General features: G+C 37.5%; 2 protein-coding genes across 3 annotated transcripts; one reads left to right on the forward strand and one right to left on the reverse strand.

The window, feature by feature from the left end:
• The first annotated feature begins 4,315 nt into the window (after positions 1-4,315).
• Positions 4,316-15,281, forward strand: LOC140162128 (uncharacterized). 2 transcript variants are annotated; one of them, XM_072185402.1, is made up of 8 exons: positions 4,316-4,971; positions 8,238-8,307; positions 10,889-10,984; positions 11,412-11,526; positions 12,074-12,238; positions 13,017-13,310; positions 13,716-13,930; positions 15,099-15,281. In XM_072185402.1, exons 3-8 carry the CDS (start codon positions 10,889-10,891, stop codon positions 15,264-15,266), a joined length of 1,053 nt encoding a protein of 350 aa, XP_072041503.1. In that variant the 5' UTR covers positions 4,316-4,971; positions 8,238-8,307; the 3' UTR covers positions 15,267-15,281. The 2 variants fall into 2 exon arrangements, with proteins under 2 accessions (XP_072041503.1, XP_072041504.1); XM_072185403.1 differs by lacking the exons at positions 4,316-4,971; positions 8,238-8,307 and adding an exon at positions 9,644-10,490.
• A 4,087-nt stretch (positions 15,282-19,368) lies between these two features.
• Positions 19,369-54,167, reverse strand: LOC140162520 (uncharacterized). The gene is made up of 2 exons (XM_072185767.1): positions 53,979-54,167; positions 19,369-21,455 (listed from the first exon to the last, which is right to left on the reverse strand). The coding sequence occupies exons 1-2, from the start codon at positions 53,984-53,986 to the stop codon at positions 19,523-19,525; spliced, it is 1,941 nt and encodes a 646-aa protein (XP_072041868.1). The 5' UTR covers positions 53,987-54,167; the 3' UTR covers positions 19,369-19,522.
• Between the last annotated feature and the right edge of the window lie 17,922 nt (positions 54,168-72,089).

Below are 72,089 nucleotides of genomic sequence, written 5' to 3' on the forward strand. Positions count from 1 at the left end.
TTAAGGTACACAAGTTTTGTTACATGTACATTGTTATTTATTGGAAATACATACATCGATAAGAAGAGTATTATTTTGTCATTTATCCGAAAATGTTACTTATTTTGATGAGTGGTTTTGAGATAGTATTTTACTCATTTTGATGAGTGGTTGTGTATGCAAGGTGTAGAGATGAAGTTCTATGGCATTATTTTCGTGGTTCACTGAAAAATGTTTTTACTGATATAGGTTCTATATTATGAATAGACTTTGTATTTGTATACCTTGATACAATAAAATTATGTTTTAGGCTTTCAAATAAATCATGTTGTAGAAGTTAAGTTGTATCCATGAGAATCATATGTTTAAAAAAAAAAAAAAAAAGTTTATGTATAAGAATAACTCAAGTTTATGTTTAAGAATAACTCAAGCTTATAGTCAAGCATAACTCAAGCATAATTTATAGGGAAAACAAAACAAAAATATAGATGTTTTATTGTTCAATATTAATTATTTCATGTCTTTGACATTAAATGTATGCAGTAAATATAAAAATAAATTATTTCATGTCTTTAACATCAAATGTTTTGTGTAATAAAAATTATTCATGTCTTATTGACATTAAATGTTGGGTGCAATAAAAAAAAATATTAATGAATTTAATTATTGCAATTAATGAATTTAATTATTACAATTTTCAAATGCAATTCAATATTAATAATGAACAATAAATTTTAAAACTAGTAATGTATGTATGTGTTATAAAGTGCAATATAATTTATATGTAAATGTAACTGTGATATTGACTAATCAAAAATATATGTAAAACAAAGGTTTGAAAGGAGTTTAAAATGAACATTAATGTTTTAATGAAGTTGCATTAATATTTCGATATGCTAAAATGTCAATATTTTTTTATATTTATTGAATTATCAAAATTTTCAATTTATTATTCAATCAATTTTCAATATTGAATTTGTCAATTTCTGATATTTCACATTTGTTTATAAAAACAAGATCACATCCAAATTGTGATTATTTTATGGACCGGTATAATTAGTAAACATAATTAATGTGATTTTAAATTAAAGATTTCAAAAAGTTTTTGACTTTTATTCTCGTATTTTATTGTCAATGTATTCAATTTATTAACATTGACAATATTGAAATCAAATTTATTTAATATTGCAATATTTTGAAATTATTATGTAATTGGAAGAAGTATTGATATGGTACAACTCATTGTAAAGAAATCATTGTAATAAAGAAACAAGTTATGAAAACTATTTTAGATTGTTAAAATTGAAAAAAGCTTTGTATAAGATTTAAACCTTATTATAAAAATGAATGTATTATTGTAACTAACTTTATTTTAATTGTATTTTAAATGTATTAAGTAGAAAAGCAAAATTTTTCACTTAATGAAATTAAATCATTCAACAAAAATATAATTTTTAAAATATTTTACAGCATAATGCTTGTTACATACAACCCAATGTTATGCGAATGATGAGGGCATCATCTTGAAGGAAGGGGAGTTATGTAACAGTGCAGAATGTCGATACCTTTTGTAGGATATTCTTGTTTGCTTTTTGCTATTTAAGAAATAGAAACACATCGTAATATTCCAGATAAACGGTCGAGTCATTCAGATCGATTTTATTAGGACAAAAGAATATTTGTTTTTGAATATTTAAGACGACTATAAAACCCAGGTGTGGGATAAATCTTTCTCTCACTCTCTCACTCAAACTCATGGGGCCAACACACATTCAGTTATCATTTGTATTTTGATGTTGTGAAGGAAGAATAAATAAATTCATCACCAAACCAATTCCAGTTGTTACCAGAACTTTTATTTAAACCAGTGGCCTACCACAGCATCTTTATATATACACACCAAATCTACCTCGTTACACTCTGGCTAGTAAGGTTCTATGGACCATTTAGAAAAAAAAATACCCACCATGTCCCAGGATAAGGCCGTTTTTTCAAAATGGTCTGCCAAAAATCGCTTGCCCCCCCCTTGGCCGTGCCAAAAATCTTTGCCCCCCTTTCGACGTGCCAAAAACCTTTGCCCCCCCCTTTCGACGTGCCAAAAAATCTTTTTCCCCCTATAATTCACCCCGGGGTACACATAATTATTGCACCACCGGGGGTGAATTATAGGGGGCAAAGATTTTTGGCAGCCAAAAGGGGGGCAAGCATTTTTTTGGCAGGTCGAAAGGGGGGTCAAGCGATTTTGGCAGGTCGAAAGGGGGGGCAAGCAATTTTTGCACAGATATTTTGGGCACCGTTTCTATATTACGCCCTAAAAAGGCGTAGGAAAACGTTACGAACACGTTCAAATATGCAAAATTTCCTCATGCGCATTTGTTTCACCCATTGATGTACCAAAGTCTCTGAAAAAGTACCCCAAAACCGTGGCACATCCCCGTACGTCACCTTCAACCAGAGAGAATCCTCTCCGGCCTTGATCAATTATCTTGTTTTAAAGTTATGAATCACGTGAGCGGTTGTTTTAGGAGGTTTTTGCTATATTTACATTTTATCATTTTCACTAATAAATACAACCATTTATGAAATTTCTGGACAAAGAAAAAATTCGTTCATAAGGGCTGCTGCATAATTATGAGCCCTGGGGAAGGTAATATTGCATGGGGTGGGATTTTGGCACACATTTACGGGGCACAGTGTCAACGCCCTGTATTATAAATATTTTTTCCATACAGCTCAATACTCCGTTGAAATCAATATTCTATTATTGACACAGATAAAGAAAGTTTACATATGCATTGTGCTAGTGGACGTGCACCTGGATGGGCTAGACGCGTTCCTTTATACCTATATAGTATAAATTAATGTCATTCTCAAAATTAAATATATCTCAATTTTTACATTGGATTTCAAATTTTTTACATTAAAAATGCAGTAAAAGATATCCACAGCTAGCTGCAAGGCCCCGCTAATTAGTGTAGGGGAGAGCGGGGAGTGTTCGCCCTAGGGGCAGGTTCGCCCACCCCTTGTTTCTCAGCACTACGGCTATCGGGGAATTTGGTGATGGCTAAATTAGGTGACATATGTCATTATAAACTTCTCATATTAGCTACGCGACATATAGGGACGTGTTCATCGAACTGCAGCCAAAACAAAAATATTACACCAAAACGTAATTTTTTCTTGCATTAATAATGTTGTATTATCATTGATACATAAATACAGATGGTTTTAATGGAAATCTGCATTGGGAACATATGGGATTTGTCAAAGATTTAATGCAGTTATAAACTCCTTATTCGATTTGTATTTTGCATACCCTGAAGAAAATACAAAAATGTGTACAAGGGGCACGTTCGCCCTTTTGAGGATGGGGTATGTTCGCCCTATATCTTCCCCGGGCGGACTTACCCCAAACTGGAGGGCGGACCTGCCCCATCAGCGTATTATGCAAAATATTTATAATTGTACCGTTAAACAAGGTAAAACTACTGAAAAGCATGTTTTTTAAAGTTATGTGGTATCAGTATTACTCATACCACCGTTTATGTCCTAATCCATAATCTCTCCGAAGTTGTAAACATGATACGTTTAAGCTCACTTTGGACCCCTACATTTTACCCTGACCCGACCCCTGCAACAAATTTAGTGACTCCCCAAAAGAGAATGAATGCCCTGTATACTCTTGCTAAATGTTTGAATTGAATATGTTATTGTTATGCAATGTTTAAACCTTTTTTTGTGATTAGGGTGAACTTACCCCACCATATGGGCGAACCTACCCCAATATGGGGCAAGTTCGCCACTTTTCAAAACTTTTTTGTTTGCTCTATCCTGTTGCTATTGTAAGGCCTATAGTTCTGGGATTGTCGCCGTATATAGCTAAGACATAGGGCTTTCACATGGGCTAATCAGGTCATCCCTAACCTTAAAATTGACATCGCTAGGCTGGTCAGAAAAATATAGGGCGAACACTCCCCGCTCTCCCCTACTGATTTTCGAGTGAGTGTACTGGAAACAAAAAACTCTGGTTTTATCTGAAAACAAATTTTTTTCTTGTAATAGAAACATCATATGGGGTACCAGAGCATACACAAATCGTAATAATGTCTAGAATATAGAAACGCTGTGGTATCTCATATGATAGTCATGGTATGCTTAGCCTGACCCAGCAAACACAAAACGTTTCCAAAACGTTTTGAATTGGTTTTTTATTGGTTTCGTTTTTGTAAAGCGTTTCAAAAACGTTTTTAAAACGTGATCTTATCGCAGTTGGTTTCTTGATCGCAGGTAGTTTGACCAAAACGTTATAATAACGATTTATCAACGTATGCAAAATACTCACAAACGAGCATACTAGAACGAAATCATAACGTTCATATAACGTTTTACTACAACCGATTATTTTCCTTTTTTGGCATAATATCGTACGTAGTGTCATTGCCGTCTTCACTGTCGTCATATTGACTTATTATCATCATCATCATCATCATCATCATCATCATCATCATCATCATCGTCAAAGTACATTGAAAGTTATTTTTTACCCCATCATTGCAATATTGAGGTGAAGTCATCATCAACATGTCACGTGACGAAACATGTAACGGTCACCAAGTCGGAATCTTCAACCCGCGATTTGGTAGCCCAATTGGGTGACTTTTGAAGATTTTTCCCTTGACTGTTGATCATTACTTATCCCATATAAAGCAATAGTTAAGAGCACAAAATTGGCGACTTTTCAACCTTGGCTACAGCAACGTCTGTTTTTCCGTCCCATAGAAACCAACGATTAAATTCAAAATTGGGCGACTTTAAATATTTGACCCGCGATTTAGGCTGCCAAATTTTAGCAACCCTATAGGATCATTTCATTTCGCGGTTCGTATCGAGGGGTTGACGTTGATATTTCTCTGGCTGAAGCTGCTTAAACATTTTATGTGATTGTAACTCGGATCGTATTGGATATATATATTTTCAGGAAACTTCTAAAAGGTAAGTTAAATATGAACTTAAATTTGATATTTAGTAAAATATAAAATTACGCTAACGGTAAACGCTTATAGTTTATCATTTGATTCACTGCAAGAAGTTGGTTATACAAAATACTGCGAAACTTAACCGTCGGTTGAAACGAGTCGAATTGTATGTGGTATACATACGTTTCTTTGTAAACTTTGAACTTGTTAGACTGAACAAGAATCTGCAAAATGAAAATTTTTGAAATAGCATAATTGTGTTCCTGCGGATGGTTAAACATGCTGATAACTGACATTGTAAATGTCATATAAGTATTATGATCAAATTAATCAATTGTCTTTTGCGCGCTGAACACGGTGTACGTGATGTGTATATCTAAATGTAAATACACATGCATGATAATTTAGGCCTTTTTAAGGATGTCCAACGCAGGATGTAGGCCTACACTGCACATTAGGGCGAAAGAGTGTTTTTTTTTACTTTTAGAAAATGCTGTGAGACGTGAGACAATCATATGAGTAGAAACTAGTAATATTTACCTGTAAGTGTAACTCAAATCGAAAAAAAATTGCTCTGATGTATTATATACGTCTTATTTTGTAATCATTTCAACTCATATTATAGTTATGTTTACTTGCATGCATATAACGACAGTACTATATAGGCCTACTAGTAGGTGCAGGGATGTGAGAGTATTTATTATTTTATTATTATTTTAAATTATTAAAATTAATGTAGACCTATATAATAGGCCTATAGGCCTATACATTAATTTTCCCACAGACCATTTCTCTTAGCCAAGGCCTATGTACAATGCACAAGTTCGGGTGCAAGTTCACCCATTCTTGGTAAGGTCAGGTTCAGAAGTTAATTGAAATGACTGATTTATTGCGCTATAAGATCTCAAACATGCTCTGCCTGCACAAAATTCTTAACCCCCGGTCCATGTCTAACTTCGTAGATCGATCTTTGAATGTGTTGGGTACAAAATATACTCCACAACTTGGGAGTCAAATTGTGATATAATTGAATCGGGGGAGGGGATCATGAACTGTGCCATTTGAGATGAGAATATTTTATCGCACAGGTTATCAGTTGTCACTGTAAATCAAACTTTTTATATTTTATAAGGTACTTCAATAATCAGGCCATTGCCATGGCCAGTCTTGTAGCCTGACCTAGAATGGTATGCCTCTCATCATTTGCAAGCCAAGCAAAACTTGAACTTGCTATTAAACATTTTAAAATTAACTACATTACCTGTGCGGTGTTTTTCAATTTTATCTTTGATTAACAAACAAACAAACAAAAAACCCGTTTGGAATTTCCTTTGTGACGGAACTAGTTAGTAAAACACCCCATGCGTTTTTAAGGCCAAACAATTACCGTGATTACTGCAAAAACAACTTCTTTGCTAAGTATATTTTTAACATTGCAGGCCTTTAAATTGCTTTGCTTTGATCAGTTACAAAATAATGATAGCAAGTTGAACCATGTTTCGTTTATCTCCTGACGTATGCTTGCTGTCTTTGGCAGCTTAAAAATGTCGTATCCAGCTTTTACTATAGGCGGAGGGTGCACGGCTTAGAGTTTTCGACACTTTTTTTTTAATGTCTTCTAAAATTCCCAAGCCGTCCCGCTGACCCACTCACAGATACTTACTCACAGATCTAGGATAGATGTGCTTTACTTTACCTGTGTTCGCATGCACGTACGCAAAGCGCGAGAAATGTTAAATTCTAATGTGAAGTAAATTAGGGTAGATCACGTATAAGGGAGTGTTCATAAATACTTTGGTGGGGGGGGCTGGAATGTTTTTTTTCATGTCGAAATTTTTTTTAACCCCCCTCTTCGTGAACCCAAAACTTTTTTGACCCCCCCTCTTAATGGACCTAAAACTTTTGACCCCCCCCATATTAGGTTCAAAACTATTTTGACCCCCCCTCTCATTTTAATGTACCATTCTACATCAAAGGACAGAGGAAATATATTAATGATACTAAAATTTGTATTGATGTGCAATGAAATTGTACGTCCATGTCATTGATATAAAATATGTGAAATTGTGCAAATGTTTTATCATTTTGTAAAGTAGCTCATAAGTATGTTTTATGCAACTCAGTATTAAAAAAACATCCATTTATGATTGGAATCAGTGGCAATGGAAGCATTGAAATTTAGAGGTCGGGGGACGAGTTGGGCTATATTTTGTTCTGGTTTTACTGGAACTTGGGTGGGGGCAAAATAAAATTTTGGGGGCACAGTTGACAAAAAAATTGCAGTTGCAAATACATATACCGGTTTTGTTTTTTAGAGACTGTATTTGAGTATTTCATGTATTTGAGCTTCCAAAAAGGCTATATTGGGACGTTGTGTGCGCGTATTTTACACTATTTTCGCCCATGATGGGGATGAAAATGCTTTTATTGTGACAATGTTTTGTATTTTACACTATTCTGGCACATATTCGGGTGAATTTGGGTGGACAATTAAACTGAACAACTAAATAAAATATGCAATTGCATCGTACGTGTAGCTATATTTCTTTTCTTTTCTCATGTCCCCCTTTTCCCCCGCCTTTTGCTTTTCCGCCGTTTTCTGTTTCTCTTTTCGCCCCCTGTATCACTGTAAATCCATGTGTTTAGGGTTTCCGTAACACTTTTTAAACACTGCAAAGTGTGTAACTTTTTCATTTACACAGTAAAGGTACAGGACACCTAAACACCAAAGTAAACACAAAGTAAACACATAGGCCTACACAAAGTAAACACATGGGGGAATTTAGATTCTAAAAATTTCAATTTCATGTTTACTTTCATATTGTTTAGAAAGTAAACACCAAATGTTTACAAAGTAAACGCATGTGCATTTACTTTCTAAACAATATAAAGTAAACATGTTGAAATATTTAGAATCTAAATACTCTCATGTGTTTACTGTTTGTGTTTACTTTGTGTTTACTTTGGTGTTTAGGTGTCCTATACCTTTACTGTGCAAATGAACAAGTTAAACACCTTGTGTGTAAAAAGTGTTACAGAAACCCTAAACACATGGATTTACAGTGATACAGGGGGCGAAAAGAGAAACAGAAAACAGGGCGGAAAAGCAAAAGGGGGGGAAAAGGGGGACATGAGAAAAGAAAAGAAATATAGCTACACGTACGATGCAATTGCATGTATTTTATTTAGTTGTTCAGTTTAATTGTATTAAAATTTTTATGATTATTGTATATCGGCTAACAGAGTGATTTATACATGCGATGGATCTTGTTTTATATCCAGGTCCCTCACCAAGAAGACACAATCAAAGAAGAAATTAAGTCTGCAACATAGTTCACCGTTTTAGTTCACCGTAAGTTTTTCCTAAAGTTTATCCGACTTTATTATTTCAGGTTAATTTGTTTCCTCTATTATACAGAATGGCATCACGAGGTCAGAAAAGCTACAATAGGCTATGGATGAGAGCTTCTCGTGCCATCAGAAGAATGAATGGCGCAGATGAATCTTCCGACGACACTGACGAGGAAATTCCTATTCTCCCTGTGCAAGAAGATGACGATTTAGCAGCAGATCCTGGTAGTCATGATGAAGATGATGAAATGTTTTACGACTTTGGTCAGGCAAACGAAGATGAATATCGAAATGATGGTGAAGACGATGATGATGAGGATCATAATGACATTGCAGATCACGATGAAGATCGAAATGACATTGAAGTTGATGAAGATCAAAATGACATAGGAGTTGATGATCAAAATGATATTGATGATGATGATGATGATGATTGGGGAGATATTGATTCTGACATTCGCGTAACCTCTGACGAATCAGGAATTGATTCAGATTCTGACGATGATGCAGAGGACCCTCCGGCTTCATTTAGAGATCAACTTGCAATTTGGGTTAATAACTACCAGATTAAGCATAACGCTGCTGATGGACTTTTGAAACTTCTGCAAAGAAACGGTCACCCTGAATTACCTGCTTCTGCGCGAACATTACTTCGTACATTACGACATGTTCAGACAAGGCAAATTTCAGGCATGGACTATGTATACTTTAACCTGGTTGATCAAGTGATCAAAGCGTACAGGTTTTGTAAACCAAATATTGGCGATGACGTTGATTCCCTCGACCTTGCCTTCAATGTAGACGGCATTCCGCTTTTCAAGGCTTCCAGTAGTTGCCTTTGGCCTATTCTCTGCTCTATTACAAATGTATCACCAGTTCATGTTTTCACAGTGGCATTAACATATGGTTCTTCAAAGCCTAATAATTTGGATTTTTGTTGGACACCATCAGAGACCTGGAGAGGCTCCTTGCCCTCGGACGAACTGTTGACGATAACATCATTCCGGTACACGTTAAATGCATAGTATGCGATGCACCTGCTAGAGCATTTGTCAAATGCACTAAGCTGTATTCAGGATACCACGGGTGCGATCAATGTTGCCAGCGAGGTGATTATCTACAGCGAAGAATGACATACCAGCAAGTACTGGGACTAGAAAAAAGGACTGACGAATCTTTCCGCAACCAAACATATGAAGAGCATCACCATGGTGAAACACCTTTTCTTCAGCTACCCATCAACATGATCAAGTCTTTCCCGGTAGACTACATGCATGCATCTTGCTTAGGGGTAATGAGAAAACTGATACTAATCTGGATGCGGGAAAGGGTAGATTATTGGGATCGCGAATGTCTGCCCTTCAAATAAAGAGTGTAAGCGACAACTTGGTTGGGTTAAGCGGATCAATTACAGAAGATTTTCAGCGCAAACCGAGAAGTTTGCTGGAGGTTGACCGATGGAAGGCGACCGAGTTCCGGCAATTTCTCCTGTATACGGGGAAAGTTGCTCTAGATGGGATACTGAGACGTGATCTGTACGACCATTTCATGGCTCTTAGTATAGCTACATGCATCCTTATAAGCCCAAATCTGGCACGGGAGTTCAATGAATATGCCAGCCAATTACTGGTTTATTTTGTCGAACAGGGGCGTGTTTTGTATGGTGAAGAATTCCTTGTGTATAATGTGCACACCATGTTGCACATGGCAGAAGTGGCCGAAGAATTCGGAGATCTGGATAGTTGTTCCGCGTTTCCATTTGAGAATTATTTACAGCATCTAAAGAAACTTGTACGATCTGGAAAGCGGCCACTTGTCCAAATTGCTAAGAGACTAAGTGAACAAAATGTAGGTACCATGAATTTGCCATCAGAAGTTTTCCATATTTCATGCAATAAACCCAACAACTGTTACCTCCTTAGCGACACATCTTGTTGTGAGGTGCGGGAAAAAACCAACCAAAGGGATCTAAATGGCAACATACTGTTCCTGTGCAGAGTATACCCACAAAGTGAACATGCATTTTCCACACCCTGCGACTCGCGAATTATCAACGTGCATAAAGTCCGCAAGCGAAACACGTTCATGAGGCTATTACCAAGCAGGAGCCTGACAAGAAAAGCCATGAAGTTTGATATTGATAGGGATAGTGCTGTTTTCATGGCGTTGCTACATCGTATTTAGGTACGTCAGTGAGTATAATGAAAAACAAATACTAATTAAAAAAAACACAAAACACAAAACACAAAAAAAACAAATAAAAATACACGAAAAGAGAGCTATAGAATTTACAAAGACAACATTAATGTTTCAATATGCAAAAAAAAAAAAAAAAAAAAAGCTTTCGCTGTATATCGATATCGCCCATGATCATTTCAATCGGCTGAGCACAAAACTATAACTATTCGTATTTTTGAATTGAGTGCAAGACGCTAAATTCACCGCATACATGGCATAGTATTTGCCCACGAAAGATAATGGATACTAATGATTCAAAATGCAGCGTGGTTATAATTATTTTATGCTTATTATTATAAGATGATTTTTATGATATTCTAATTATTTCGTTATCTTTTGTACAGATGCCAGATAAGTATGCAGTGGTTATTTTCGAGACGGACGAAGACGATGAAGAAACTGTGGAAATTATTTCAGCATCATGGCTTGAAGAAATAAAAGTAAGCAAATAAAATTATGTTATAGGCCCATAACATTTCATAAATCGTTACCGTATCTTGAATTAGTGTCTATATTTCAACACTTTTAAAAATTTGTTTCACGTTCACACCGTTTTGGAAAAGTGAGGAGGGAGGGTGTAATTTTTTCTTAATTGACATAGGCTAAAATTGACATTGCTATAACAGTCAGCATATGCCAGGAAAACGATAAGGTCCTTTTTATATAAGATTATGAGGGGTTAGAACATTTGTAATAAGTTGATTTGCGTTTACAAGTGAAAACTGATCCAAAACTGAGGAGGTATTTGTGGTGGCGGACTCAAAACAAATTGATTATTTTTATTTGGCCTAATGTTATGGTATTTTCCGACAAATATGGTGTATTTTGCTTGAATTCAATATTCTATTGTATTTCCTTTCTAAATAGGGTAAGACATACTGCTTTTGGCCTCCACACAACCAATTCAACAAAGCAAGAAAACACCAGAGGCCAGACAAAGAGCTGTGGAAAAGATACAAAATAAGACGGGTTTGGTTGGTGGGTAAGTTTATCGTTGACATTTTTACTTGCACTGCAAATACATAATCAATTTAAAAAAAGGAGCAGAGCAACACGATGAGTAAATGGAAGTCAATATTAATTAATAAGCTGTACTCAACATGAGTAAAAATGTAATCAATATTGAGTTCCATTTGACTAAATTTGTTACTCTTTTCCCTAATTTTACTCAATAGTTAGTAATTTTCAATATTTTTATCTATAGAGTGTATTCATTCAATACTCTGCGCGGCTCTTTAAACGATATGCCTAGATACGTTATGCCATATCGCCAACTCGACCCCCGGACCCAACCATGAATTGTGTGTGTGTGGGGGGGGGCTTGATTGGGCACTGAGCCAGATTAAGGGAGGGGGCACAGACTGGTTCAATGGGATTTTAAACTTTTCGGGTGTGTGCTTGCGCATGTGTTGCATGGAGTCTTTGTGGGTCAAAAGGTCTGAACGTGTGTTTGGTAATGAACTGGACCGGAGATCATACGAATAAACTGCACTAAATGCATTCACTCCCGACTATTTTCATTTATACAGATGACTTTGAGAAAGCAAAGAGATTGCGGGATAATGCTGTGGATACTTCCCATCCGGAAGATGAAGGCGGCATCGGGGATGAACCGCTGAGGAAGAGGCAACGGCAGGCACCTACCCGACTTATTGACGACACATATGGTGATGACGCCGATATAGAATCTGAAGGTAATTATTTCAAGGGGTACTGTTGGTCGAGGCGGCCAAAAAGAAAAATCGATTTTCATTATCTATATCAATATATTATTGAAAACTAATATCTTGATGTTATGCAAAAGTTTATTCTACAAATCATAGGCTACACTTTGAAAACTTGCTTGACTTATTGTTGATAATGCGTTATGTACATTTTACAAAGGGATGCTGTTTCATCCCTCTTTATGGCATAACTCAAGAACCACAGGACCTACAAAAATATATATGTGATATTTGAACACGTTCGCTATGAAATGATCTGTGCAATTTTTGCCAAAGCTCACTACCATTCGCAAGATGCTGTGAACCACCAAATCGCAACAGTTTAAAATTGTCACTAACATTCAATGAATTGTTTATTCTGTTTTCCCGCCAAATTCATTTTATGAAAAAGACCCAGAGTCTGGTGCGAGAGTGCTGGGCGGTACGTGTTTGAGCCCACAGCGTCTATTATTTCTGTTCTCACGTGCAAAAAAGCGGCTTGCATGAAAATTACCTCGCCAATAACCAACTGATAACGTATAAACTTTGAGAAGTTGATCCAGGCTGCGATGATTATTATTTATGTTAGTTTATGAATGTACACAGGAGCAGAGAACATTCAAAGTTAAGTTATGCTTATTGTATTTGCAGTGTAGTGTTCTTGCTTTCCACAATAATGTGTGTCTGTCCATGCAAAGAAAGTGTCTATAGGTTCATGAATTATCGATATAGATATATCGTTATAGAATTTGTTTTTGCATTGTTTCAGACAGTGAAAGTCTGCTGTCGTCGCCGAAGAAGGTACCACGCCGCACCAGTCCTAGAAAAAAATCGGGAATGAAAGCTGCATTGGGAAATAAGCCCGGCCTACCTGTCTCGCCTAAATTCACACCTGCGGCCGCGGGACATAGTCTACTGAAGACACCACGCTCAGTTAGACCTACAGATGCATCAAAACGCCCACCACAGCCTGTTGCCTCATCAGTGAAGTCAACAAGCCCTTCAACATCCAGATCCAGCCACTCTTCCCCAATGGTCAATCCAGAAAGAAGAAACGCCGAGAGTAAGTTTGCACGTAGTATATTATAAAATCAAGTGGAACACACGATAGCACTTAACGCTCTTTTCACGAGCTAACATGGCTAACTGATATATTTTTTTAATTAGGTCTACATTATATTTGTGATTTTCGTAGTCCACGAAAATCATTAACTGAACGTGCTGAATGTAAAGTGAGTCAATGTACGCGTTGTAAACACCCGGGTGTAAACATAGAAAAAGAAAGACATTAAATATCACAAAAGAATTAACACAAATTTCGTTTATAATTGGTCTTTAGTTTACTGGAGCCCATGAAAAAGCAGGGGGAAATGTTTGGCCCTTCAATAATTTCAATAAACCTATTGTAGCTACATCATGTATAGGCTGTTACGTGAAAGTTCTGTTATTGTTTTTGTTTGTTTTGCAGACAGCGTCCCTCTTAGGATTCTTCTTAAACTTAACCAAATTGAAGAAAATCAGTTGGAAATTAAGCAAATGCTTAAGAAGATTCACACCACCGGCACCAGTACATCATGTACATCTGGGGATGTAGATGAAATGGAGAACCCTGCGGATTCGATAGAAGAATTGATGCAGATGGATGCTAAACTACGGAATGATGACCAGTTTAAAAAAACAACGGTAAGCAGAAAATTGTTAAAACTTCCCTGTTATTAACATGTTGAACCATATAAATTAATTTTATTTCCTTATATGTCGCTACTCCAAAAGAGGTCCGGGATTTGTTTTATCTTGTCTAGCTGACGGTCTGGCTACCTTACACTCCGGGCTCACACTACGATACTTTTAAGAAGAATGTTTTTATTATACTTTACGTATTTGGTCCAGTCAATGATGTCAGTGCGAATTTGCACAAGCATACAAGCGTCCAAAAATCTGATGTGGCTTTATCCAATACATATTCATATAATTTATTATCTATTTCGGAGTATTTAGATCATGTTTTAAGGGATCTGGAATGAGCTTTTTGAGCGTTTCGACAGTATTTTTTGTGTGACATGAGAGCATCAGACATATCGATATATATATATCGACATTTGATATTTTTCACATTTTTGATATATAACAGTCCTCGAAGTAAATTTTATAAATCTAATGATATATCCTTAAAGTGTATGTAGCTGGGAGGAAAAGCCGACGATCAATTGAAAAATTTGACCTTTCATATTGAAGATATGGATTTTTCCCCAAAAGACCTAATTTTTGTTGGTGTTTTGGGAAAAATCCATATCTTCAATACGAAAGGTCAAAATTTTCAATTGATTGTCGGCTTTTCATCCCACCTACATAGGGCCTACACTTTAAGAATATATCATTAGATTTATAAAATTACTTCAGTACTGATTTATACTGTTAAATATCAAAAATATCAATTTTTAATGATTTGACATAAAATGTGTATTAAATTGCGAATTTCAAAAAATCAAAATTATTTGATATCAGAATGACATTCTTCGTATTCAGAATTCAATTCGATATGTCTGATGTGCTCTAATGTCCCACAATAAATACTGTCCAAACGTTCATACCCCATCCCTTAAGTCATCAACATCATGCATACCATGAATTGCCATGTATGTGTACCGTGATGCAACTTGTTGAAAATGCTTATGCGTTCTACCCGGGGTTCTACCCACGTTCAACTCATGAGTTTGTCCTACACCGTGTCATGCTGCGGTATACGTTTTGGAGACAATCAGTCCGGGTTGCACTATATTTTTTACTCTAGTCTTGTTACTCTCCATGAGTTACAGATTCTATGTTAATGATCTGGCTTATTTTCTGATAGATGAAGTACCTGACTATGGTAGGAGGTGGAGACACTGGCGAAACGGTGCGACGGATGATGAGGAAGGTTGGAACCAATAATGTATGGTCCCAGTATAATATGGTTGGAAGAGGGGGGAAGAGGAGTTTTAAGGCCACAACAGTCTTCAAAGTAATAATGAGTAAGTAAAAGTATCATACTGCAGTTACTGTCCGTTTTCATATACACAATACACAGTGCTCTTACCATTGACGCGTAACCTCTACAAATAGTGTATGTTAGAAGTATGGGTAATTGCCTAGTTAACGTCGCTGTGTGAAAAATAACCGGCCAATATTAAAATACTCTTCAAAATATAGTTATGTAACATGTCCTAAATTTTTAGCTAATTTAGATGTTTGGAAATATTCGCACTTTGGTGTTTTAGTGTATGTTATAGGTAATAGTACATTGCAGGGCTTGGTTCAATATGACATTTTTCATTCGCCTACATTCTGAAAATTATAACACCTCCACCTTTTTAGGGTACGAACTTGTGACATGCGACCAAATGACAATTTTGCCGTTTAAATGACAAATACTTCGCGCAAATACGTCACTATGTGAAACAGTTACGCAAATACGTCATAAGTACGTTTCTTGCACTGCTGCATGAATAATTATTCAACATGTTAAAATTATGTTTAACTAATATTGATTTTGCTTTATATCTTTTCGATCTTTCCTTATCCAGAAGCCACCATGAAAAACTCAAAGAGAACGAGAAGATGATAGAACATGCGATGGCCGGCTTCTTGAAGGCGACCCCTTTTAAAAAGGGAGGACAAATTTACGGCAAGGTAGGCCTATAGGCTAAACTAAAATTTTGGAGATTGTATTTTATGCATAAAGTTAGATACGAATGCACGTTTTACAGTATATCAACATTTTATAGACAACACTCACGCACGTACATCCCACACCCCAACACACCCCTTCACTAACTCTTAAACAATTGGGAAAAGGGTATACCTCAATATCTTTGGAACATGGTGGTAGTGAAGGTTTTAATTTTGTAATTATAGCGAACTTTCGAAATAAAGAACTTCCGTTTCGGAATAGGGAACTTTTTCTTAAATCAGTATGGTTCATTCATTAATAGTGTTTTAGGAATGCTTTGAGCATGTTGAACGTGATCCATAGCCTCATCCTCTTTTCTCTAAAAAAGGTTGAGATATTTATACCACTGGAAACCTCTGGCTATGTAGAAAAGAAATTCTTGTAGACTAATTCGTTTGGCAATCGTCAAATTTGAATTACGTAGAACGAAATTACAACACAATGGCCCATGGACATGATGGATTAGTGTAATATACACCTAATCATGCAAATGCAAAAGCGGAATCAACTGAAATTGTGGGAATTAGCTACTGAAAATGTCATAAAAAGAAGATGGTAAGATCATAAAATACTCCTTTAAATGTTCCATCGCATTTCATTACTCGTTACAGAAAACTGAGCAAGAAGAGTCGTCGTCAGAGCATGAGCGCACCGAGCAAGATCCTGATGATGATGATGATGAGGATGAGGATGATGCGGCAGACCGCGCTGCACCTGAAGACCTGAAGAACTGAAGACCTAGTATAGGTCTAATAATAAACCACACCGGCTAAATATGTGTGTCGGAATGATGTCAAATATTGGAAAAGAGAATGAATTTCCATGATATATTATGTGGCATATGTAGGCCTATACTCATGGAAAGCACATTTTCTATCTAAAAATTATTTTGAGACCATCTCCCGACACACCCCAATTAATTTTTGAGCCAGTACAGTAATGCAAAACCCTACTAGTCTTGACATTTCGTGAAAAAATCCATACTTTGAATAATGTCAAGTCTGTATAAGTATATAGCACGAAAAGAGGAACAACACAGTACCAATAAAACGAAGGATGAGTCAATAACATAATTCAACTGTTTTTAAGTATTTTTTGTATTGTGTCTGAGTAATGTGTGTGTGTATATAGGTAAACTTTAGATAACTACAGTGTGGTTCATAACATTACCCAACCCTCGCACAACGGGTCAGTAACGTTTTCTGAACGTTTTTAAAACGTCATTCAAGACAAAGTCAATTTAATACATTGTTGTTTTAACGTTATAATAACGTGTTGGTAACGTTTTTTTAACGTTCACATAAGACCAAACCAATTTCATGTATTGTTGTTTTAACGTTATAATAACGTGTTGGTAACGGTTTTAAACGTTTTAAAACGTTACATAAGAACAAACCGATTTGTTATTTGTTATTTTAACGTTATAATGACGTTTTAAAAACGTTACAATGAAACGTTACGAAAACGTTTTCAAAACTCCACACATTTGCGTTTTTAAAACGTAATATTGAAACGTTTTCTGTACCAAAGTGAAACGTTTTTTTAACGTTCCAAAAACGTTATTTGGCTAGCTGGGGAGTCGCTCGGCCTATCTCGAACAAAATCGCGATGCGTAGCTGTTAAAAAACGAGAGGATTCGCTGTACTATCACGGCAATTTAACATGGAGATATAGGGATGATGACGATGTGCGGAGGAACCTTTTATTTTAAATAAAAACGCTGATAAGGCTTAGGAAAAAACATTTAAAAGGGCATTTCGTGATCCACAGCCTCATCCCTCCACTTTTCTCAAAAAAAGTTGAGATTTTTATATCACTGGAATACTCTTGCTACATAATGTTTATGTATGAAATATTTCTTGCAGATTAATTCGTTTAGCAAAGATATCGCGAAATTTGAATTTCGTTCTGGTGCACCAGAACGAAATTACAATGTATTGTCTATGGAGCAGTGTAATACACATAATCATGCATAACTCGCAAACGCAAAATCGGAATCAACTTAAATTTTGGGAATATGCTTTTTTGGTCGATATGTACTGAAAAATGTCGTAAAAGAGGATCCTAGGATCACGAAATACTCCTTTAAGACAAACTAGCTGATACATGCATGGCGATAACCCAGGAAGGGGGGGGCCGGGCACTTAACACAAATGACCAATAACGTACAGCATTTTTATTCTACATGTTATCAACGTTTTGCATGATTTCATTAAAACAAAGTATAAAACGAATTATTTAAAAACAGTTTAAAAAGCACCTTATCAGAAGTTTTATTGCATTTCTCCAACCAATTGTGACAGCATTTTCCAAAGAAACCATTTAAAGCAAGCATACAAGCTATAGGCCATAACCAATACAACTGCTATGAAAAGTGAAAACACAAATATTCTCTCTTTCAATGAAATGAACAAGACTCAGATCACAGTTTAAAGCTACCTTGGCCAAGGAAAATCACTCGTTTTCTTTTATTACAAAATATTATTTTCTGCATGCTTAACCTCAAAATGGTCATAATGGTACATGTACTACCAGTCTGACTGTCTTGCTATCATGTGTGACAGGTCACAGCATAAATAAATGCATTGTATTGTATTATAATACTGCTCGCACAATTCTGCAAGAAGGTCCATTGCTAGCCACCATTTGTGCTGTTATGTTGTACATAATTTTCTGTCGGGGGTTATAAAAAATGAGTCAGTCAGGGGGTTATGTAACATTACATTTCAGTTATGGGGGCTAAGTAATTTTCCAAATACAAGTTTCTTTTTAACAAGCTCCCCCCCCCCCCATAAATAATGAATGGTCCCCAACCATCTTTATCATTTTATAGGAAAATGTTGTCTGTTTTTATACTGCCTGTCAGAAACTCAAAAAAACCCTTAAAAACACAATACAATATGAAACCTTTCGTGTAGTCTTGTGACTTGTATCTGAGAAACTCTTTTCACAATATTTACATTGGTATGGTTTCTTTGGTGTGAATCCTTTCGTGTACAGTCTTGTGACTTGTATCTGAGAAACTCTTTTCACAATATTTACATTGGTATGGTTTCTTTGGTGTGAATCCTTTCGTGTATAGTCTTGTCTCCTGCCTGTGAGAAAATCTTTTCACAATATTTAAATTGGTATGGTTTTTCAATGGTGTGAATCCTTTCATGTTTAATCTTGCTACTTACATCTGAGAAAGTTTTTTCACAATATTTGCATTGATAAGGTTTTTATTTGGTGTGAATCCTTTCATGTCTGGTCTTGTCAATTGAGCGTTAGAAAATCTTTTCACAATATTAACATGTGTAAGGTTTCTCCATGGTGTGAATCCTTTCATGTACAGTCTTGTGACCTGCCTGTGAAAAGGTCTTTTCACAATATTTACATTTGTAATGTTTCTCAATGGTGTAATGGTGTAAATCCTCTCATGTATAGGCTTGTCTCCTGCCTGTGAGAAACTCTTTTCACAATACTTACATTGGTAAGGTTTTTCTTTGATGTGAATCCTTTCATGTCTAATCTTGCTACTTGCATCTGAGAAAATCTTTTCACAATATTTACATTGATATAGTTTTTCAATATTTACATAAATATGGTTTTTCTTTGGTGTGAATCCTTTCATGTACAGTCTTGTTACTTCTATCTGAGAAAGTCTTTTCACAATATTTACATTGGTATGGTTTCTCTTTGGTGTGAATCCTTTCATGTACAGTCTTGTTACTTCCATCTGAGAAAGTCTTTTCACAATATTTACATTGGTATGGTTTCTCTTTGGTGTGAATCCTTTCATGTTTAGTCTTGTCTCCTTTCTGTGAGAAAATCTTTTGACAATATTTGCATTGGTAAGATTTCTCTTGGGTGTGAATCCTTTCATGGGTAGTCGTGCGACCTGTATTTGAGAAAGTCTTTTCACAATATTTACATTGATATGGTTTTTCATTGGTGTGAGTCCTTTCATGGCTAGTCTTGTGATCTGCACGTGAGAAAGTCTTTTCACAATATTTACATTGGTAAGGATTCTCATTGGTGTGAATCCTTTCATGTTTAGTCTTGTTACTTGCATTTGAGAAAGTCTTTTCACAATATTTACATTCGTATGGTTTCTCTTTGGTGTGAATCCTTTCATGTACAGTCTTGTAACTTGTATTTGAGAAACTCTTTTCACAATATTTGCATTTGTAAGGTTTCTCATTGGTGTGAATCCTTTCATGTCTAATCTTGCTACTTACATCTGAGAAAGTCTTTTCACAATATTTACATTGATATGGTTTTTCTTTGGTGTGAGTCCTTTCATGGCTAGTCTTGCGACCTGTATTTGAGAAAGTTTTTTCACAATATTCACATTGGTATGCTTTCTCTTTGGTGTGAATCCTTTCATGTACAGTCTTGTGACTTGCATTTGAGAAAGTCTTTTCACAATATTTACATTGGTATGGTTTCTCTTTGGTGTGAATCCTTTCATGTACAGTCTTGTTACTTGCATTTGAGAAAGTCTTTTCACAATATTTACATTGGTATGGTTTCTCTTTGGTGTGAATCCTTTCATGTACAGTCTTGTGACTTGTATTTGAGAAACTCTTTTCACAATATTTGCATTTGTAAGGTTTCTCATTGGTGTGAATCCTTTCATGTCTAATCTTGCTACTTACATCTGAGAAAGTCTTTTCACAATATTTACATTGATATGGTTTTTCTTTGGTGTGAGTCCTTTCATGGCTAGTCTTGTGATCTGCACGTGAGAAAGTCTTTTCACAATATTTACATTGGTAAGAATTCTCATTGGTGTGAATCCTTTCATGGCTAATCTTGCTACTTACATCTGCAAAAGTCTTTTCACAATATTTACATTGATATGGTTTTTCTTTGGTGTGAATCCTTTCATGTACAGTCTTGTGATTTGCATGTGAGAAAGTCTTTTCACAATATCTACATTGGTAAGGTTTCTCATTGGTGTGAATCCTTTCATGTCTATTCTTGCTGCTTGCATCTGAGAAAGTCTTTTCACAATAATTACATTGGTATGGCTTTTCTTTGGTGTGAATCCTTTCATGTCTGGTCTTGTGACTTAAGCGTGAGAAAATCTTTTCACAATATTTACATTTGTAATGTTTCTCTATGGTGTGAATCCTTTCATGTACAGTCTTGTGACCTGCCTGTGAGAATATCCTTTCACAACATTTACATTGATATGGTTTCTCTTTGGTGTGAATCCTTTCATGCGTATTCTGTGCACTTGGACAAGATAACCTATTTTCGCAATATTTACATGCGTACGGTTTCACTTTGGCATGAACCCTTTCAGGTACAGTCTGTTTACAGCTACACCAGTACCTGTGCAATTTCACTCTATGTCTTGCCACATGTTTCACATAATATATGAAATCACTGTAAAATCGTCTGCAGTAGATACACCTATATGGTTGAAAACTATTTGCATAATTTGACTTCGGTTGAACTTGGTATGCCTTGCCTTGTAAATGCTGCAGTTGGTTTCTTGTCTTCATGGCTCTGAAATGATATTAATTGGTAAAAACAGACTTCCATTCAACTAGATGATATATTTTATGAGTACATAAACAATACAGGTTGGCAAAAAAAGGTTTTCTTCGAAATCGCTTCTTCGGATTTTTTCAAATGTCTCTGTATGTGGTACTGCTGATGAATTGTACCCACAAATTGGTAAGTTTAAGGGGAGGTTATTTAGCAGGTTAAAAGAGGGGAAAGCGATTTTTGGCATATATACATGTATTTGGGCCCCATTTTGATAATACCGCTGTAAACATTCAAATATGGAACATATTCAAATATGGCACATCAACCGGGGAGCAAAGATTTTTAGCCTGTCCATAGCTGTAAATGTTTAGAAATGGTTTCTGCTAAAGTTAATGAAAGTTGGTGATAATATTGGTGATAATATACTTTGTCAAGTGTCTTTTTATTATTTGACTTATTTCATTATTGCCTATTATTGCAGGGTTTGCAGGATTTTGCCACTGCAGAAAGAGTCATAGATTTAACCACATTTCTTCCACTTTACAAAAAGAGTTTTTGCCAGTGTTTGCTGGCTAAAATGCCAAAAGCTAATGAAGTCATACAAGTATGTAAATGTGTCACTTTTTTCATCTCAAAACAAATTATATTTGAAATGCAAATAATTTCTTGAATCAAGTTGAGTGTAATAATGCCAGATTTTGTAATTATAAGTAACTATCTGAACAGCAGACATTAAACTTATGTATATAGTATGGCGATTAATACCATACCGAATTGCTATTTTATCTTTCCCCATTCCCCCGACAAACACCAAAAAAAGAGACTTAAGACTTCAGGCTCCCCCCTTTTTTTTTTATGAAAATTATGGGTCAACCCCATAGAAAAGCATATGAACTCAAATTTCCCAGGAAGGGCCCCTTTCTGCTTCAGCCCCCACAAGTGTTTGTGAACGATCCCTAAATCAGAAACATAATACTTTGCGCTATTTAGGATGTTTTGTTACGTTAGTAGCACATCAAAATGGACAACACCCATGAGTCGTATCACTTTTGAACAGAACTATCTCATTTTGAAAATCATCTCAAATTGGATAGAATTGAGATGCAATTTGAGAATGAATTTGAGTACCAACATGAGATCCATAGCATTATCACCCAATTGGTGCTTATACATTGGTGCTACCAAATGCTTGTCATCTCATGGTCAAAGAAGCTGGGGATCACCAAAGTTGTATTTTAATAGAGCAAGGACTGATTGCTCCAATTTAAGTAGCATAGGGAATCTAGTGCTTTAGAGATCATGTTTCTCTGCCAAGAAGACATGGTCAATACCAGTATGTGATATGTTACGTACTTCACATTTATGTATCCCACATTATCGGGGGTTGTTTTAGTTTTCTCTGTGATGAATTATTTCCACATTACGAAACTCTTTTTATTTCTATTTTTTTAAATACAATGTAGCAAACAACCTGAAACCAACTTTCCTGCTGGATATTCCTTTCTTAGTGATTAAGTTTGCTATTTTATGAGTAGGCCTACTGTCGTTTTGTGCAAATCATTTTTGGCATTAGGCGTACTTGTTTTTTATTTAGTGCCATATTTTTCACTCAATGTTGGTGCTCAAGAGTTAAATAAAACCACTTTTCTGTAGGAACGTGCGTATCAAATTTATTACATCACATTCTTGACTACCAATAGGCCTACTTCTGAAACATTGACAATTACATTCTCTATTTTTTTCCTATACATTTGATTCAGACCCGGGGGGCACTTCAATTTGAAATGGATATAGGTGTAGGGCTGGCACTTTCGCACTAAGGGGCATTCAGTGAGAGCAAAATGTAAAAAATAAGGGGTCATTGGGTGAGAGCATGTTTTTTGGCATTCGGTGAGAGCAAAATGTAAAATATATGGGGTCATTGGGTGAGAACATGACCTTGTTTTAAATGGAATCTTTGGGTGAGAGCCAAAACAGCGCCACAGAAACCATGAAAATCGAATTTCTAGTTCTAACTTGGCTTCAAATTTCTTTGTTTTTTCAAAATAAGTAACAAAAGCGGTGATAATGAAATTTGCTGTTCAAATTTGACTTGTAAGGGTCTTTGGGTGACAGATCAAATGGAAAAATAGGGGTCTTCGGGTGACAGAGCATGTGTTCGTAAAAAATATGGGGTCTTTGGGTGACAGCGATGCTGAAAAAGGGGGGCTTAACAGCCCTACATACGCGTCACCTCCAAAGTTGGAGCCCCGATTCAGATTTGTCCAAATCCCTACCTCTCAAACGTAACTAGAGAAAAGCTGAAAATCCAAAAAACGTTTGAAGCTGAAACTTTTAATAGTTTACTAATAAGTACATTCAATGAGAATCTGTGATGATTCAACATATAGTTTTATCTCAGAGGGTTGACCTTTTTGGGGGACACAGAACAACAAGCATGAATTAATTGGTTGTTTACAAAAGACCATGAACAGCAATTAAACCTAATACTTGACCATGAGAAGTCCAGACACTGGGTACTGCTCAATCTAGTTCAAACTATAAGAGTTAGCACACAATAAAACTAATTGGGTGGATATTATCTCAATTTGACATTTCAATTGGATCTCATGTGGATCTCAAATTGCTTCTCAATTCTGTTCAATTTGAGATGATTACAAAAAAACACCAAGATACCTAAAACTATTCTTTTTTTGGTTTCTTGCAACAAGAAAAAAACATTGAGATCATCAGTTTCATCAAAATCATCAATTTCTCCCCCAAAATCATCATTTTCTCCCCCAGTGGGGAAAAATTGGACCTAGTATGATGTCACAATGTTAGTATGTTACTCTTTTGCCCATAACTCTGTAACCATATACAGTCTATAATATCGAATTGATTAATTCGAATTAAACAATTCATTGATGTTAGCACTGGATAGTAGCCATTACTGCCAGTAGACAGGAAGTCTAGAAAGTTGACCTCAACGCTGTAGGTGGTCTTCCTGTACTTTTGAATGGGACAGCAGTAACCTTGGGCGTGTTTTAGACCAAAATTTTGGATTTTTCAGATTTTTTTCTAAGTTTGTGAGAGCATAACAAGACTATCCGTCGATGGATTTTTATTTCCGTTGGTAGATATTTTTAAAATTAAGTTTTTCATAACATATTAAAAAGGCAGAGACCCCTAATGTATAATAAATTAGCAAGGTAAGTTTTGAGTAACCTTGATGAAAATTATCAAAAAAGTGCCTATTCAATTGTGTGGGTACGGTCCATCACCTGTCACTTGGTAGTCTTGTAACATGTCTAATGGCGCTGCCCATGGCCACTCGATGAATTGTTTAATTCGAATTAATCAATTCGATATTATAGACTGATATATTATCATAGATATGTAAAAGTATGCTTTTTCTGAATCCTTTATATTACTAGAGAATCAGGATGGTGTCAGTTTTGAACAGGTCCGAGTAATTTTGATCTTGACCCTTTGTGCAAAGTTAAACGACCTTTTTCTACAGAAAGATTGAGCAGGTAGAGAGAAGTTGTGCAAGATGTGTCATCGGTGACTATGATTGCTCCAGCAGTGTGACAGCCATGGATCAAGGCCCGGGATCAAGGCCTACCTTGGCTACCAGACATCTCCATAACAGGCTTGACCTTTGACCTCATTGACAACAGGTGGTCCCAGCACATGACACATGGCGCTAGCATCAAACACCAGAGGCCATGGTTCCGCTTTCAATATCCGTGTTGCAGTTCGACAGCAGTAGACTACCGAGGGAAAGCAGTGGAGTGCACCTTTGTTTCCAATGGACATTTTATTGTGAAATTTCATTGTACAAGGAATACATTTAAAAAAGTCCACATAGCCCCCGCATGAAAAGTATTTAATTATCTTTGTAATCACTCAAAAAGCATTTTGTGTGAATTTTACATCTGAACTAGGCACACCGACATCGCCTGGCTAATAATTATTTGGTGCAGCAGAGACACTAAAATGAATACACGGGATCGATACACGTGAATTGCTATGCACGATTTTGATATCAGATGAAAATCTTCGGGTACTGGGTTAGAAAATGATGAATATCTCCCGTAAATGATTTCGTCTCAAGAAACCAGATGTGGTCTCATACCCTTGAAAATATGTGTTGAACAGATATGATAGTCGTTAGCGTGCGCTTTGAAAATTGGCCGTGCGCTTTGAACTCAAAATCGGACCAAAACTCTAATTTTATATTGCGTTGTTCCTGTATGGACTACAGCGCGCAGCAGGCTATAGCTGCACTCACTACTCAAGTGGAGGCAGTATAACCATTGACCGCAATGTCTTATACAAGCTTACTCACACAGCGGAGGACACTTTAAGCTGTCGGTCCCGTGTACATGCATATTTTCTCACATTAATGTAGTGTGCACGTTAAAGAACGTCACAGGCTATTCGAAAAGAGCAGGGGATCATCCCGGTCATGTTGACTGTTCTTCAAAATACACTCATCTACTCTAGGTTCCAGAGTAAAAAAATAAGTACAGCTTGCTGTACGCAGTGCGACAATACTCATACATATGAGGGAGGCACTTATAAGGAAGAAGAAGAAGAAGAAGCGAGAAATCAATTACCCCGGCTATTGTCAGTAGCCTTAGTCAGGTCACTTCGCTAATTATGCATAAGGTCCGAATAAAATGGCCATGGGTGGCTGTGGATTTAACCTACCATGGCGATTTCTACCATGAAGATATCGGGGCGATGTCACTGCGCTAGGTGCTATTAAATTTTATGAGCCTTTTTATTTTACATGTAAAGTCTATGGGGGTGACAATTAGAAATGGACTGCAATTTTGAAAAACCCTCATTTTGGGTCATTTTAGAGCGGCAAAGCGGCAAGCGGCAGGAAAGTATGAAACCAGCATTACTTAGTACTACTCATCTGCCAAATATGACAGCTTTAACATGATTTGCATTGCATTGCAGTGCATGTAAACCAGTGGTGTACCGTGGCCGCTCCTACCCCGGGGGCTGAAGAAAATTCAATATATTGCCGCCCTTGCTCAACAGCCAGAAAAGGGTGACCCAATTTTTTGGGGTGTTTTGAACAACCCGAGGAGCATAACAAACACCAAATTGGTGTCGTATGACCTTTGACATACATATGTATTCTTTTGTCGAGAGTGACATGGTCTTTCAATGCGTGCCGAGTGTCCTTGGCAGACTTGACTATGCTTCAGTGGTCATGAAAGGATTCAATAGATAACCTCTGCCCACTAATCGTACGCTATTGTCTGAAATTGCTCCTCGGAAGATGTATCATAAGAACTCAGTCCTCAAATGATAGTCAACGACCAAAAGATAAATGACTGACTACCATTGAGGACTGAGTTCCACAGTCTAGTACATTGGTACAGTCAATGCATGGGTGTACAGTACACTAACGCTGTAACTACTACATGTATAAAGTGTAAGCTTACCTCAATACCTGGTGCTGTTAATCTGTTCAATTTTGAATTGGATGCGCCGGGTGGATGCGGTAATGCACTCACACAAGTACAACTAGAATGTGCGCTGGGACTGACTGACTGTGAACCATAAAATCACGATGTAATTTACTAAAATACCACAAGTCTAGTCTGTAGAGAAAAATCAAACAAACCAGCCTACACCACATTTCGCCATAATATATTCTAGAAACGCTTGCTGTTAGAATAAGAAAAATTTTAATTGTAATTATTGCACAGGTCACGGCGACCCTGTGACCTTTCCGGAAAAAGCCGAGTGGCAGGTTTTTCAAATAAATATTTTCTGTGTAAAAACTGTACCATCAGATAGGTAATGGAATATATGAATATTAACTGTACATCTATCACAACAATTTTTGATAACAACTTGCGTCACAATTGATCTAGTATAGAAGGTAGATAATTTATTTCAATCTTATATACGCCATTTTTTTTTTGAATTAAGTGAAAATTAATTCTGTAAAAACTGTATTTTTTTAATGTAATTTTCACATTAGACCCGACAAAAGATTACCGTTTTGTTGTTATGATAATCTAATCTTTTGATTTTGTAGGATGTGGATTTAGGATGCAAACTGGAACAATCCAATGCCTTGTCAAAAGCATTTGCTTCAAAATGGAGTTCGGATGCACTTCGTAATACAACTTCCGCCACTGCGGGAAACCACATGCACAGCAGAGCACATGGCCGATATCAAAATCGATTTTATGTATTGTGTATGTAGGCCTATTCATAGGACCCTCGTATTAATTGTCTCTATGCGCTTGAGAATTCAACAATATAAATAATGGTAGCTTTATTATAATACACATTAATGTTTTAAGCAGATAAAATTCCAAAATATGATGCAGTAATGAAGTTGCGATTTATTAATATTATATGTATAAATTTTCACGATGACACTATCAAGTTCTTCGTGGTCGAGCGGTCTAAGGCGCTGGACGTATGGTATACGTGATACTAGCCAAAGCGGTGAGCCGTGAGTTCGAACCCCGCCTCTGCCAAACTTTAAAAGAATTAAAATTAAAATTTTACTTTTAAAAAATTTCATATTGGGGAAATGTGACTGGGAGAATTTATGTATGGCGTGGAGTGGTGTGAAACCAGCCCAAACATTTTTAATTGGGTTACGAGCTGTCTGTCAGGCTGGAATTACGGGCGCATGCCACCAAATATTTAGTACGAGTGAATACGGGCACGTGATGAACTCCTGTTCCTGACGGGGGCGTAGCACCCGGGGGGGTCACTCCCATTGTGGCCTGTACACCATCCGCGATAATCAACTTTTGAAAAGCACCCTAAACGAGGATTTAACCCTTGGCTAAAACGACACCCTAAACAGGGATTTCATTTCTAACATCAAATTTCATACCCTAAATTTCATTTCCGCGTATTTAGAAATTGCAATTTTGCTACCCTTTTTTCCAATTTGTCATGTTTTTGACACCCTAAACGCGATACGCGCGTATTGTGCATACCCACGAAAAACGACCCTTTTTACGCGTTTTCATTATCGCGGATGGTGTACAGGCCACAAAGGGAGTGACCCCCCCCGGGGCGTAGCAAGAGCATCAGGGACCCATGGACAAGGAGCAGTACGGGCCCTTTTAACCAGGGCGGGATTTAACCTTATGAGGCCCTGGGCCAGGTTTATTGGTTTACGTATAATATAGGGGGGGGGGGGGGCTAACATATTTTGTTCCGATGTTACTAGGACATTTGCGCCTAAAGCACAAGAAAAATTCAATTTCTGACTATTCTAGCTTATTCTTATCCTAGATCAACATGAATTTCGCTATTTGAATGCGCGCGAAGTGCGGAAAATGTTACAATTTTGCCCCATTTGGGCCAAAAACATTCTTTACATGATGCAGTCATGTCTACAGTAGAATTCACCACGACCTTTGCAGGACTTAAACCCCATTAAAAGCTATCAAACCAAGATAACACTCATTGAAAACAGCTCAACTGATTAAATCAGATCTTCTCTGGTTGTACACGTGTTTCTGCTTTACCTGTGCGGTATCGCAATGAGCTGGTATTATTCAGTTGGGTAACCGATTATAAAGGAAACGCAAGGTAACAATGGTATGTGGGCCTTTGTTCACGAAATGAGACAATGGTCTGCTTATTGTTAACCAGTATTCTTGAAAATGAGCAACATAATGATTGTTGACTTAACACGGTTTGGAAATAATTTCTTCATATTGTTTGGTGTTATCTGTCGTTTACATATCCTTCCTAAAACACACTAGTGCGACTAATTCCAAACACCTCAATTAGCAAAAAATTTAGGACATATATGTTATAAAACTATATTTTCTAGAATTTCAGGGAATACTTTAATGTAGCTTGTACCGTGTTTTTGTGGCATCCTTCAGAAGTGAGCGGTCCGTTACCAATATTTTCGGTGGCAAATCTCCATTCAATTAACACGGGGAGTTGGCTAGCTATGCCTTGCCCTCACTCATATTTTACCAAAGTGCGACTATTTCTGAACATCTAATTTTAGGTCATGTTAGAGAAATATATTTGCTAGAAGTTTGGAGAAATATTGGCCGGTTATTTTTCACACAGTGATGTTAACTAGGCAAATGCCTATACTTCTAACATACACTATTTGTAAAGGTCGTGCGTCAATGGTGAGAGCACTGTGTATTGTGTATAGGAAAACGGACAGTAACTGCAGTGTGAATAATTGGGGTTGCAAAGATGCATAGGGTAGGCCTACTTTTGGGGCCCAAAAAAAATCATTATCAGCCCTTATTTAATTTTCGCTTTTGTGCTTGGGACCCTGAACCCTCGGGGCCCCTGGACTTCGTCCACCCTGTTCCCCCGCTTGCTACGCCCCTGGTTCCCGCTCCTGTTAAGGCGACTGGATCATTTCTGCGTAAATATAGAGGGCACGGGGATTCAATCAATCATTATAAAAAACTCGGAGGGGGGGCACTCCAACTTTGGAGGTGACGCGTATGTAGGGCTGTTAAGACCCCCTTTTTCAGCATCGCTGTCACCCAAAGACCCCATATTTTTTTACGAACACATGCTCTGTCCATGCTCTGTCACCTATTTTTCCATTTGATCTGTCATCCAAAGACCCTTACAAGTCATATTTGAACAGCAACTTTCATTTATCATGGATTTTGTTACTTATTTTGAAAAACAAAACAAGGAAATTTGAAGCCATTTAGAACTAGATACTCAATTTTCAAGGTTTCTGTGGCGCTTTTTCGGCTCTCACCTAAAGTTTCCATTTAAAAAAGGTCATGTTCTCACCCAATGACCCCATATTTTTCACATTTTGCTCTCACCAAATGCCAAAAATCATGCTCTCACCCAATGACCCCATATTTTTACATTTTGCTCTCACCGAATGCCCCTTAGTGCGAAAGTGCCAGCCCTACACCTATATCCATTTCATATTGAAGTGCCCCCCCGGAAAAAACTATTTGATAAAATCAAATGGCACATAGTAGAGTAAAAATTTTACTGTAATGATTGACAGACACCATTAACAAAAAATAATTTTTGTAATCGATCTAAAAACAAACGTTTAATATCAATTTTAAATTGTATTGCCTAAATCTGTATGGCGTAGCTAGGGGTGGGCAGGGCGGACTCGCCCACCCTGGAAAGAAGGGAAAATGAAGAAAGAAAGGGAAGGAAAGAAGAGAAAAGGAAGAGAGAATGGTGGGGAAAAGAAAGGGTCAAGATGGATACGGGAGGAAAAGCAACAGCGAGGAAACGAGAATAAATATATTAAAAAAAAGGGAAGTGAAAAACAAAAGGGAAGCCTAAGAGGGATGTGGGAGGAATAGTGAAAGGGGAATGAAAGAGGGAAAAAGAGGTAGAAGCAATTCATGCACAAGTGTAAGAAATTTATGAAAGGGGAAGAAATTGAAGAATAGGAAAGGAAACTTAAGGGCGGGAACGGGAAGTGATTTGAGGGGGAAGTAATTTAAGTGAGTGTGTAATGGAAGGGGGAAGGAACGAGAGAAAGGGGAAGGAAGATTTTTGACAATTGTCGTCAAAGTTTGCACCCTGAAATGCCTTGACCCCCCCCATCAAAAAGTCCTACTACACCACTAGAGGACAGTGATCAGACGGTAGAGGGCCAGAGGGCAGTATATATCATTATTGTGAAATTTATTCCCGGGAATTTATTTATGAAGCGTGATGACAGGGCTAGTTAACGGTGCAGTGCTGTCCTCAAATTCAAGATATTTCATGCATTATAAGATGATTTTAACAAAGAGAAGAATCGCTATTCGACATAATTAGCTCATAACGATATCATCTTGTTGTTAAGCTGTGATTATATTAACTTTTTGCTTTTGATCATGTTGGTAATTTATTAAACATGCTTCTTGTTTTTTTCTAAGATCTTTGACTTAAAGCAATAATGTGTGATTTACTTAAGGGGTACTACACTCTGGGGTAATTTGTGACTATTTGTGCATTTTCTCCAAAATAATAACACACTGGTAACAAAAGTTATGTATATTATTGGGGCAAGGAATCCAATTACTACACTGAAATTTCAGTGACTCAAGACAAGCGGTTCAGTATATATGATAGGAAATGAGGTACAACTTAGCGGTACCTTATTTCTTATCATAAATAACGAACCGCTTGTCTTGGGTCACTGAAATTCGAGTGTAGTAATTGGATTCTTGCCCTATAATATACATAACTTTTGTTACCACTGTGTTATTAGTTTTTGAGAAAATGCAAAATAGACGCAAATTTTATATCGAGGGTGTAGTACCCTTAAGCTTTCATTTTTTGCAAGATTTTAATACACAATGGTGTATCATTTTTTGCTTTAATATTGATATCTGAGGTGTATAGAATTAAAAACAACGGATACCCAATGGGCACCCTTGAGCATTTTGAGATATCCGGGGGTCAAAGTTTACACAGGGGTCAAAACTAAAAATTTTTACTACTTGGTTAAAACCTTTTCCAGTCAGGAGTACTTATTGGCAAAATGGTCAAAGGTCGAACTTTGAGCTCCATTGGGGTCAAACACATAAAAGTTACCCAATTTTGACATAAAATTGGATCGATTGAGCCCATATTCTCGCTATGAGTTTTAAAATGTTGGACGAGACGTAGTGGAGTCCAATATTTTAAAACTCATATAGCGAGACCAATAAATATTGGGCGTAAAGCATCCAATTTTATCATTATTATGTTTTGGATCCAATATTGTCACACACTTGGACTCATCAAAACATAATAATGCTCAAAATGGTCTCAAAATAATAATTCAGAAACGAAATAGTTTACACTACCTGAGATGTTTCGTTACCATGGTAGTACAACAAAGAGGGTTAATTACTGCCCATTGAGTCCAATTGATGTTGAGGTATTTTCCCCCTTTACCTAGGTAACGAAATGTCGCATCGCACATAGTAAAAACTATTCTTTTTCTGAATTATTATAACAAGAAAAACATTTTCAGATCATTTTTATCAAAATCGGATAAATTTTCTGTATTTGACCAATGTTGAGCCCAAATTTCAACCTTTGACCTTTTTGCTAATAACTCCAGACTGATTGGTGGTAGGTAGGTCAAACTATATAATTATTTTCTGAAGCCTTGTGACCTGAGGAATATTTTGGACCAACGGAGCAAATTTGAGTTTTGACCCTGTATAACTTTTGACCTCATATTTCTTTTATTGCTCAATGGTACCCACTGGGCACCTGTCATAATTGACCTCTCAACATGTTAGGCGTCAACGTTAGGGGTGGTGCAATAATTATGTGTACCCCGGGGATGAATTATAGGGGGGCAAAGATTTTTGGCAGGCCAAAAGGGGGGGCAAGCATTTTTGACAGGTCAATTCAAAAGGGGGGTCAAGCGATTTTTGGCAGGTCAAAAGGGGGGGCAAGCAATTTTTGGCACAGATATTTTGGGCACCGTTTCTATATTACGCCCTAAAAAGGCGTAGGAAAACGTTAGGAACACGTTCAAATATGCAAAATTTCCTGCTCGCTGCGCTCGCACTATATGATAAGACAATTTAAGGTTTTAAATTCGGGTTCCCCAAAATCTTGCATGTGTAAGGGGGGGGCAAAGATTTTTTGGCACGGCCAGAGGGGGGGGCAAGCGATTTTTGGCAGACCATTTTGAGAATTCACCCCCCCGGGGGTACACATAATTATTGCACCACCCCTTAGGTCATACGCAACTTAACACTGAAGGGGAGAGAACAAGAGACACATACCAGAGGGGTGACACTTCTCCTGAAGTATGGCAGAATGACCCCTCTATTGTGTTTGTTCATTTGTGTATGGAGAGCCATTATACTAGAAATACCTTTTAAAAGCATTAAATTAGTATCACCCTGGCGGCCCCGTGCATGCACTGGAAAACCAGAATCTGTTATTTAAAAAGAAACAAAAATACAAAAAAAAAAGTACCGCCTGTGAACATATAAATGGGTAGCAAAATTGGTCTCGAATATTAATGAATTAAAAGAAACATACGCGATATAATGAACCATTGACCTGACGCCATGATGGCAGAATTTATTAGTCGTTTTATTTCATGTTTTTATAGTACGTCAAAATCCCACTTCTTGTTTAATTTATATTGACTTATTTTTTGCATGTTCAATGTGCAGACCATATGCACAAATGAATACTTATCTTTTCGATATTGAGCTTTTTGTACAACTCATATAACATGCATTAAAGCAGGTCATATGTGCTGACCTTCTTGTATTTGTTCATCTGTGTATGGAGAGAAGAACGCCATTGAAACTCCATCGGTATTAGGGCGTAGTTCATTGCACTGACCGGATTGTTATTCCAAGTACTTTGATAATACAGATAATGTGTACTAATGGGTCGAGGCGATTGCATTGAAAAACTAATAAATTATTCATAACAGTTACGTAATCAGTCGATAGTGCGGACACTTTTCATTTGCAAACCACCAAAATTCGTGATCTTTTAGCGTTGGAAAAGAAACCATGTGAATAGAGTGCCCTCTCAAGAACCCGGAGGGGGTTCTCCCTGGTTGAAGGTATACGTAGATGTGCCACGGTTTTGGGGTACCTTTTCAGCGATTTTGATATATCAATGGGTGGGTTTTAAGTGGAGACCAATGCGCCCAATTGGGCGGATTTTGGCAAAAGTGGCCTTAAAAGCGCCCAAACAGGGCAAATTTGGTTGATTTTTTGGTGCTTTTTGTTGAAAATTGGTATATTGATGGGTAGCAAAAACAGCAGAAAGTAGGTATAGAGAAAGTCAACATCCGAAAGTCTGCGTGGCACATCCCCGTAAAAGAACCCCCCCCTCAAGAATAACTATACTCTCTGCACATACTCGACTAAAGATGGTTTTAGCCGCCAAGCCAGACACAACCATAGATGGTTTGGGACGCATCCTCCCTTTTGAAAAAGTGGAACAGCATTGAGCAAGAAGATATATTCAGTGGTGGAGCTACAAGGGGGGAGAAGAGGGACAATATTATTATTATCCCAAAGTCCCCCCGTCACCCACTTCTGAGGCAAAGAACCCAAAATTATGTAAATTTCCACTTTTTGCAGCAATTTGTCGATTTTGACCTGCCCCTCCCCCCCGAAATTAACTTTGGCCCCCCCCCCCCCCAAACAATTCCTGGTGCCGCCACTGGATATATTAAGACACCTTGTCAGAAGCATGCTGGACACACTAAGTATTAAAGGATACAATGAACTGCATTTGACATGACTGAGAGTAAAGAAAAAGTCCATGAAAACAAAAGTAGCATAAGAATGAAATAAATAAAAATAATCACCGAGTGAAGAAAATGTTTCTGTTATGAATTTATAGTGTGTTTATAGGCTTTGCACTTTTGAAATCCGACCCTTTACCATTTTAATGCTTGTACGTAACTTTTCTCAACGAGATCGCAGAGCAACAAATGAGGTGTCAAAATTCGTAGTATAAATTGGTGCATTCAGTGAGTTTGATTTACTCAATACCTTTTGGGTTTTTTAATCTGTAAATCATCGCGACCTTTTCTTAATAGTACCGGTAGGCCTACAAGGTGTCTCAGTGTGTACCAGTGTCAAGGGTTATTTTAACGTGTTTCCTGGCACGTTTGTGCAGTCAGATTAAAAACCCGGTGGGGTCAAGTACAAATTACCCCCTTTTGCAGCCGGGTTTTGCAGTCGATTTCAAAGACAAATCATGAAATTTTACCCCCTTTTTGGGGCGCCCTCTACGGAGGGCGCACCTATAGGCTTGACTTTGTGAAAAGCTTCTAATTTCACTCTTGCTAGATTTACTCCGCAATTATTTTGCTAAAATTATGCCCAGCTCAGAAATAAAACCACAATATGCTTGGATTTTATTTTATTATTGTTTTTCTGCCTCCGCAGGAGGTAGTATGCTTTGAAATTTACACCTAAAATGCCGCACATTGCACGGCATGTAGGCCGATTGTTTCTAATTTCCGCCCAATATCGAGAGCCCAATATATATCCCCCACCTCTTTGCGCCATACATAAATTCGCCTATCGCCATTTCCGAATGTTCAAAAAGGTAATCACGCTTCCTCAGCATGTGCAATAAATTAGCATTAAAATTAATCTTATTCTATAGGGATTCTAGAAACGCCTAGCACGTGGCGCCAATGGCGTGGGTCTATCAAGTTAATGAATTATGCATTAGAATATTTTCAAACTCATATGTTGTATAATTGATGACCGAATTAAAAAAGACTAGCTTGCGTATGCCGTCCTGTAAACCAGACCAAAAATGCCATACTGCGCAGGTCAGCAACCAATCACGGCGCGCCTTTGTCATGACGTCAGACGCAAACTAGTCTTTTTTAATTCGGTCTTTAATTATAGGTTGTAGCCTCAGCGCTCATCAGCCTTCGGTGTGATCAGCAGCTTTATCTTTGAAGACAAGTTGGAAAACCGTTGTGCTGTGGCAATGGGAATACACATCAAACAAGGTTTAATTTCATGATTACATGAAACCTGGTTATTAATGCAAAAACTTTGGCTGGAGAAGTTGAAGCTGACGTTCATGGCGACACTTTGGATGTGATAATTTGACATCATGGATTGTTTTGTGCAAAATTGGAGGTATTTTTGTGCCGCGGCGAGTCAGCAGACCGACTGGCATGCATGCTAGGCTCGACTAGGCCACAATCATGATCCGATGCATTTGAACTGCAATGTATGGTATGATACGCCTAGCCGCGCCTATGGCCGGCTTCATTGCTGCCCGGGCATTGCTGTTCAAATACATGTACTAAAATATTGCAATTTTATTGCGTTGATATAATTCGGAATAATTCGTTTTAAAGTATTTGCTTCCCCAATTCCCATGCGTGGTTGTGTTTTATGTTCTACTGAGTACGGTACTGTTGCAATATTTTTGCATGCATACCCATGACCGTTTCAAGACTTTGACTGAGAAATTTGCTTTTTGTTTGTTAAGATAAAAATAAAAATAAAATGCAAGAATCATCTTTCCCCACACAATACTTCTCACAAACAAGGTGTTGATATTGGCCCTTTCGATGCAAGACAAAGCACAAATGAAGGAAACAAAACAAAACAATAATGTTTTTGATTTTTTATTCAATTACACATACAAAAGAGAAATGGCCTATAAAAAGACCCCCCTAAATATAATAATATTAATATTATTTTAGTCCTGAATACAAAATATAATAAACAGGCATAAAAAATCTGATACGAAAATTTGTTACTCTGAAACGTTACAATCGTAATTTTCAGTCAAAAATTCCACGAGAAATGACTCTTGATACAACTTGGGCATATTCCTGGGGATTCGAGTAGTGATTTGGATTTAAGTGTGTTGTTTATAATTATCATGCTTTTGTTCATTATAATTATGCTATTCTGTTTCTCTTATCAAGTGTAATATTGCTTTATATTGTTTTTGTTTTTTTAAATGTGTTTACTATAATTTAATTTGTATTGGTTGTATTATGCCTATTTGATTATGTACTTTTGTAGTTTTTGCATATATTTGTAAGTTTAGTTCTCTGTTCAGCGCATTGAGGCCTGGCATAATGCGCTATATAAATTACTTTATTTATTTATTTATTTATATATGCATTTAAAAAACAGAAACGGCTGCCTGCATCTGGAACTCTTCATATCTGAAAGTTTGAAGGTCTTATTTCATACATCAGAATTATCTGCAAGATTGCAAGATGGCTTTAGGTGACCGTGGCCCTATTGGCTAATGCACAAATTTAGATTTTCTTTCTATTTAAATAATATGTTAAAGCTTAATTATGCCCTGTAGATTACATTCGGTTCTTGAGATATGGCCTGTCAAAATGGTGCGAACCCAAAACAAAAAATTGGCAACAACTTTCTTTTTATTTTCTATATAGAAGTCCAGTTGCCAGATGATTTTCTAATTACATGTATGAATTATGCAAAGTAAAGATTTCAGATACAATTAAAAGAGCTATTATAGTAGGCCTACTGAGGCATGGTACATGGGTAGAACACACACTGTAGACCTACTACAAAATTACGGTTGCGTCTTGGCAAATTTCAATTTGCATAATTAATTTGGGCCACTTATTAGAAAAGTTGATTAGGGCCCGGCCCTAATTAATTATGCAAATGGAAATGTGCATGGAAAAAGGCATTCATGGGTTTTATATCTTATTTTGTAGCCCATCTGAACATTCTACTTTGTACAATTCTTGCATATATAATTAGAAAATAAGGCCTACCTGACATCATTGCATAACAAAAATTAAAGAAATTTGTTGCCAACTTCGCGCCATTTTGACAGGCCATATATTTTGGTAACCGAATATCCGATTAAAATAAAATTTTCAGTCTTGTAATCAGGAGAGAATGGACTCACATATTTCAATCAGACAAAAATCTATATCCAATAGCGTTACCTCAAAGCTAGCATTATAAGTGTCTCCTTAACTAATAACAAAAGGTGCCCACTGGTATCTTGGAGGCATTGTCTTTTTTAAAGACATTTCTTGTCTGATATGCACGGGATAAAATGGTGTGCGTATATTCTTTGTTTAAAATACAAAATTAATGGACTTATAAAAACACCAAATAAATCGTGACCTTTGTATGGTCAGGTATGGTTAACCGATAGACGGTGACATTTGACCATTCTAATTATGTATGTTTTGAACATGTTTGCACATGAACTAGTTGTTTACAGTGTGAAGAATCTACAACATGCTCATCCATCAGGGTACAGTTCTTTAACCCCAATACATTTGTGCATTCATTGAATGACCTTTGAAAATGTGAGTACAAAAACTCATAATCTGCAATTCAGGTCAAATTTTGCACTATGATTGTTTAATTGAGGTTATTGATAATATGCCACTGGAATGAGGCCATTGTGGTCCATTTGCACACCTGATCCTTAAACCAAACAAAACAACCACTGACCAATCATGAAATCACTAATTGGTTTATGTGCTTGACTGCTAACTGATTGTGACCAAAAGATATTAGAACAATTAAGCTCAGTATCTTTGTGGTGACTATCTCTGATAAAAAAACATTAACAATTCTGGTCAGCAGAGCAAGGAATAAATTCAGAAGACATGACTGTGTTGAAGGTCAGAAGACCCGAGTTGCCAACCCCGCGATATGGTAGCCCAATTAGACGACTTTTGACTCATGGTTCACCGTTGTTCACCCGGGTAATGTACGATTTAGGCGTACGTCATTTTGTTAGTGTTTACCCAAAATGCTGAATGAAATAATATTTATTGTAATATGCCTAACTGCTGGGAAGGGTTCCTAGCAAGGTAAAGTGAAAGAAACCCCAAATGGCTATTTTGTCCGTTTATGGCCGACTTAAAGTCATAATTATGACGTAATTTTGTTATTTATTAATTAATTTTTAGCAGAATTAATAACATAAAAATGGGCTGTGCCCGTTTCATGAAGAATAACGATCGATCTTACCCAGGCCCGTACGCAGGATTTTTTTGGGGGGTGCTGATTTTGAAAAAGTGGACCTTTTATCCAAGGGGGGGGGCGATTTTGTAAAAAGTGGACTTTTCCTCAAAAATGTGGACTTTTTTGGCCAAAAAAGTGTAAAAAACCCGATATTTTTGCTCGCTTCGCTCGCAAATTGTCATATTTTGGGACTTTTTGTATACTTTTGCACATTTGGGGGGGTGCGACCGCACCCCCCGCACCCCCCCCCTGCGTACGGGCCTGATCTTACCCTTGTAACAGGCCTGTCAATTTCTTGGAATTGTTTGATATGAAAGGAGGGTATGATTTTTTTGTATTAGTTTAAGTTTTTCCTAGCCTCTCTTAGCCACAGGGTTGGCTACAAAAGACACAGAGTATACCTTAGGATAAACTGGCATGAGTGCGCCGACCCCAGGTTTTCAACATTTCAGGATTGTTTCTGGACGGAGGTCGGGTGAGAAACGAAATTACGTTTACATGACTTTGTCGAAATTCGTCGTGTGACAAGAATGAGTGTAGAGATGACTAGGGGGAAGCTTACTTATTTGTGTCTTCTATACTATCCATCATATACCCTAGGCCCTGCATAACGAAATTCAACAATATTCAATATCAAAGCAATATCCTCACTACAATAGGCCCCCAAAACAGAACTCCCACCCCACATAATCGCAAATGGACACGAAAGCTTCATTCCATGAAGCATTTCTCTCGTATTTGATCATCTTCTACTCTTCCCTAAAAAAATCATAATACCAAATCTAAATCACCATGGAATTCACCATATCCCGTCCAGCTCACATTGGGCGCCCCATTCCTTTTTTAAAGGAATTTTTATTCACTCTAAAACAAAGACAAAATGGTACTCTGAAACACCCCTATTTTTTAGATTCCGAGGACACATTTGCTATTTTGACCCTATTTCAACATTTCAAGGACGAGGATTTTATGATTATTTTTTTTCATCACAAAATTCAAGTACATGTAGTACCCCTCGCATATAAATTGGCTATTGCAAAATTTGGGGTGAGTACGAAGTAGGAAACCAAATTTATTCCTTATCTGGCCAGCTATCCACGTGATCGGGAGAAAACAATAAGAACCCCCTTTTTTCAATTTCGTGGACATTTGTGCGATAAAACACCCATATTTTCCAATTTCACAGACAATTTTGTCTGCGGACAAGCCCTTTTTGTTGAGTGAGTTGAGTGACCTCACCGGGATTAAAAATCCGTGCAGTGAAATTAAAAATCAGTGCAGTGAGAATTGAACATCCGTGCTTGAAATATGTCTATGACATTTCTCAGCACGATCCATAGGAGCAGATAAATAGCTGAGTCTGACTTTGCCAGGGGGTGATTTCAAAGTGCCAGTGGCGTCTGCAGGTCTTCTCAAAAGCGGGGGAGGGAGGGAGGGGGCACAGGTCTTGATTCCAACCACTGTTGTTTGACTCGCTTGACTGGCCGTAATTGGTAACCCAAATATCCCCCCAAATTGGTGCATCCCCCCTGACAAAATTGAAGGAACGTGCCCACCTCACCACCTTAGCGTACGCCACCGCTTAGTACATTGATAAATATTGTAGGGTATGAGCCTCTTCCACATGTGATTATAGATTGTATTTGAAGAGCTTGTTTCTGATTTATTGCAATGGATTGTGATGCTAAATATATGCTATATGTATAGTAATTTCAATTGGATGCACCATTACAAAGCAAACAGTGGATGGATGCACAGTAACAATACTGTGTGGGGCCTTTGGTTCCCAAATAAGAACAATAGTCTGCATATTGTTAAGCTGCATTGTTGTGGTAAACAATGGCTTGTTGATGGTAGAACTCATTGTTGCTAATGTCAAACTTGTCAAAGTAACTGTGATTGTATCACACAAGTAAATGAGAAACATGTGGTTGTGGACTATTAACATGGTTTGGAAACAAACTCTTTATTTGAAGAACATCCATCAGGATCCAAATATGAGGACGGAATTATCCAAAAAATTGCACATTTTCGCACGCTTCACGTGCATTTGTTTCACCCATTGATGTACCAAAATCTCTGAAAAAGTACCCCAAAACCGTGGCACATCCAGCCTTGATCAATTATCAATTGTGACTTTTCAAAGAAACCATTTAAAGCAATAATACAAGCTATACCACCCGGTGTTTTCACGTAAGTCATTACATGAGGTAGTTCACGCCGCGGCAGGCCACTTTTGAAGAAGAGAAACGGAAATACGGTTTAAATCGGGAGATCATGCGGCCTGGATATAATTTTCTTTAATCATGTTAATATACTAAGCAATAATATTTTATGCCAGGCCATTAAAGTTGTGCATTGAAACATTGGTTGAAATCAGGTTGAAATTTCAACGTTGTATCAACGATGAAGTTCAACCTGATTTCAACCTCCTTAATTTTTTGCATTTAAAGTTGGTTGAAATCAGGTTGAAATTTCAACGTTGTATCGATGTTGAAATTTCAACCTGATTTCAACCAATCTCTAGGTTGAAATCAGGTTTCAACCAATCTCCAGGTTGAAATCTGGTTTGGTTAGATTTCGACGTTGTATCAATGTTGATACAACGTCGAAATCCTAACCTGTGCCCACTGGGATAGGTTATAACCAATAAATTTCATTTATTATTATTGTAATTGCAATATCCAACTACTGCTTTGAAAAGTGAAATACAAATATTCTCTCTTTCAATGAAACGATCAAGACTCAGATTGGGGGATTATAAAAATATGGGTCATTCAGGGGGTTATGTAATATTACATTTCAGCTATGGGGAGCTTAGTAATTTTCCAAATACAAGTTTCAATTTCACCAAACCCCTCCTCCTATAAACAATGAACGGTCCCTGACCATTTGTATCATTTCATAGGAAAATATTGTCTGTTTTTATACTGCATGTCAGAAACTCTTGTACTTAAAAACACAATACAATATGAATCCTTTAGTGACCTGTATTTGTAAAAGTCAATATTTCCATTGGTATGGCTTCTTTTTGGTGAATCCTTTCATGTACAGTCTTGTTACTTGCATTTGAGAAACTCTTTTCACAATATTTACATTGGTATGATTTCTCTTTCGTGTGAATCCTTTCATGTTTAGTCTTGACTCCTTTTGTGAGAAACTCTTTTCACAATATTTACAAGCCGACGACGGATGTCGGCTTGTTCTGTCTCTTCTCAATTCTTCTTACAAGCCGACGACGGATGTCGGCTTGTTCTGTCTTCTTCTAATTCTTCTTTCTTTCTTCTGGCAACCTCGTGACATTTTGCGTGACTTGCCACGTTTCGCCCTAGCTCTCTTGTGCTTCGACAGATTTCAACCATACTTGAGCCAAATGACCACTGGACTAGGCCAAACCTTACATTTGACTTTGACCTGACTGTGACCTTTGACCTTGACCTTATGTCCAAAAAAGATAAAATAAAAAAAAATGCTACTCCTTCCACAAATTACATGCAATGATCATGTGACTCATGCATATGAATCAACATGTGGCAGTGCTTAAAACTTCCTAAAAAGATTGAGGTCAAAGGTCATTAAGGGTCATTTCCGGTGAAAGTCTGAAAAATTTGTAAAAAATATTCAAAAAATCACTGTCTTTACAAATTATATAGCAGAGCGTCGCCATTAGCACACATGCATTGCTACTAGCCAGGGTCTTTAGGATGCCTACAGTTTTGGGCTCAAAGGTCATTAAGGGGTTACTTCCGGTCAAAAACGAAAATTATCAAAAATGTTTAAAAAATTTTTATCTCAAAATGTAAACAGACCAGAATAATATAACCAACATACATGAATAAGTGTTCCCTGATGTATGCATGGTATTTTTATTTTGGGGGTCAAAGGTCATTAAGGGGTCACTTCCTGTTTTTAGCTGAATAACTTCAAGAATTTTTATCTCGAGAACTAAACAAGTTAGAATTTTTTAATAAAAATTGGAACAATACATTTTGTCGGTGTACACAAGGTTTTTTTTTTTCATTGAGGTCAAAGGTCATTAAGGGGTCAAAAGGTCAATCAAAATTTTCAAAAATCAAAATCCATGTATAAGTTCCGATTAAGCTGAAATTCACCAGGAATATTTCTTATGACCTCCTAAGCACAATGCAAGAGCAGTTGACCCCATCCGTAACCCAGGGGTCAAGTTATAGGGGTCAAATTGCGGCTTGTATCAGCGTCTGTTGACTCTAGTTTCTTCTTTCTTTCTTCTTTCTTCTGGCAACCGCAATCAACTGCATGTAGCTCCGCAAGGGATTGACAGATTTCAACCAAAGTTGACCCAAATGACCACTGGGCTAGGCCAAACCTTCCATTTGACTTTGACCTCGCTGTGACCTTTGACCTAGCTATAATGGTCAAAAATGTGATTTCACAAAAAAATGCTACTCCTTCCACAAATTTCATGCAATGATCATGTGACTCATGCATATGAATCAACATGTGGCAGTGCTTAAAACTTCCTAAAAAGAATTGAGGTCAAAGGTCATTAAGGGGTCATTTCCGGTCTGAAAGCTAAAAATATTCAAAAAATCACTGTCTTTACAAAATATATAGCAGAGAGTCGCCATTAGCACACATGCATTGCTACTAGCCAGGGTCTTTAGGATGCCTACAGGTTTGGGGTCAAAGGTCATTAAGGGGTTACTTCCGGTCAAAAACCAAAAATGTTCAAAAAAATTTTATCTCAAAATGTAAACAGACCAGAATAATATAACCAACATACATGAATTAGTTTTCCCTGATGTATGCATGGTATTTTTATTTTGGGGGTCAAAGGTCATTAAGGGGTCACTTCCTGTTTTTAGCTGAATAACTTCAAGAATTTTTATCTCAAGAACTGAACATGTTAGAATTTTTTAATTAAAATTGAAACAATGCATTTTGTCGGTGTACATAAGGTTTTTTTACATTGAGGTCAAAGGTCATTAAAGGGGTCAAAAGGTCAATCAAAAATTTTCAAAAATCAAAATCCATGTATAAGTTCCGATTAAGCTGAAATTCACCAGGAATATTTCTTATGACATCCTAAGCACAGTGCAAGAGCAGTTGACCCCATCCGTAACCCAGGGGTCGAGTTATAGGGGTCAAATTGCGGCTTGTATTCAGCGTCTGTTGACTCTAGTTACATTGGTATAGTTTCTCTTTCGTATGAATCAATATTTACATTGATATGATTTTTCTTTGGTGTGAGTCCTTTCATGTCTAGTCTTGTTAGCTGCATTTAAGAAAGTCATTTGACAATATTTACATTGGTACGGTTTCTCTTTGGTGTGAATCCTTTCATGTCCATTCTTGTTACTTGCATTTGAGAAACTCTTTTCACAATATTTACATTGGTATGATTTCTCTTTGGTGTGAATCCTTTCATGTTTAGTCTTCACTCCTTTTTGTGAGAAACTCTTTTTACAATATTTACATTGGTAAGGTTTCTCTTTGGTGTGAATCCTTTCATGTACAGTCTTGTCTCCTTTCTGTGAGAAAGTCTTTTTACAATATTTACATTGATAAGGTTTCTCTTTGGTGTGAATCCTTTCATGTATAGTCTTGCTACCTGCCTGTGAGAATGTTTTTTCACAATATTTACATTGGAATGGTTTCTGTTTGGTGTGAATCCTTTCATGTTTAGTCTTGACTCCTTTTTGTGAGAAACTCTTTTTACAATATTTACATTGGTAAGGTTTTTCTTTGGTGTGAGTTCTTTCGTGTCTAGTCTTGTTATATGTATTTGAGAAAGTCATTTGACAATATTTACATTGGGAAGGTTTCTCTTTGGTGTGAATCCTTTCATGTATAGTCTTGTTACCTGCCTGTGAGAATGTCTTTTCACAATATTTACATTGGAATGGTTTCTGTTTGGTGTGAATCCTTTCATGTTTAGTCTTGACTCCTTTTTGTGAGAAACTCTTTTTACAATATTTACATTGGTAAGGTTTCTCTTTGGTGTGAATCCTTTCATGTACAGTCTTGTCTCCTTTCTGTGAGAAAGTCTTTTTACAATATTTACATTGATAAGGTTTCTCTTTGGTGTGAATCCTTTCATGTATAGTCTTGCTACCTGCCTGTGAGAATGTCTTTTCACAATATTTACATTGGAATGGTTTCTGTTTGGTGTGAATCCTTTCATGTTTAGTCTTGTCTCCTTTCTGTGAGAAAGTCTTTTCACAATATTTACATTGGTAAGGTTTCTCTTTGGTGTGAATCCGTTCATGTTTAGTCTTGTCTCCTTTTTGTGAGAAACTCTTTTTACAATATTTACATTGGTAAGGTTTCTCTTTGGTGTGAATCCTTTCATGTACAGTCTTGTGAACTTCATGTACAGTCTTGTGAACTGCCTGTGAGAATGTCTTTTTACAATATTTACATTGGAATGCTTTCTCTTTGGTGTGAAGAAACCTTTCATGTTTAGTCTTGTTACTTGAAGTTGAGAAACTTTTTTCACAATATTTACATTGGTATGGTTTCTCTTTGGTGTGAATCCGTTCATGTACAGTCTTGTCTCCGGCTTGAGAGAAAGTCTTTTCACAATATTTACATTGATATGGTTTCTCTTTGGTGTGAGTCCTTTCATGTCTAGTCTTGTTAGCTGTATTTGAGAAAGTCATTCGACAATATTTACATTGGTATGGTTTCTCTTTCGTGTGAATCCTTTCATGTCTAATCTTGTAACCGGCTAGAGAGAACATCTTTTCACAATATTTACATTGGTATAGTTTCTCTTTGCTGTGATTCCTTTCATGTCTAGTCTTGTCTCTTACTTGTGAGAAACTCTTAATACAATATTTAAGTTTCTCTTTGGTGTGAATCCTTTCATGCGTATTCTGTGCACTTGGACAAGCAAACCTATTTTCACAATATTTACATGTGTACGGTTTCACTTTGGCATGAACCCTTTCAGGTACAGTCTGTTTACAGCTACACCAGTACCTGTGCAATTTCACTCTATGTCTTGCCACATGTTTCACATAATATGTGAAATCACTGTAAAATCGTCTGCAGTAGATACACCTATATGGTTGAAAATTGTTTCCATAATTGGACTTCAGTTGTACTTGAGATGCCCTGCCCTGTATATGCTGCAATTGGTGTCTAGTCTTTATGGCTCTGAAATGATGGTAAAAACAATTTCCTTTCAACTAGATGATATATTATAAGAGTACAGAAACAATACATTTTGGGAAATACACAGGTCCCTGTATGATACTACCGATGAACTGTACCCAAAAATGGTAAATTTAGGGTGGGAAGATTATTTGGCAGGTTGAAAGGGAGAGAAAACGATTTATGGCATATATAAAGTGAGCTCAAAAAGAAACTTATAATTTTTTACAACTTGTGCATCACAAGGTCATATCCACCAAAATGAAACAAAATTACACACAGGATTACAGCAAAATGCACTGGTTCGGAACAGCTTCCTGGCCAAATATTTGGTACCCAGTACAAAAAAAAAAGAATGCATACAAGATCCTTGCACTGTAACGGTGCTACTAACTGCTTTTCACAAACTTTCTTCAAGACAAATGTCTTGTTCCACATTATTCCACTTACTCTTTGAGAATTGTGTTCTGTGCAAGGATCTTGTACTCATTCTCACAGATTTCTTGTGCTGGGTGCCAATTATTGGGCTGCGAATGTGGTCCAGGAAGCTGTTCCATGTCAGTGCATTTTGCTGTTGTGTCAATTGGATAACTAGTTGGTTACTACACCACATTTCGCCAAAATTCATTCTAGAAACGCTTGCTGTTAGAATAAGAAAAATTTTAATGCTAAATTATTGCACATTCTAGGGAAGCGTGGTTACTGTTTTGAAATAACCGAGTGAGAGGGTTTTCAAGAAAATATTTTTCCTGTCAAAACTGAAGCATCCTCTGTATAAAAGAAAATATGAATATTAACTGCACATCATATATAACTATTCGTGATACCCAATTGTGGCATATTTGAGGTCGTTTATGAGGCAGAGAATTTTATTTCAATTTTATATACGCCAAAATATTTTTTAATTGAGCAAGAATAAGGATAGAAAAAACGTTAAAATCCTATGTATAAATAACATTAGACCCGGCAAAAGATTACTGTTTCGTTTTTATGGTATTCTAATCTTTTATTTCCCGAAGAAACATTTGGGGTCTAAAATGGATTTTTTTTGTAATTTTTAAAAACATCGAACGTGTATACAAGAAAAATGGTAGGTTCCTCTATAGTATTTAACTGACCATGCTAATGTACTGACACCGTGCGAGCACATGTCAAAATCGATATAATGTATTGTCCATATAGACGCCAAGCGCATTTATCATTTATTATTGTCGGATTAACAACAATTGAGCGCTATTAATACACATTAATGTTTTTAGGCAAATAAAATTCCAAAATATGGTACGTTTTCTGCTTTTGCTTGTCACGTGGTAGGCCTATATTGAAGTTGTGATTATATCTTCAAGTTTCAAATGGATTCCATCAAGACAAGTGGCCGACTGGTCTAAGGCGCTAGGCTCATAGAGCATATCCAAAGCGGCGTGGTCCGCCGTGAGTTCGAACCCCGCCTCTGCCAAACTTGAATAGAAGTAATATTAAAATTTAACTTTTTTTAAATTTCATATTGGGGAAATGTGACTGGGAGAATTTATGTATGGCGTGGAGTGGTGTGGTTGGTTACTGTGTGTTTAGAGTTTATTGTTTAGAGTATTGAATTAAACCTGTGTGTAATTTTGGTCCATTTTGATGGAAAGGATTTTAAGATATGACCTTCTGAAAAATTATATTAAAAGTTTCTTTTTTGAGCTCAGTTTATTTGGGCCCCAACCATTTTAATAATACCGCTAAAAACATTAACATAATAATGGACAATTTTTGGGAAATCGACTGGGGAGCAAAGATTTTTGTGTTAGTTCCTGAGAACTGACACCTTCTAATACAGGTTTGACGATCGCGTGACAATTCAAATCATATCAAATGATCACATGATCTGTAAAAATATCAATATCGATATCAATGTTATTTGCAGCAACGAAGCGGACCACAGCTGATGTACTAGACTGTCTATTTGAATACTAGTATCGGGAGCATATAGCCGTGAGCGAGCGCATTTATAATCTACAATCCCGGAAAAATGTGTTCGAACACCCTGCGTAAATCCCATGTTCTTTTTAGTATTGCGCGCACGCTATGTAGGTCACTGGAAACCAAGAATTATAATAGTGTTGTCTCAATGTTCATATTACTCATACCCCTCCCCTTTCCCCACCAAACAATGTTGGAAGAAGATATGGTGAAGATAAGCATATTGGGCATGCCAACATTGTACGGGGGTAGAAGGGGGACCATTTGCAATAAGGCCTTTAAAGTGTTCGAACAATAATTTCTAATATTGTAGTCTCAATTCTATTGTAAATTGGGTCACAAACCAATTCGGGCAAGTATCGTTCAGTCCTAAATCAATTCGCCCACATGCCAATTCGAACCCTGTATGTACAAAAAAGGTTGGCCAAATTTAACTTTTTCATGACTTTTTCGCCTAACTTAAAGAAGATCCTGTAAGAAAAAAGACACAGCTGTAGTCAACAGCTGTGTAATTAAAAGCAATTTTAATAAATAAAATAATTTAATATAGGGTGGTGCGTTTAAACATGGCCTGGCTGAGGCTGGCTCCCATCATGTTTAGTATATACTCTAGCATTTTACGTGAAGGCAGCAGACTAGGGGCAATTACTTTGTGCATAGACAGGATGGTAGCCTCCACAGTGCAAGTTGAATCATGAAAATTGGTTTTTCAAATTTTACGGCGATTTTAGTGAATTGTGATACCGGAAGTAACTACTGCATATGTTTGAGGGATTTAAAGTGATAGGATATTATGTAAACAATGGCCTGCAAAAAAAGGTAAACAATCGTCTGAAACTGAGCAAAATTGGGTAATTGTGTTACGTATGAAAGGCTACAGTATTACTGAAGTGGCCAAAAGCTAGAAATCGTTCAACATTGTGGGTAAAGAACATTTGGGCGAAGCGACACTGGAAAACTTTGAAGAATAAAAACGCTAGAAAAAAAAATCAAGATTTTTAACATGGCAGCCTCCACAGTGCAAGTTGAATCGTGAAAATTGGTCAAGTTTTTCAGATTTTACAGCAATTTTAGTGAATTGTGATAAGTTTATAACAGGGGCGTTTATTCTTCCATTAATCGCCCCCAAAGGGGAGGGAATAATTTGACCCCCTTGGGGAAGAATTTTGCATTTTGAAAAAGAAAAAAAAATAGAGGGGAAAACAGAAGAAAGTCAACAGGATTCAAGGAAAGTTAAATTAAAATTACCTAATTTGGGGGAAAATGTGTAACTGGAACATGTATTATGGCTATTTTAGGAATGAAATAGATGGTCACTGGCCGGTTGGCATTGACTGCTCTACAGGGTAGGTGAATTCATCAAGTGTCATTTAGGGAAGAATTATAATGGGTACATTAACATAGCATTAGCATGCATGTAGTGGTCCCTTGGCTTTACCCATTTCCATCCCAAAAATAATTATTTGAGGGAAACCATTGACTTCAGCATAAAACAGGGAAAAGTTGGGTCAGTAATTCTTCCCTGCCTGCGCAATAGTGACTAGTGGTTATACTATAGTTAATAATGCACACAAAGATTAAGGGAACTCTTCTTTGCATATTTCATACAAAATCCATTTTCTTTTTAGTTTGGACATCTGCCTAGATCTACATGTAGGGAAGCATTTGGGATTCTAAGGGAAGACAGAACCATCAATTAGTTAACAGCTAAACCTCATCTTCAGATCCAAATCCTTGATTATCCTTCCCTAGGCCTACATGTAGATGGAATAGTTCAGTTTCAATCTTCGAACTCTGTTACAGAAGAATTTTAATTCTAAGGCTTTATAAATCAGGGGCATGTAATAAATATATATAAATGAGCTGAAAACGCTGCAAACAGTTAGCAAAAAGCTAAAAACTCCTAGCAAAAAGCAGCAATTTAGAAAGACCCTATACTGTTGTACAGAGCAAGTGCACTGGTACAAAAAAAGCTGAAAATCAAAACAAAAAAGCTGAACTCTCACACCCCTTTAAATAATAAATCACAGCTAGCTTTGAAAATAATAAAGAGCCTAGAGGTGTTTGCCTTTGAACCATTAGTCTTTAGATGCAATGGTTCAGTGTCCAGACTGTACCATCTAGGAAAGAATTTGATGTTTTTAGGGAAGATGGAATAGAACAACTCACAACTTAGCCTAAAGGTTTATATATAAAGAAGTTTCTGGGTCTGACAACACACCTATATTCAGGCAGGGAAGGGAGGGAACAAGAAAATAAGGAAAATTACATGTAGATAGCAACCAGCCTAAAATTGTACCTTTTGGGTCCATTTTTTTGGATCTCTTAGTTGGGGAAGAATCTGAGGACGGATGTGACACAGCGCGGTAGGGTGAGGGAATAATTTCAATTTTCTGGAAGAATAGACACCCCTGGTTTATAAGGAGGTAAATACAATCTAAATGAAATCATTGTGTTTTGATGGTTATTATTGTTTATTATTGTTTACAATTTATGTGACCATCCACCACAACTGAGCCCGGATGTAGCCAGTGCCACTATTGAGATATGCTCCATTGAACTTAACAATAAACAATAGGAAACAAAGGATTTATTGACTGTTTTATTGATTTTTTAAATGTCAAGTACTATAGACATGATATACATCATTTTAAAGCTAATTTCAAGCAGAATATTTTGGTTGAATATCTCAAAAATGATGATTGGCGACTTCAGGGCTCAGTTGTGCTGGATGGTCACATATGACAGGCCATGTTTCAACGCACCACCCTATACTTTGCAATTTTGATTGTGAAGAGCCTTACAGACATGAGACTGCACTTTCCTAAAAAAAACTGAAAATCTGAAAATGCACGTGAAATTGGGCAAAAAGTACCAAAAACAGGCTGAAATTAAATAAAGTTGCGGAAATTTTGACTACAAAAAAACTGAATTCAGGTTAAATACTGAAAATTCTTATGCCTGTGGTTAATGTCTGTTACCTAGATAGTTTTTGACCTATGGCCCTTTCAAATTCACATATGGACTAAAATAGTCGTGATTTTGTTCAATATTTCTAATATTATGCCAAAAAATGGTTCTTGGCCATTTTAACCAACTTGTTAATTTTTGGAAAGTGGGAACTTCATAAAATATTATGGACGTGTAATTGCATTTTAAATGTTAAGTTATTTCAAGATCCACTAGTATTTTTTTTTTAGTTGTGCTTTGACATTTTTATTCGCATTGTTGGAAATCAAGGTGACATGTAACATCTACAATAGAAGTGAAATTTCTACTCAATTTATTTTTAAAGTTTCAGCTATTTTAATATTTGACAGTTTGGGGCAAAATTGAACAAAATCACAAAAAAACTCATTTTTAACCCAAAATAACTCCTAAATGTGCAAAGTAAAACGTGAGAACTGATTATTGATTTATTTGATTTGATTTGTTATGTTTTCATGTTCTACCCAATAGGGGAAGTCCTACAAAAGTGAACGATAAATGCCCCTGTCCCATGGTCTATTTACAATAAAGCAATAATGCGTGATTTGCATTAAAAAAATAAATTCCTATAATATAGGAATCTATTTTTTAATGCAAATCACACATTATTGCTTAAATAAGTGTTAGTTTTCACTGATAGCTACTGATCGCATCATTGTCACCTTTTAATTTCGAGCCAAACAAATGAGGTAAAATGAAGAAAATTGGTATTTCATTCCAGTGCCTACAATGCGTGTATTTAGCTCGCCGATTATTATTATCATGATTATTGGGAGCTTCACGCAGCTGATGGGATTCAAACAAAACGTATAAGATGAATAGCGATATACACACAGTTTATGCGTCAAGTCGACATACAGCACCTAGGCCTACTAGTCTTGCCAGCAAGACTTCAGTCTTTATCATAAACATAATGACATCTACGGACCTGAAGTCTTGCAGCGGTACATAGGGATGCACTGTACGTTTAAGAAATCCAAACTTCAAGCATCAAGAAAAATACCTTGCATTTGTCAGTTTTACCTCAGAGATGTTGTAGAACCTCTCTGCACAGTGCAGAAACATCACAGAAACATCACAAGGAGATTGCAAGTTTTGCCAACTCAGGGTATGTTGAACCCACCCAAAAGATGAGATCAATGTAGATCAATTATCTCAACTTTGGTATGTTAGTATAGTACAATGGGATTAAAATCATCCATGTACGCCCAAACTCTGGTACAATGGGATTAAAATCATCCATGCAGGCCAAAACTGTCCTTGAGAGAGTTCCTCGGCTACATCCTTGGAGCCCAAAATGAGCCCACATATTGTGATGTTTCTTATTTGTGGAATAGATATTAATAAAGTGCATGGAAGTCTGGAACCATAGAGTCTATGGTTACAGTTACTGGAACTACTAGGCCTACAACACATATAATCTCACCAATCATATTATTTATGATTATTGGCGGAGCTACACGCAGCTGATGGGATGGCTATTACAATGGCGTGCAAAAAGAAGAAATGCAAAAAAATGAGGGCATTGCTGCGCAGTGTCGACACCCTGTATTATAAATATAAACTTAATACTCCGTTGGTGAGCGACGGGCGATTGGTATTTCGAAGGGCGAACCAATCGACGGGAGATTGGTATTTAACCGAAAGCAAGTAAAGGAGTCCTATCTGATTGGATATGGATAACATGCAGTTAAATATATCCACAGCAAACAGCAATCCCCACTAATTGTATTGCATAACAACACCTGGGTTTTACCTTGACAACAAATTGAATTTTCTTGTATTAAATGGCAATATCATATGGGGTACTGATCATAGCCCCACACCGCCATTCAGGCCATGTGGAATCAGCTCCAGGTGGTACCTGCTCACAGGGTTGCAGTCCCATAGCTGGTGAATTGGATTTGGGAGATCTCTCTTTCCACAGGGTAAGTCTTTCCGCTTCCTTGGAGACTGTCCCAAGAGGATGAACTTTGCTTAGGAAGCTTCCTCTGGATCTATGGGTACAGCAGTCAGCACTAGAGTACCATAAGGTAGGTATGCTAGGGGAATTCAAATTTGCCATCAAACTGCATCATTTTATATATCAAATTAAAGCCCGTGAGTAAACAAAGCCAAAACTGAAAACCCATTTTTCATAGCACTTTCCGTAGCAAAGTTACATCTTGTCAAAGATTGACTTTCATCAAACAATGTCAAAAGATTCAGCTAGCAAAATTCCCCAAAACGGCATTTCGGGGTGTTTCTAGATCTTTTGTCTCATTATGATAGCAGGTTTTTTAATGGAACTGCTATCAAAATCCTCTAAAATTCCATGAGCGAGTGTCTTATCACCATAAAAAATCATATATTTGGGTCAAGTGAAGTATAGAAAACATATTCATGTAGGTTTACTTCTTCGGCCAGTTGTTTTAAATTTCTATGTAAAAATGCATTGACATTTTCGGCGAATTTGGCTGACTAGCAAATGTGTTTGCCTGGCATACCTACATAAGGCCAAGGCTGTTGATCTGAGAGTGTCCGGTCGGGCCCCCATCTGGATCCAGTGATCTCATATCGTGTTTGGTATGCTTAGCCTGAGTCGCTCGGCCTATCTCGAACAAAATCGCCATGCGTCGCTGTTGAAAAACGAGAGGATTCGCCGTACTATCACGGCAATTAGTGACACAAAGATATGTCATCAGATGACGCTGTGTGCTGTGGAGCAAATCACTCCTCGCCACAACTGAGCCCGGATGTCGCCAGTGCCACTATTGAGATATGCTCCATCGAACTTAACAATAAACAATAGGAAGGATTTATTGACTGTTTTATTGATTTTTCACTACTTAAATGTCAAGTACTATTATATAATAGACATGATATACATCATTTTAAAGCTAATTTCAAGCAGAATATTTTGGTTGAATATCTCAAAAATGATGATTGGCGACATCCGGGCTCAGTTGTGGCGAGGAGTCACATATATTACCGGAATACCGTATGGCTTTAAGCTTACCTGATCATGTTGATGTTTGTTTGGCATTCAATCTTGAATTGGATACGGCTATGCACTCACACAAGTACAATTAGAAAATGCGCTGTAACTGATGGTGAACCATAAAACTTTGATATAATTTACTAAAAAGATATCACAAGTCTTTCGAGAACACACCGCACAAAACTTCAACCTGCTGACAGCACAAACCATTTTTACTTGGGTTACAGCATCATCCTTGGTTACAGCCTACAGGCTGTCTGTCAGGCTGAAATTATGGGCGCACGCCACCAAATTAGTACGAGTGAATACGCGTGATGTATTCCTGAAAGGTTTGGCCTGGTCAACTTAGCTCTTGGTCAGAGCCCTCGGTGTACCCTTTAAGAAGATCCAGTGATCCACGAGTAAAATAAGCAAGTGACTAGTAAAGAAAATGTATAGTAAACCAAAATGAATAAAAATAATATCACTCCGAGTCACTGATAGGCCTACTGGATCTGTGCTCTAGAGTACAGAGCTTGCCGAAGGCAAGCTATGATATCACTACCAGTACTAAGCATAAAGGCAGTGGCGGATTTAAGCTGTCAGCAAGTCAGCAGTTGCTGACAAGGCCCCCCTGCTTTTTTTTTTTTTTTTTTTTTTTTGCTTTGTTTTCTGCAAGGTTCAAAGGTGCGGTGGGTAGAATAGTACTGAAAAGGTTATATATATGTCCGTGCATGCAAGAGGACATTCTATTTATGCCAGCATTTATGATTCTTGAAAAGTTTCACTTTGCCCGTTTTGGCCCCCAACTAATGGTCAAAGGTCAAGGGCCCCAGGGGCCCAAATTTAATATTTGGGAATACAATAGAATCAGGACTACGAATTGGAGCATTATGACATTCTCAAAATACAAGTAGGTCTAGTATGTGCCCAGGGGCCCCAATGTTAGATATAAAGGTATCATCAAAGCTGGCTCTAATAGGCCTACTACAAAGGACCCGTATGTGGACCGTGATACACATAGGCCTAAATGGTCTTTCCCCTTAGATATTAATTTTGGCAATTTTGGCCCAAATGTCAATACCAAGGGCCATTCGTTTCTCAATAACTAGTCATGGGTACATGAGCTCCAAAGGTCAAATATTACAGGCCCACTTAGCCCTTTGTTTTAACATTTGCGGCCATCTGCCCCAGGGCCTAAAATGTTTTTTTTAAAAGTAATTTAAAGCAAATACAGTTCATGGTTCTGAGTTGGTACACCCAGCACTTAAGCAGTGTACCTTTCATGGGTACATGAGCCTCATAATGTCAAATATTATAGGCCGGGCCCAGATGGGCCCAGGCCCAGGGCCTACAGAATGTGGGGCCCCCAAAATTGCCCTGTGCATCTTGCTTTTTTAGACCTAAACACCGTGTTTTGGGCCAAAATAGGGTAAAATTTTGCGCACTGGCCCTGTATATAGCAAAATTCACCTTAATTTTGGGCTAAAACAGACTGATTTTTTCCGTGCTTCACCCGCAAATATCATAGTAAAATCGAAAACAAAATATGCTCGGCTCCAAATTGTTATGCTTCCACCGCAATCTTATACGTAAGTCAAATCAAACTAAGTCACTTGAGTGTATATGCCTTCCTCACAGTGAGTTTGGGGCCCTCCAGATGTTGGCCAAATCAGGCCAAAAAGGCAAATCAGGCCCTGACCAGTGGCCCTAAGGTGCATAGGCGTAGATCTGGTGGGGGTATTGGGGATGAGGGATAAATCCCCCTTTTGCAACATGTTTTAACAGTTTACTTTCAATTATGACAAAAATTTTCGCGCGCCAAAAGGTCCTGGATTTAAGAATTTTTTTCCAACCCCATCCCCCCCCCCCTAATGTCCAAATTCACGCGTACTAACGTATTGGCTTCCTATTCCTTGAGGTCAGATTTATTATGATATTAAAACTGATTCTGGACCTTAATCTAGGATTTTGCTTGCTTCTTTACTATCAAGCAAAAACAGAAAAGGAACTAGATCTGGGAACAGATCTGAACCTAGCCGGGCGTTCCGGGCCGGAAATGCTAATCTTTGACCTTTGATCAGTCATCTCACACCATGAATGGTGCATCACTGTAGCATGTAAGGGCTTTATCCGTCTTCCATAGGCTGAGATACAGCTACTTTTCCGTAATTTTAAACAATTTTTTGCAAATTTGACGTTTTGACCTCCTTAATGACCTTTGACCCCAATATAAAAAAACCTCATACACATCGCGAAAATGCATTGTTACAGTTTAAATTTAAAAATCTACTATGCTTAGTTATGGAGATAAAAATTCTTGAAGTTATTTAGCTTAAAACCGGAAATGACGTCTAAATGACCTTTGACCAAAAAATAAAAAATACCGTGCACACATCGGGTAACACTAATGCATATATGAAGTTTATGCAACTCTGGTCTGGTTACGTTTTGAGATAAAAAAAATGAACATATTTGATGATTTTTGGTTTTTGACCGGAAGCGATCCCTTAATGACCTTTGACCCCAAAACTGTAGACACCCCAAAGACCCTGGTTGGTAGCAATGCATGTGTGCTAATGACAATACTCTGCTATGTAATTTGTAAAAACAGTGATTTTTTGAATATTTTTAGCTTTTAGACCGGAAATGACCCCCTTAATGACCTTTGACCCAAATTCTGTGAATAATTTATAAGCACTGGATATAGCCAATACATATGTGCAAGTGACGTCATTGTAGGATGTAACATGTAGGAGAAGAAGCATTTTGAAGATATTTGGTTTTATACCGGAAATGACCCCTTAATGACCTTTGACCCCAAATTTGTGAATATCCTATAGACACTGGATATAGCCCATGCATATGTGCAAGTGACGTCATTGTAGGATGTAACATGTAGGAGAAGAAGCATTTTGAAATTTGTTGCCAGAAGAAAGAAAGAACTAGATCTGGTTACAGATCTGGACCTAGCCGGAGCCGGAAATGCCAGTCGTAAAGTTGATGGACATCTCATACCAATAATGGTGCATCACTGTAGCATGTAGGGGCTTTATCCGTCTTCCATAGGCTGAGATATAGCTACGTTTTACGTAATTTTAAACATTTTTATGCAAATTAGACGTTTTGACCTCCTTAATAGACCTTTGACAAAAATAAAAAAAAACCTCACATACACCACGAAAATGCATTGTTACAGTTTAAATTTAAAAATCTACTATGCTTAATTATGGAGATAAAAATTCTTGAAGTTATTTAGCTTAAAACCGGAAATGACGTCTAAATGACCTTTGACCAAAAAATAAAAATACCATGCACACATCGGGTAACACTAATGCATATATGAAGTTTATGCAACTCTGGTCTGGTTACGTTTTGAGATTAAAAAAAGAACATATTTGATGATTTTTGGTTTTTGACCGGAAGCGACCCCTTAATGACCTTTGACCCCAAAACTGTAGACACCCCAAAGACCCTGGTTGGTAACAATGCATGTGTGCTAATGACAGCACTCTGCTATGTAATCTGCAAAAACAGAGATTATTTGAATATTTTTAGCTTTCAGACCGGAAATGACCCCTTAATGACCTTTGACCCAAATTCTGTGAATAGTTTATTGGCACTGGATATAGCCGATGCATATGTGTAAGTGACGTCATTGTAGGATGTAACATGTAGGAGAAGAAGCATTTTGAAGATATTTGGTTTTATACCGGAAATGACCCCTTAATGACCTTTGACCCCAAATTTGTGAATATCCTATAGACACTGGATATAGCCGATGCATATGTGCAAGTGACGTCATTGTAGGATGTAACATGTAGGAGAAGAAGCATTTTGAAATGTGTTGCCAGAAGAAAGAAGAAGAACTAGACTAAGCTGTGGTCTAACCCACGAACACAGCCGTGTTGTTACCCCTAATGACCTTTGACCCCAAAATATATGAAAACGGTCATAGACATTGGCTAATGTCAATGCATGGGTGCATGTGGCACCACTTTGCTGTTACTTGTGGCAGAAGGGGCATTTTGAAGGTTTTTCGTCTCAGACCGGAAGTGACCCCTTAATGACATTTGACCCCAAATAAAAAATACCACATATGAATTGGGTACCCACAATTCATGTGTGAACATACCGTTACTGTCCTATGTTTTTCTTAGCAAATAAAAAAATTGAAGGTTTTTCGTTTTATACCGGAAGTGACCCCTTAATGACCTTTGACCCCAAATCTGTGAGGACCCCATATACACTGGGTAATAACAATGCATGTATGCAAGTGGTGTTACTGTCCTACGTAATTTGTGGGAGAAGAAGCATTTTAAAGGTATTTCGTTTTGTACCGGAAGTGGCCCTTAATGACCTTTGACCCTAAATAAAAAAATACCACATATACACAGGGTAACTACAATTTATGTGTGAACATACCGTTACTGTCCTATGTTTTTCTTAGCAAATAAAAAATTTTGAAGGTTTTTCGTTTTATACCGGAAGTGACCCTTTAATGACCTTTGACCCCAAATCTGTGAGGACCCCATAGACACTGGGTAATAGCAATGCATGTGTGCAAGTGGGGTCACCGTCATACGTAATCTGTAGGAGAAGAAGCATTTTGAGTTGAAATCACGTTTTTGACCCCTATGACCCTAGCGTGACCTTTGACCCCACGAGTTTCATGTGACATGTAGGGGCATGGTCAATGATGGTTGTGACCAAGTTAGGTCAAAATCGGTACAAGCATGTAAGTGCTAGAGCAAATGTAGTGGTCGGCAGAAAGAAGAAGAACTAGACTTAGCTGTGGTCTAAGACCACGAACACAGCCGTGTTTTGACGCCTTAATGACCTTTGACCTCAAAATATATAAAACGCCCATAGACATTGGCTAATGTCAATGTATGGGTGCAAGTGGCACCACTTTGCTATGTTATTTGTGGCAGAAAGGGGCATTTTGAAGGTTTTTAGTCTCAGACCGGAAGTGACCCCTTAATGACCTTTGACCCCAAATGAAAATATACCACATGTACAATAGGTAAACACAATTCACGTGTGAATATACCATCACCCTCCAATGTTTTTCTTAGCAAATAAAAAATGTTGAAGGTTTTTCGTTTTATACCGGAAGTGACCCCTTAATGACCTTTGATTCCAAATTTGTGAGGACCCCATAGACACTGGGTAATAACAATGCATGTGTGCAAGTGGCGTCACTGTCATACGTAATTTGTGGAAGAAGAAGCATTTTAAAGGAATTTCGTTTTATACCGGAAGTAGCCCCTTAAGGACCTTTGACCCTAAATGAAAAAATACCACAAATGCACAGAGTAACTACAATTTATTTGTGAACATACCGTTACTGTCCTATGTTTTTCTTAGCAAATAAAAATTTTTGAAGGTTTTTCGTTTTATACCGGAAGTGACCCCTTAATGACCTTTGACCCCAAATCTGTGAGGACCCCATAGACACTGGCTAATAACAATGCATGTGTGCAAATGGTGTCACTCTCCTACGTAATCTGTGAGAGAAGAAGCATTTTGAGTTGAAATCACGTTTTTGACCCCTATGACCCCTGTTTGACCTTTGACCCCACGAGTTTCATGTGACATGTAGGGGCATGGTCAATGATGGTTGTGACCAAGCTAGGTCAAAATTCGTGCAAGCATGTAAGTGCTAGAGCAAATGTAGTGGTCGGCAGAAGAAAGAAAGAAGAAAGAACCTGTAAGAAAAAAGACACAGCCGTGACTAACGTCACGGCTGTGTAAAGAAAGAAGAAAGAAGAAAGAACCTGTAAGAAAAAAGACACAGCCGTGACTAACGTCACGGCTGTGTAACTAGACTAAGCTGTGGTCTAACCCACGAACACAGCCGTGTTGTTACCCCTAATGACCTTATGACCCCAAAATATATGAAAACGGCCATAGACATAGGCTAATGTCAATGCATGGGTGCATGTGGCACCACTTTGCTATGTTACTTGTGGCAGAAGGGGCATTTTGAAGGTTTTTCGTCTCAGACCGGAAGTGACCCCTTAATGACATTTGACCCCAAATAAAAAATACCACATATGAATTGAGTACCCACAATTCATGTGTGAACATACCGTTACTGTCCTATGTTTTTCTTAGCAAATAAAAAATTTTGACGGTTTTTCGTTTTATACCGGAAGTGACCCCTTAATGACGTTTGACCCCAAATAAAAAAATACCACATATGAATTGGGTATCCACAATTCATGTGTGAACATACCGTTACTGTCCTATGTTTTTCTTAGCAAATAAAATTTTTGACGGTTTTTCGTTTTATACCGGAAGTGACCCCTTAATGACCTTTGACCCCAAATCTGTGAGGACCCCATAGACACTGGATAATAACAATGCATGTATGCAAGTGGTGTTACTGTCCTACGTAATTTGTGGGAGAAGAAGCATTTTAAAGGTATTTCGTTTTGTACCGGAAGTGGCCCCTTAATGACCTTTGACCCTAAATAAAAAAATACCACATATACACGGGGTAACCACAATTTATGTGTGAACATACCGTTACTGTCTTATGTTTTTCTTAGCAAATAAAATTTTTTGAAGGTTTTTCGTTTTTTACCGGAAGTGACCCCTTAATGACCTTTGACCCCAAATCTGTGAGGACCCCATAGACACTGGATAATAACAATGCATGTGTGCAAGTGGTGTCACTCTCCTACATTATCTGTGAGAGAAGAAGCATTTTGAGTTGAAATCACGTTTTTGACCCCTATGACCCCTGCTTGACCTTTGACCCCACGAATTTCATGTGACATGTAGGGGCATGTTCAATGATGGTTGTGACCAAGTTAGGTCAAAATCGGTGCAAGCATCTAAGTGCTAGAGCAAATGTAGTGGTCGGCAGAAAGAAGAAAGAAAGAAGAACTAGACTAAGCTGTGGTCTAACCCACGAACACAGCCGTGTTGTTACCCCTAATGACCTTTGACCCCAAAATATATGAAAACGGCCATAGACATTGGCTAATGTCAATGCATGGGTGCATATGACATTTGGCCCCAAATAAAAAAAATACCACATATGAATTGGGTACCCACAATTCATGTGTGAACATACCGTTACTGTCCTATGTTTTTCTTAGCAAATAAAAAAAATTGAAGGTTTTTCGTTTTATACCGGAAGTGACCCCTTAATGACCTTTGACCCCAAATATGTGAGGACCCCATAGACACTGCGTAATAACAATGCATTTATGCAAGTGGCGTTACTGTCCTACGTAATTTGTGGGAGAAGAAGCATTTTAAAGGTATTTCGTTTTGTACCGGAAGTGGCCCCTTAATGACCTTTTGACCCTAAATAAAAAATACCACATATATACAGGGTAACTACAATTTATGTGTGAACATACCGTTACTGTCCTATGTTTTTCTTAAAAAAAAAAAAAATTGAAGGTTTTTCGTTTTATACCGGAAGTGACCCCTTAATGACCTTTGACCCCAAATCTGTGAGGACCCCATAGACACTGGATAATGGCAATGCATGTGTGCAAGTGGTGTCACTGTCCTACGTAATCTGTGAGAGAAGAAGCATTTTGAGTTGAAATCACGTTTTTGACCCCTATGACCCCTGCGTGACCTTTGGCCCCACGAGTTTCATGTGACATATAGGGGCATGGTCAATGATGGTTGTGACTAAGTTACGTCAAAATCGGTGTAAGTATGTAAGTGCTAGAGCAAATGTAGTGGTCGGCAGAAGAAGAAGAAAGAAGAAAGAACCTGTAAGAAAAAAGACACAGCCGTGACTAACGTCACGGCTGTGTAAAGAAAGAAGAAAGAAAGAAGAAAGAACCTGTAAGAAAAAAGACACAGCCGTGACTAACGTCACGGCTGTGTAAGAAAAGAAAGATCCGATAGCATCACAAGACCTAGCCGGTGTCCCGGCTAGGTAACTAGATCTGGTTACAGATCTGGACCTAGCCGGGGCCGGAAATGCCGGTCTTAACTTAAAGTTTGACCTTTGACCGGCTATTATGGACATCTCACACCATTAATGGTGCATCACTGTAGCATGTAGGGGCTTTATCCGTCTTCCATAGGCCGAGATACAGCTACTTTTCCGTAATTTTAAACATTTTGTGCAAATTTGACGTTTTGCCCTCCTAATGACCTTTGACCCCAATATAAAAAAACCCTCATATACATCGAGAAAATGCATTGTTACAGTTTAAATTAAAAAAATCCACTATGCTTAGTTATGGAGATAAAAATTCTTAAAGTTATTTAGCTTCAAACCGGAAATGACGTCTAAATGACCTTTGAACAAAAAATAAAAATACTGTGCATACATCGGGTAACACTAATGCATATATGAAGTTTATGTCACTCTGGTTTGGTTACGTTTTGAGTTTTAAAAAAATGAACATATTTGATGATTTTTGGTTTTTGACCGGAAGCGACCCCTTAATGACCTTTGACCCCAAAACTGTAGACACCCCAAAGACCCTGGTTGGTAGCAATGCATGTGTGCTAATGACAACACTTTGCTATGTAATTTGTAAAAACAGTGATTTTTTGAATATTTTTAGCTTTCAGACCGGAAATGACCCCCTTAATGACCTTTGACCCAAATTCTGTGAATATTTTATAGGCACTGGATATAGGTGATGCATATGTGCAAGTGACGTCATTGTAGGATGTAACATGCAGGAGAAGAAGCATTTTGAAGATATTTAGTTTTATACCGAAAATGACCCCTCAATGACCTTTGACCCCAAATTTGTGAATATCCTATAGACACTGGATATAGCCGATGCATATGTGCAAGTGACGTCATTGTAGGATGTAACATGTAGGAGAAGAAGCATTTTGAAATTTGTTGCCAGAAGAAGAAAGAAGACCAAGAAAGATCCGATAGCATCACAAGACCTAGCCGGTGTCCCGGCTAGGTAAAGAAAGAAAGAACTAGACTAAGCTGTGGTCTAACCCACGAACACAGCCGTGTTGTTATCCCTAATGACCTTTGACCACAAAATATATGAAAACGGCCAAAGACATTGGCTAATGTCAATGCATGGGTGCATGTGGCACCACTTTGCTATGTTACTTGTGGCAGAAGGGGCATTTTGAAGGTTTTTCGTCTCAGACCGGAAGTGACCCCTTAATGACATTTGACCCCAAATAAAAAAATACCACATATGAATTGGGTACCCATAATTCATGTGTGAACATACCGTTACTGTCCTATGTTTTTCTTAGCAAATAAAAAAAATTGAAGGTTTTTCGTTTTATACCGGAAGTGACCCCTTAATGACCTTTGACCCCAAATCTGTGAGGACCCCATAGACACTGGGTAATAACAATGCATGTATGCAAGTGGTGTTACTGTCCTACGTAATTTGTGGGAGAAGAAGCATTTAAAAGGTATTTCGTTTTGTACCGGAAGTGGCCCCTTAATGACCTTTGACACTTAATAAAAAAATACCACATATACACAGGGTAACTACAATGTATGTGTGAACATACCGTTACTGTCCTATGTTTTTCTTAGCAAATAAAAAATTTTGAAGGTTTTTCGTTTTATACCGGAAGTGACCCCTTAATGACCTTTGACCCCAAATCTGTGAGGACCCCATAGACACTGGGTAATAACAATGCATGTGTGCAAGTGCTGTCACTGTCCTACGTAATTTGTCGGAGAAGAAGCATTTTAAAGGTATTTCGTTTTATACCGGAAGTGGCCCTTAATGACCTTTGACCCTAAATAAAAAAATACCACATATACACAGGGTAACTACAATTTATGTGTGAACATACCGTTACTGTCCTATGTTTTTCTTAGCAAATAAAAAAATTGAAGATATTTCGTTTTATACCGGAAGTGACCCCTTAATGACCTTTGACCCCAAATCTGTGAGGACCCCATAGACACTGGATAATTACAATGCATGTGTGCAAGTGGTTTCACTGTCCTACGTAATCTGTGAGAGAAGAAGCATTTTGAGTTGAAATCACGTTTTTGACCCCTATGACCCCTGCGTGACCTTTGACCCCACGAGTTTCATATGACATGTAGGGGCATGGTCAATGATGGTTATGACCAAGTTAGGTCAAAATCGGTGTAAGCATGTAAGTGCTAGAGCAAATGAAGTGGTCGGCAGAAAGAAGAAAGAAAGAAGAAGAAGAACTAGACTTAGCTGTGGTCTAAGACCACGAACACAGCCGTGTTTTGACGCCTTAATGACCTTTGACCTCAAAATATATAAAACGCCCATACACATTGGCTAATGTCAATGTATGGGTGCAAGTGGCACCACTTTGCTATGTTATTTGTGGCAGAAAGGGGCATTTTGAAGGTTTTTCGTCTCAGACCGGAAGTGACCCCTTAATGACCTTTGACCCCAAATGAAAAAATACCACATGTACAATAGGTAAACACAATTCACGTGTGAATATACCATCACCCTCCAATGTTTTTCTTAGCAAATAAAAATTTTGAAGGTTTTTCGTTTTATACCGGAAGTGACCCCTTAATGACCTTTGATTCCAAATTTGTGAGGACCCCATAGACACTGGGTAATAACAATGCATGTGTGCAAGTTGCGTCACTGTCATACGTAATTTGTGGGAGAAGAAGCATTTTAAAGGAATTTCGTTTTATACCGGAAGTAGCCCCTAAATGACCTTTGACCCTAAATAAAAAAAATACCACATATGCACAGAGTAACTACATTTTATTTGTGAACATACCGTTACTGTCCTATGTTTTTCTTAGCAAATAAAATTTTTTGAAGGTTTTTCGTTTTATACCGGAAGTGACCCCTTAATGACCTTTGACCCCCAATCTGTGAGGACCCCATAGACACTGGATAATAACAATGCATGTGTGCAAGTGGTGTCATTGTCCTACGTAATCTGTGAGAGAAGAAGCATTTTGAGTTGAAATAACGTTTTTGACCCTATGACACCTGCTTGACCTTTGACCCCACGAGTTTCATATGACATGTAGGGGCATGGTCAATGATGGTTGTGACCAAGTTAGGTCAAAATCGGTACAAGCATGTAAGTGCTAGAGCAAATGTAATGGTCGGCAGAAAGAAGAAAGAAGAAAGAAGAAAGAAGAAAGAACCTGTAAGAAAAAAGACACAGCCGTGACTAACGTCACGGCTGTGTAACTAGATCTGGCTACAGATCTGGACCTAGCCGGGGCCGGAAATGCCCGTCTTAAAGTTTGACCTTTGACCGGCTATTATGGACATCTCACACCATTAATGGTGCATCACTGTAGCATGTAGGGGCTTTATCCGTCTTCCATAGGCTGAGATACAGCTACTTTTCCGTAATTTTAAACATTTTTGTGCAAATTTGATGTTTTGACCTTCTTAATGACCTTTGATCCCAATATAAAAAAAAACCTCATATACACCGAGAAAATGCATTGTTACAGTTTAAATAAAAAAATCTACTATGCTTAGTTATGGAGATAAAAATTCTTGAAGTTATTTAGCTTCAAACCGGAAATGACGTCTAAATGACCTTTGACCAAAATAATAAAAATACCGTGCATACATCGAGTAACACTAATGCATATATGAAGTTTATGTCACTCTGGTCTGGTTACGTTTTGAGATAAAAAAAAATGAACATATTTGACGATTTTGGGTTTTGACCGGAAGTGACCCTTAATGACCTTTTGACCCCAAAACTGTAGACACCCCAAAGACCCTGGTTAGTAGCAATGCATGTGTGCTAATGACAACACTCTGCTATGTATTTTGTAAAAACAGTGATTTTTGAATATTTTTAGCTTTCAGACCGGAAATGACCCCTTAATGACCTTTGACCCAAAATCGGAGAATAACTTTTGTGTACCTGTAATAGCTGATGCATATGTGTAAGTGACATCATCGTACTATGTAATTTGTGGCAGAAGAAGCATTTTGAAGATATTTGGTTTTATACCGGAAATGACCCCTTAATGACCTTTGACCCTAAATTTGTGAACATCTCATAGACACTGGATATAGCCGATGCATATGTGCAAGTGACGTCATTGTAGGATGTAACATGTAAGAGAAGAAGCATTTTGAAATTTGTTGCCAGAAGAAGAAAGAACTAGACTAAGCTGTGGTCTAACCCACGAACACAGCCGTGTTGTTACCCCTAATGACCTTTGACCCCAAAATATATGAAAACGGCCATAGACATTGGCTAATGTCAATGCATGGGTGCATGTGGCACCACTTTGCTATGTTACTTGTGGCAGAAGGGCATTTTGAAGGTTTTTCGTCTCAGACCGGAAGTGACCCCTTAATGACATTTGACCCTAAATAAAAAAAATACCACATATGAATTGGGTACCCACAATTCATGTGTGAACATACCGTTACTGTCCAATGTTTTTCTTAGCAAATAAAAAATTTGACGGTTTTTCGTTTTATACCGGAAGTGACCCCTTAATGACATTTGACCCCAAATAGAAAAATACCACATATGAATTGGGTACCCACAATTCATGTGTGAACATACCGTTACTGTCCTATGTTTTTCTTAGCAAATAAAAAAATTTGAAGGTTTTTCGTTTTATACCGGAAGTGACCCCTTAATGACCTTTGATCCCAAATCTGTGAGGACCCCATAGACACTGGGTAATAACAATGCATGTGTGCAAGTGGTGTCACTGTCCTACGTAATTTGTGGGAGAAGAAGCATTTTAAACGTATTTCGTATTATACCGGAAGTGGCCCTTAATGACCTTTGACCCTAAATATAAAAATACCACATATACACAGGATAACTACAATTTATGTGTGAACATACCGTTACTGTCCTATGTTTGTCTTAGCAAATCAAAAAATTTGAAAGTTTTTCGTTTTATACCGGAAGTGACCCCTTAATGACCTTTGACCCAAAATCTGTGAGGACCCTATAGACACTGGATAATAACAATGCATGTGTGCAAGTGGTGTCACTGTCCTACGTAATCTGTGAGAGAAGAAGCATTTTTAGTTGAAATCACGTTTTTGACCCCTATGACCTCTGCGTGACCTTTGACCCCACGAGTTTCATATGACATGTAGGGGCATGGTCAATGATGGTTGTGACCAAGTAAGGTCAAAATCGGTGTAAGCATGTAAGTGCTAGAGCAAATGAAGTGGTCGGCAGAAAGAAGAAAGAAAGAAGAAAGAAAGAACTAGACTAAGCTGTGGTCTAACCCACGAACACAGCCGTGTTGTTACCCCTAATGACCTTTGACCCCAAATATATGAAAACGGCCATAGACATTGGCTAATGTCAATGCATGGGTGCATGTGGCACCACTTTGCTATGTTACTTGTGGCAGAAGGGCATTTTGAAGGTTTTTTGTCTCAGACCGGAAGTGACCCCTTAATGACATTTGACCCCAAATAAAAAAAATACCACATATGAATTGGGTAACCACAATTCATGTGTGAACGTACCGTTACTGTCCTATGTTTTTCTTAGCAAATAAAAATTTTCGAAGGTTTTTCGTTTTATACCGGAAGTGACCCCTTAATGACCTTTGACCCCAAATCTGTGAGGACCCCATAGACACTGGGTAATAACAATGCATGTGTGCAAGTGGTGTCACTGTCCTACGTAATTTGTGGGAGAAGAAGCATTTTAAAGGTATTTCGTTTTATACCGGAAGTGGCCCTTAATGACCTTTGACCCTAAATAAAAAATACCACATATACACAGGGTAACTACAATTTATGTGTGAACATACCGTTACTGTCCTATGTTTTTCTTAGCAAATAAAAAAATTTGAAGGTTTTTCGTTTTATTCCGGAAGTGACCCCTTAATGACCTTTGACCCCAAATCTGTGAGGACCCCATAGACACGGGATAATAACAATGCATGTGTGCAAGTGGTGTCACCGTCCTACGTAATCTGTGAGAGAAGAAGCATTTTGAGTTGAAATCACGTTTTTGACCCCTATGACCCCTGCGTGACCTTTGACCCCACGAGTTTCATATGACATGTAGGGGCATGGTCAATGATGGTTGTGACCAAGTTAGGTCAAAATCGGTGTAAGCATGTAAGTGCTAGAGCAAATGAAGTGGTCGGCAGAAAGAAGAAGAAAGAAGAAAGAAAGAAGAAAGAACCTGTAAGAAAAAAGACACAGCCGTGACTAACGTCACGGCTGTGTAAGAAAGAAAGAAGAAAGAACCTGTAAGAAAAAAGACACAGCCGTGACTAACGTCACGGCTGTGTAAGAAGAAAGATCCGATAGCATCACAAGACCTAGCCGGTGTCCCGGCTAGGTAACTAGATCTGGTTACAGATCTGGACCTAGCCGGGCCGGAAATGTCAGTCTTAACTTAAAGTTTGACCTTTGACCGGCTATTATGGACATCTCACACCATTAATGGTGCATCGCTGTAGCATGTAGGGGCTTAATCCGTCTTTAATAGGCTGAGATACAACTACTTTTCCGTAATTTTAAACATTTTTTTTGCAAATTTTACGTTTTGACCTCCTTAATGACCTTTGACCCTAATATAAAAAAACCCTCATATACACCGAGAAAATGCATTGTTACAGTTTAAATATAAAAAATCTACTATGCTTAGTTATGGAGATAAAAATTCTTGAAGTTACTTAGCTTAAAACCGGAAATGACGTCTAAATGACCTTTGACCAAAAAATAAAAATACCGTGCATACATCGGGTAACACTAATGCATATATGAAATTTATGTCACTCTGGTCTGGTTACGTTTTGAGATATAAAAAAATGAACATATTTGATGATTTTTGTTTTTTTTTCCGGAAGCGACCCCTTAATGACCTTTGACCCCGAAACTGTAGACACCCCAAAGACCTTGGTTGGTAGCAATGCATGTGTGCTAATGACAACACTCTGCTATGTAATTTGTAAAGACAGTGATTTTTTGAATATTTTTAGCTTTCAGACCGGAAATGACCCCTTAATGACCTTTTGACCCAAATTCTGTGAATAATTTATAGGCACTGGATATAGCCGATGCATATGTGCAAGTGACGTCATTGTAGGATGTAACATGTAGGAGAAGAAGCATTTTGAAGATATTTGGTTTTATACCGGAAATGACCCCTTAATGACCTTTGACCCCAAATTTGTGAATATCCTATAGACACTGGATATAGCCGATGCATATGTGCAAGTGACGTCATTGTAGGATGTAACATGTAGGAGAAGAAGCATTTTGAAATGTGTTGCCAGAAGAAAGAAGAAGAAGAAGAAGAACTAGATCTGGTTACAGATCTGGACCTAGCTGGGCCGGAAATGCCAGTCTTAACTTAAAGTTTGACCTTTGACCGGCTATTATGGACATCTCACACCATTAATGGTGCATCACTGTAGCATGTAGGGGCTTTATCCGTCTTCCATAGGCTGAGATACAGCTACTTTTCCCTAACTTTAAACATTCAGTTGCAAATTTGACGTTTTGACCTCCTTAATGACCTTTGACCCCAATATAAAAAAAAACCTCGTATACACCGAGAAAATGCATTGTTACAGTTTAAATTTAAAAATCTACTATGCTTAGTTATGGAGATAAAAATTCTTGAAGTTATTTAGCTTAAAACCGGAAATGACGTCTAAATGACCTTTGACCAAAAAATAAAAATACCGTGCATACATCGGGTATCACTAATACATATATGAAATTTATATCACTCTGGTCTGGTTACGTTTTGAGATATAAAAAAATTAACATATTTGATGATTTTTGGTTTTTGCCCGGTAGAGACCCCTTAATGACCTTTGACCCCAAAACTGTAGACACCCCAAAGACCCTGGCTGGTAGCAATGCATGTGTGCTTATGACAACACTCTGCTATGTAATTTGTAAAGACAGTGATTTTTGAATATTTTTAGCTTTCAGACCGGAAATGACCCCTTAATGACCTTTGACCCAAATTCTGTGAATAATTTATAGGCACTGGATATAGCCGATGCATATGTGCAAGTGACGTCATTATATGATGTAACATGTAGGAGAAGAAGCATTTTGAAGATATTTGGTTTTATACCGGAAATGACCCCTTAATGACCTTTGACCCCAAATTTGTGAATATCCTATAGACACTGGATATAGCCGATGCATATGTGCAAGTGACGTCATTGTAGGATGTAACATGTAAGAGAAGAAGCATTTTGAAATTTGTTGCCAGAAGAAAGAAGCAGAAGAAGAAAGAACTAGATCTGGTTACAGATCTGGACCTGGCCGGGGCCGGAAATGCCAGTCTTAACTTAAAGTTTGACCTTTGACCGGCTATTATGGACATCTCACATAATGGTGCATCACTGTAGCATGTAGGGGCTTTATCCGTCTTCCACAGGCTGAGATACAGCTACTTTTCCGTAATTTTAAACATTTTTTTTGCAAATTTGACGTTTTGACCTCCTTAATGACCTTTGACCCCAATTAAAAAAAAACCTTATATACACCGAGAAAATGCATTGTTACAGTTTAAATTAAAAAAATCTATTATGCTTAGTTATGGAGAAAAAAATTCTTGAAGTTATTTAGCTTAAAACCGGAAATGACGTCTAAATGACCTTTGACCAAAAAATAAAAATACCGTGCATACATCGGGTAACACTAATGCATATATGAAGTGTATATCACTCTGGTCTGGTCACGTTTTGAGATATAAAAAAATGAACATATTTGATGATTTTTGGTTTTTGACCGGAAGCGACCCCTTAATGACCTTTGACCCCGAAACTGTAGACACCCCAAAGACCCTGGTTGGTAGCAATGCATGTGTGCTAATGACAACACTCTGCTATGTAATTTGTAAAGACAGTGATTTTTTGAATATTTTTAGCTTTCAGACCGGAAATGACCCCCTTAATGACCTTTGACCCCTTATTTGTGAACACCCTATAGACACTGGATATAGCCGATGCATATGTGCAAGTGACACCATCGTACTATGTAATTTGTGGAAGAAGAAGCATTTTGAAGATATTTGGTTTTATACCGGAAATGACCCCTTAATGACCTTTGACCTCAAATTTGTGAACACCCTATAGACACTGGATATAGCCGATGCATATGTGCAAGTGACGTCATTGTAGGATGTAACATGTAAGAGAAGAAGCATTTTGAAATTTGTTGCCAGAAGAAGAAAGAAGAAGAAAGATCCGATAGCATCACAAGACCTAGCCGGTGTCCCGGCTAGGTAAGAAAGATCCGATAGCATCACAAGACCTAGCCGGTGTCCCGGCTAGGTAAAGATCCGATAGCATCACAAGACCTAGCCGGTGTCCCGGCTAGGTAACTAGATCTGGTTACAGATCTGGACCTAGCCGGGGCCGGAAATGCCAGTCTAAACTTAAAGTTTGACCTTTGACCGGCTATTATGGACATCTCAAACCATTAATGGTGCATCACTGTAGCATGTAAGGGGCTTTATCCGCCTTCCATAGGCTGAGATACAGCTACTTTTCCGCAATTTTAAACATTTTTTTACAAATTTGACGTTTTGACCTCCTTAATGACCTTTGACCCCAATATAAAAAAAACCTTATATACACCGAGAAAATGCATTGTTACAGTTTAAATAAAAAAATCTACTATGCTTAGTTATGGAGATAAAAATTCTTGAAGTTATTTAGCTTAAAACCGGAAATGACATCTAAATGACCTTTGACCAAAAAAATAAAAATACCGTGCATACATCGGGTAACACTAATGCATATATGAAGTTTATGTTACTCTAGTCTGGTTACGTTTTGAGATAAAAAAAATTAACATATTTGTTTTTTTTGGTTTTGACCGAAACGACCCTTAATGACCTTTGACCCCAAAACTGTAGACGCCCCAAAGACCCTGGTTGGTAGCAATGCATGTGTGCTAATGACAACACTCTGCTATGCAATTTGTAAAAACAGTGATTTTTTGAATATTTTTAGCTTTCAGGCCGGAAATGACCCCTTAATGACCTTTGACCCAAATTCTGTGAATAATTTATAGGCACTAAATATAGCCGATGCATATGTGTAAGAGACATCATCGTACTATGTAATTTGTGGCAGAAGAAGCATTTTGAAGATATTTGGTTTTATACCGGAAATGACCCCTTAATGACCTTTGACCCCAAATTTGTGAACATTTTATAGACACTGGATATAGCCGATGCATATGTGCAAGTGACGTCATT

This window comes from Amphiura filiformis, chromosome 10, assembly GCF_039555335.1.
Source record: "Amphiura filiformis chromosome 10, Afil_fr2py, whole genome shotgun sequence".
NCBI lineage: Eukaryota > Metazoa > Echinodermata > Ophiuroidea > Amphilepidida > Amphiuridae > Amphiura > Amphiura filiformis.

Excerpts from the sequence above, each read along its gene's own strand:
- LOC140162128 (XM_072185402.1), top strand. The coding sequence starts at position 10,889 with ATGCCAGATAAGTATGCAGTGGTTATTTTCGAGACGGACGAAGACGAT. Across the intron at positions 12,239-13,016 it reads CGCCGATATAGAATCTGAAG|ACAGTGAAAGTCTGCTGTCG; the intron begins GTAATTATTTCA and ends GCATTGTTTCAG. Across the intron at positions 13,931-15,098 it reads ACCAGTTTAAAAAAACAACG|ATGAAGTACCTGACTATGGT; the intron begins GTAAGCAGAAAA and ends ATTTTCTGATAG.